We start from the raw sequence: 71,690 nt of genomic DNA on the forward strand, positions 1-71,690 counted from the left end.
AACAGCTTATCAACAGTAGGTCCCACTAGATTTTTGCCATCGCATGTTTGGAAAATTCTAGGCATCTGTCGATTTTTTTTCCCCCGTGGATTGCGTTTCGGCCTGTAAAAAGTGTTTCGGTTTTTGTGTTGTTGTTCCCTGTTCGTAATCAACACGTAGCAGTCAACACCCTTCGTGAAATCTGCACGAAATGGTAGCCGCACTGATACCTTCGATTAAATTTTCTGAACAGCAGACCTGTTTCAAGGGGTCATGAAGAAAAAATACAAGTTTGCTTTATTCGAAAGATTTCGTGTTCTATAGTGCCCCCAGTGCTTGTCCGAAAGCAAACGACGCTTTATTCACTGCAAAAATAATCAATTTGAGCTAAAATTTTGATTCTCGCGCCAAAACGTGTGCTTGAACGACGTTTGCAATGGTATCATAAGGTCTTTCAGCTAAACGTGGTATGGAGCGGAGACTCGCTTACTGTTAGTCAACCTAGATGGCGCCACCACACCGCGGCAAGCCGTTTTCTGCCTTTTGTTTGTGACCGTATTTTTTGTTTGTGACCTCGCTTGTTTTTATTCATAAAGGAAATAATCGTTTCGTGCAACATGGTGCTCGTTCGACAAATATGGTCACGTAAGTCACCGTCGCTTGCGTCAATGGGCCAATGTCGTCTGAGACAACCCCAAAGCCCCGCAATGCTGTGCATCTAAACGAATCATAGTGCGCGCAGTACCAACAGCAGTACGCATCGGTACTTCTGTATATGTTTCGGCGTGCTTTCGTAACTTCCACTGTTTGCCACACCATTCTTACTGACATAAAAAGAATGTGCCGTAACTTTAACCACAAATAGCTCGTTCGGCAAGTTTTCAGTTATTGCCTAATTTTCGTTTGCTTTTTCTGGCCTCCGCTAATCGCAGAGCTTGCTGGTATGAAATCATAGGTTATGTTGCGGGAAATGAGCTAGTGGGTCGCATGGCAATTTCCCTTTAACCTAATAATACAGCTTGTTTAGGGAAGTTTACGTCAAAAGTAGTGTCACCATGATTCTAGCGAGGTAATCTTTTGAATGAACCAAACGTGCATTTTGTCTTCATGGCCCCTTTAAGATTGATCTCGTTTCCTTCGTATGAAAGAAAAAAAAATACCAAGGAAAAAACTATCCCGGTGCCAGGCGCCCGGCCCGACATTCACGCAGTGGCTTCAGCAAGAAAAAAAAAATACCCAGCGCACGTGAGAGTGCGCCTTTTAGGGGCGCCAAGCATCATACAGGCTTGTCCGCGGGCTTGCGCCACGTGAGGAGCTCCCGCATTCGCCGTCGTCATCTTCGGCGTGGCGGACCCGTGGTGCACCGGAGGGGAGGGCGACCGGTGCACCGGTCACCCCCCTTGCGCCCCGTAGAGCCGGAGGCAGTTGGGTTGCCCACGGGATATGTATTTTTTTTTTTGTTCGGTGGAGCTTGGGAATTCCGTTGCGGCGTCATCGAGATGGTGTAGCCTTGGCTGGGTCGGAGGGAGGCGAAATAAGGGGGCTTGACTCTGTTTGCGGCAACCACGTCTTAGCGGCTGTTAATTTCGATGGTGGCAGTCTTAAATGGCCGCTTTTCGTACGAGGAACATGCATAGATTTGCTCTTCCTGCTCCCTGTACCCTGGTATTCGATGTCAGTGTGGGGAGAAGCTAGTTCGGCCCTAAGCTCTGCTGTTTCTCCAGTCTTGCACCTCTTGTGCAAGTTGAGCCATTCTTTTGCGCCCCAAGTGCTGACTTCCTTTTCTCTGTAAGTTTTACTTAAACTTCTTTATCATCATTAGTCGCATGGTTTAGGATGGCCTCCATATTCCTTCTCCATATTCTTTCTGCGCATTTATAATGATCCACACACTTCGCGTTCAAAACTTCTTTGAACTGTTGTTTGTTGCCCGGGCGGTTCGACAGACAGACAGACAGACAGACAGACAGACAGACAGACAGACAGACAGACAGACAGACAGACAGACAGACAGACGGACGGACCGACGGACGGACAGACAGAGAGACAGACAGACAGAAATATTCGCGTTTAGCTAGCGCAGGGAAGGCTATTGTCTTTTTCATTTGAATGAGGGTGTCCTGCAAGCTGTAAGGTGGACTGGCAACTCGAGTGGCGCAGCAAAACAGAACGTGCTGCAGTAAAAGAGCTGACGCATTGGAGGCGGGAAAACCGCACCATCTGCACGAACGAACGAGTGTTTTCCTCACTGTTCCAGATTGACGATCACCCTGTGAGTTACCACGAGCCGTTTGCGATCCGCCCGCCCGCGTAACACTGTCACTAGAAAAAATTGACAGCACTGGATTGGAACGGGATATAAATCACGCGAAAAACGAGGCGCACGGTGGTTATGCGATATTAACAAGGGTATTCCCAAGCCAGCCCCATTTAAGGGGCCATGAAGGCAAAATACAAGTTGTTTATTCCAAAGATTTTGTTTTATAGTTCTCCCAGCGCTTGTCCCGAAGCAATCGATGCTTTATTTACTGCAAAATTAATAAATTGAAGCTAAAATTGTGATTCTCGCGCCAAAACGTGTGCTTGAACGACATTTGCAATTACATCATAAGAACAGGTCTTTCTGTTAAACCTAGTGTGGAGCGGAAACTTGTGTACTGTTAGTCAGCCTAGATGGCGCCCCCACACCGCGGCAAGCCGTTTTCTGTCTTTGGTTTGTTTGCGGCCGTATTGAAACCTGGGCCCTACTCTCGACTCCACAAATTCCCAGGAAATTCGCCATGTTTTTTTTTGCGTAAGCACGACGTAAGCAATCAGTGACCTCATGCACATGTAGGTATGACGACATACAGTGTAATTTGACGCTTCACTCATAAAGGCCGCAACCAAGTTATTAAACATTGCGCATAAAAATATAAAAACACTTGGCACGTACTATTAAAATTAAGACGGTAGCTGAGGCTGGCAAGAGAAACACATTTCTGATTGATTGATTGATTGTGGGGGTTTAACGCGCCGACGCAACGCAGGCGATGAGGCGCGCCGTAGTGGAGGGCTCCGGATTAATTTTGACCACCTGGGGATCTTTAACGTGCGCCGAAATCTCGTACACACGGGCGTTTTTGCTTTTCGCCTCCATCAGAAAAGCGGCCGCCGCGGCCGGGAATCGAACCCGCGACCTCATGCTCAGCAGCACAACGCCTTAGCCACTGAGCCACCACGGCGGGTAGAAACACATTTCTGCACTTCAAAATTGGCGTCAACACCAAAAGGCGATCGAGTAACGTTGATCTAAAAGTGACCGAAAGGCGGATGTTGAGCTAAAATACATCAAAAAAATTACGCCCACCTCCCCGCGCGGTAACCCTGGTGTGATGCGACGCTGAAGGGGGTTCCATTGGCTGCGCGTCAAGCAATCGTCCGGTACGGCAAGAGAGCGAGCGCAAGTGCAAACGCGGGCGACCGTCGACTGAGAGACCGGCCAGAGCGCGGCACTCCGCGTATATGCGCAGCACACCCGAAGGAGAGGAGATCGCGGGAGAAAGAGAGTTCTGCACATGCGCACAGCGCGCAGCGCCGCCCACCGGCGGATTGAGAGTGCGCTGCGCCACGCGCCTGCGAGAGAGCGTTCGCTATCGGAGAGAGCAGAGGGGGTGAGCGGAGGAGAGACGCAGCTGTGCGGAGCGGACGCCGACGCACGCAGGACAGGGCCGCCGGCAAGAGATGCTCCTCTCAGCGTCGCATCTAAAAATTTTTTACCTTATCTATTTGTTTCTTTCAATCGCTTTTAGTAACATAGTTGGGCTCTCAGCTTGAATGCAAGCTTTGCTGCGTTATCCCCCCGATGCGTCACATCTACCTCATGGTTCCCCTCGCGGGAAATGGTGTAATTTTTTCTTTGTTATTTTTCTCTTGAGTTCGATCATGTGACCCTGCAGCTTACTAGGTGACAAATGCCATGCATTGGTTTCTCTTTGTCATGGAGATCTTGAACTGCCCTCTTATGTTGTGGTTACGCCAAACAAATGATATTTATTTTATTGCCAAACATAAAGCAAAATGCTGCACGTTATTTGTATGCTCCGTGATCGCTGACTTGGAAACTGTCGAAACTATTATTTCTTTCGGTAGAAAACAAGCTTTAAACCACGCATCATGCGAAACTGCGCCTGCTGCAAGTTCCGGACATTTCGTAACGTCGAAGGTCGGCGAAATTTTTTGCCCTGTTTCGCGGCAAAAGCAGCCTTCCTTAACGTTTGGAAGCAGTGCTAAAGCTACAGTTATCACCAGCATGGAGCTGGACTGCGTGATTTGCTGGTCCACTAGTTACGCCTTCCATTTCCGGTTTGTTTTTGTGGCTTTATTTTTAATGTGGCTATGGAAAACCGTTCATTGCTGCAACCGAAAGAAAACCGGCCAACAGCCGCTACATGGCCTCAGTGACATAATTCGGGCCATCAAAGAACGTCAAGAGCAAGAAAGGGAGAAAAATCTTTTTAGCGAGTTTCCAAGTTATCTGATGGGAAGAGAGCAGTAATTTTCGTCTGAGGTATAGGGACGCAAAGTTTAGTGTGGGGACGCAAAGTGTACTTTGCGACCCCGTAATGTAAGTACTGGGTGGGCTGGGTGACTGCGTTATGCAAGCATTTAGATTTCAAAAAAAAAAAAAAACGTTGAAAAAAGTGTTGCAGGGTCCCTTTAAATACCGCCAAATAATCTCGCGCATTCCCGTTGAACAGCGTCCCCGACTGCAGCATTGTTTTTTGTGAGCAGTACTACTAGTTAGGCCAGCTGGTGCGCAAAAGTTAGCGTAAAGGTTGGCGTAGACCAGCTTTGAATTAAAATGCGCCAGTTTATTCTGGATCTCCGAGCAGTACAACGCTGCCCTAAAAGCACCTGTGCTTCTGTCTTTCATCTGTGTAATGAATCTTTGGTCTTTAATATTGGGCTATTTTCATACCGCTACCTTGTCTGGGAGCTCAGGAGTCTAATTTAATGTTGTTTAGCCGACTCCAAGCCCTCCGTTTTGTTATAGTACTGTCTGGACTCTACTGTTTTAGCTTCATCCATCATGTTGCTTTTGGCATATATTCTTGCTGCTCCGTATAAGATTGGTAGTTGTAGGTCTCACCTATGCACCCTTTTATCGTAAAGAAATGACGCATGTCTTCTTCTTTTAGTGCAAATGCTCTGGCATCGTGTTCACTTCAAAAAACGTCGTAAAATGCCTTATTGTTTCCGAAGCACGGGCCACGAAACTGGCAAGCGAAACTGAAGTTTGAGACGGCGTAAAAAAGAAACGTTTTCTTCCCCACTGGCCTTGAATGACGAGTGTAAAAGCATTCAAAATTATCGAAGTTTTAGTTTCACCGGAAGTAACATGGTGAGAAAGACTGGACAGTGTGTAGCAGGTGAACTTGCTTCTTATTGTCTTTTACCGTATACTTTACTTCGTGAAACAGAACAGGACCATTACACTGCGGATCCCGCCAATTAGCATGCGTATTGTAAGAGTACAGCCCTGGTGCAGCAGTATTATAACACTAACATTTAGAAAGGCAAAAGTCATCTGTTTTAGATAAATTTCCCGGATTATAGATAGTATAAAGTACAAAATCCTTTCCTGGACTAAAGTGGAAAGCCGCGAGCCTTAATTACTGTCAGCAACCGCCCTGCAGTTTGTATTGACATAAATGGTTCACGCGAAAACAATATTTTATTTTTTAAATTGCATTCAGGATCCCCGCTGTTAAGCACTGAATGCACTTATTGTTGTTGCCGCTTGAGTCACCTAGTTATTTTTTGTTTGTTTGTTCTCTTAAATATCACAAACAAATGCAGGTCATCCCACGCTCAAGTTCGGGAAAAAACGAGCGCGGAGCACGGGCCAGCCAGCCCTGTGAAGGTGGATGACTCAGCGAAGGTTCTTACAGGAGTACTGACACAATACTTCAAAGCTGAGATAACTATGTAAAATGCTTCCTTTTTATCAGGAAATATATTCCTGCAAGTTTCAACAGTAACCGTTCGGTACAACATATTATAAATCCATTTTAATCTTTGCACGCACGAGCAATCCCAGAGCGGGCAGACTGACATCATCTGCTCCTTGCCCTCAAACGGCCGACGTCGGGGCTCCCGGGACGTAGCCAACGCACTAGCTGCGGTTGGCGCGATGCTGCGTCGAGTGTACGCATCATGGTTTTGGGACTGACGTCATGCAGCCCGGGCGCGTGGGGATGGTGAAGACATAGAGTTTGTTAGTAAGTATACTAGAGCGGAAACTGCGCCTGGTAATTCATGTCGTCATGGGGGTTTATGGGAATACCCCCATTTTCTGGCTTGGGCTAGGCGTGATAATTGTATTCATAAGCGGTTTTGGGGATTTACTTTCTTCACTATGTACTAACACGTCTACGAGCTACGAAGAAGCCGAAATTCTCCATGTTCCGTGGTAGCCGTTTTCGGTGAAACAGCAGACAGTGAGTGATCGTACCTGACGTTGGTCATGCCGCAGTCGAAGGACGTATGACTGAGCGGGTAATATGCCGCCGCGAAATTTGGAGCTGACGAAAAAAAAGAAACAAAACGTACTTCGACGAAGACAAGATACAACAGATGCGGGCGTCTGTACCAGTCCTTTCTGTCAGCATCCACGACAGTTTAGCGCCACGTTATCTTTTTTGTTATTAAAAGGAAGCGGACGGTAGGTGCACCGGTTTTTATAGGCACACTCAAAATACTTTCCAGACTCTTCAAACTACGTATTATTAGAAATTTTGGACAAAATAATAAAAGAAGAGTCTCTAACGAGTTTCGCACCCAAATACAGTAATACCTCGTTAACTCGAACTCGCATATTTCAGAAGATCCGGTATGTCGAAATTTTACGCGGCACCAAACCATTTCCTATACGCCTCATGTATTGTTTGTTGCCCTTTATTTCGAAGCAGTTTTGTGCCACACTGCGGATAGGTCGAAATCTTGACTGAGAGTGGAACGAAAAGTCCGCCGCCGCGGACCGTTTCAGAAGATTCGCGTGATGCTGCCGCGCCCTCAATCTTTTTCTCGTTCAGCCGCGCCTACAACAAAGCCGATGTTTTCCCCGAACGTAAGTCTGAGCCTAGAGGCCTATCAACTACGTCAAGCAACCCTATGACAGATCTGCAGTGTACTAGAAGACAGATGTGTGGTGCGGGGAAAAACCCAATGGAGGAAAACCCAATTCCGAAACGAGGAATTTGCTGCGCTTGCTGCGAAATGAGGTGTAGTGCGGCGGCGGTAAAGATCGGCTCATGCAATGCGTCAAGATGCTAGCGGACTCCTTACTAAGCCCAAGTGCGACCACAAAGCAGACCAGCATTACGAAGTTCTTTTGTGTTAAGTAAAATTGAAGTGCCACAAAACCCAGCCGGTGGACGTCTCTTGTATGCTTTTGCTCTTTGAAGCCTTTATGAAAAGCAAAATCGGAAGCTGCTGTTTAAGACTTCGTAAGTGTTAGCGCCTTCTTTGCAAATAACTCGACATTTCATGGCAATTCGCGCTGCTTTGCTTATCTCAAAAATCCGCTCATCCTGAAATATTTCCCTGTTATTACTACTTGCAGTTAAAGAGATATTACTGTATTAACATTGTTCGCAACTACCACATCGGCCTGCAGAATAGCAGGCACAACCATTCCGGCAAAAATGCGCTTTATTTCAGTTTTTCTTGGCTTTAAAACAGCCTCTTTTTGTCCTTCCTGCGTCGCGGCGTTGTCCGCACGCTCACTGCACATGCGCAACTCTCCTCCGTTCTTTTCTCCGACAGCTGTGCGCAACACTCTCACTCCGTCTCATTATCATAACAACAGTTGCGCGTGCGCTCTTCGCTGCTCTGGGTGCGCGCATGTGTGCGCATGCGCGCGACTCTCCCCCCCCCCCCCCCCCCCCCGCCTTGGCTCCTCTCCTTTCAAAAGCCGGTATATAAGCGGGTCGAGCGCACGGCGCCGGATCAGTCCAGCGCTCGCTCTCGCACTTGACTTGACTTTGCTTGACGATACCTCCGTGCAAGATCCTCCGATGAAGACGTGATGGAAGCGACAGTCCCTTCAGCGAGTGGACTGACGCAATCCAATCCCAGCGTCAGTCCAAACGCTCCCCCTGATGCGTCGCATCACATCAGGGTTCCCTCGCGGGAAGATGGGCGTAATTTTGTTTTCCACTTATATAATTGCACACTATTCTTCGCGTTTTTTGCGCCAATTTGTTTAATTTTGCGGTCGCTAAAACGTTTCAATCCAAGCCAATGATGAAACTAAGGCGAGCGCATGGTGTAATGGCGGTCCATGGCGACCCAGACAGTCGTGATGTGAGCCGCATAGACGCTAGTGCCAGGTTCCTGTCTATTGTATATTGTAAGAAACTCTAAAGGGAAGACCTCGGTCGGTCTGGGCGCGCGCGTGCTAGCTGGCGCACGCGTCTTGACCGGTAGCGGCGCTACAATAATCGTGGCATCACGGGCGCTTTCCTGTCATGGCGGCTGTTCGGAGTTCGTTTTGTTGAAATCGAAGCTGACACGAACAAACGACGCTGTAAACGATCGTTTACGCGGCGATCGACCGTCTAATGTGCCATTCTATGATTACAGGGCTGATAGGCACACACAGCAGCTGAAAAACGCAACACAAAAATTTGTTGTCAGTACTCCTTTAACATTTGACCTATAGGTGACACTAAATTTAGTTTAAAGGTATGAACAAATTTTATTTCTCTTTGTTAACTGTGACCACGGTCGTCCCTAAGGAAGACATATATACACGCGCACACTTTTATTTCACCCTACTGATCTTGGAAATGATGCCTTTGATGACTAATTCACTCCAAATGCATATCCAGGTGATGAGACGTATAACTTCGACGACCAAATCGTGTTCTGAACTGCACGCGTTTCTGGTTAGGGCATGAGGCACGCGCGCATTTACAAGCTCCGTTTTATTATTCCGAAATCATACTTATATACCCAGAATTACGTTCAACAAAGTATGAAAAGTGAGGAGAGGCCACATATATACATTTTAAGATACAACTGTTTCTTTCGTACGATTACCCCATAAGAAATTTTTTTTTTATTCGCCCAGAGTGCGCTGCTGGCGCACGTCTCTCCGTGGGAAATAATCTCGTAGGCTTCGCCAATCGCCCGTAAGTGCTACTTTTGCGAATGACAGAACATGAATTTGGTGCGGAACAAACAAATGGTCTATTTATCTGGTAATCGTGCATGTCCAACACACGTAACAAGAAGTTGTTTCAGCCGTTGTTCTGGGACAACTTAAAACTCACATGCTACAAAGAATCTCGCGCTACAAATTGGGTTTCAATTAGTTCTTGGCCAAGAATACAGCAATATTGTCGCGGAGCTCACAAAGACCTACCACAGCGATGACAGAGCGAATACCTGTAACATGACGGCAACGTAATCAAACATGTTGTCACGGGATGCAGACAATATTGAATGGCAAGGCGGGCGCGGTCTTGTTGGCAGGAGGTACGGTGCGTGGACGAATGGGTGACCCACTTCGAAGCTGCCTGGTGGGAGTAGCTGCCCTGTTGAGAGGCACAAGACAAGCAGGGGAAACCGCAACCTCCACCAAAACGCCGGCGGATTTTCTGCGCAATCCAAGGGCCTGAAGGAGTCCGCTTCATGAGCCGAGAGGGGCGAAGTTGGCGGGCCAGGGTGGAGATGACCACCACACCCTCCACCAAAGATGTTACGTGGCGGGACGGCGAAGATTACAAGAACGATGGTAGGATGTGAATGATGTAGTTGTGATGACGGACCCCGCTAGCACCTGGCGCTGGACCATCGCACGGAGAGAAAACATCGGGTGCAGAACGTCAAGGTAACATATTTCAGTCAAGACCTGCCAATATAAGGTGGTATAATTTTATCAAGATGCACTTTTAAAATTGATGCTTCGAAAGGTAGCAATTAGGAACTAACTACACTCTAAGAAAAAAGGGTAGAAAAAAAGGGTGGAAATCGAGGTTTTTCTCCCCCGGAACAGCGGGATTCTCCCTTTAGCTAATTACACGTAGCGCCCTCTGTACGGCCTCTACGAAACACCGAAATGGAGGAGGAAATATTCCCCCCTGTCGTCTGCAATCTGCTGTCGGCGCCGACACCGAAAACGAAACCGTTCTTCGTTGCACTGTGGCTTTCGCCGATCGGGCGCATACGACGACTATGAGCAACACCTCCCCTGCGATGTGCTCCTTGCTTGTTTTCTCGCTGACTTTTTTTTTTATTATTACCATGTGCCCGCCACGCTAACGCACGGCTCGCCAGCCGTGTGTTTGAAGCACATTCTGTGGGCACCCCTGTATGCTTGCTGTGGGCGACTCACCTGCGCCCTGTTCAACGTTACCACTGCATTTGTGGACGTTTTATACTTACGCCCAAGGGTAAAAGAGGTCAGCGATGATAGCAAACTGCCCCTTTTTTCGTCAACGAGCACGGACCACAGCATATTGACGCATCAGTTACCAACAACAAAAGCCCCCCGTTCGGTAACCATAGAGTTTCTTAGTAAGTATACTAGAGAGGAAACTGCGCCGCGTAAGCCATGTCGTCGTGGGGGTTCATGGGAAGACACCCTTTTTGGTTTGGGCTTGGCATGACAATTGGATTCTTAAGCGGTTTTTGGGATTTGCTTTCTTCACTATGCATTAACATGTTTACTAGCTACAAGGAAGCCGAAATCCTCCCGTTTCTGTGGTAGCCGTGTTCTGTGAAACAGCAGGCAATGCGTGATCGCACCTGACGTTGCCCATGCCGCAGTCGAAGGACGTATGACTGAGCGGGTAATATGCCGCCGCGAAATTTGTAGCCGACGAAAAGAAGAAACAAAACGTACTTCGACGAAGACAAGATACGGCAGATACGGGCGCTTGTATACGGATCCTATCTTGTCATCGGGCACGACTGTTTAAGGCCACGTTTTCTTTCTTTTTTTTTTTTGTTAAACTAGCTGGCGGTCACGGTGCACCGGGTCACCACGAAGTAAACGTTTTCATAGGCACGCTAAAAAAACTTTCGAAGCTCTTCAAACAACTTGTTATTTGAAATAATTGTAAAATTAATAACATCACAGTCTGTAATGAGCTACCCCCCAAAATATTGACATTATTCGTAACTACAACCTTGGCCTGCGGAATAGCAGGCACAACCTTTCCGGCAAAAATACGCTTTGCTGCTTTTTTTCTTAGTTTTAAAACAGCCTGTTTTTGTTTTCCACTTAATTGCACACTTTTCTTCGCGTTTTTGTGGCACTTTGTTTAAATGTGCGGTCACTAAAACGTTTCAATCCAAGCCAATTATGAAACTAAGGCGAGCACGATGTATAATGGCGGCCCATGACGACACAGACGACCTCGATGTGAGCCGCATAGACGCTAGCGCCAGATTCTTCTCTAGTGTATTGGCCGCGAGGGCCACCACTGGAGAGGCCGGCGCTGCGATCGTTTTGACGTCACTCATGGGATCGCCGTTCCTGCCTTGCTCCGGCTCGCTGGCCTTGCTGCGTAGTTTGCGTGACGCACCGCGAACACGTTTGTGATCGCGCTTTCTACGTGTGTTTTCGTGTCAATTTTCGGCGTTTTGAGTTCGTTCTCAGTGTGTGAAGCGTAATTTCATAACCTGGTTACTTTGTGAACGTATCAACAGTGGTGGGTTGGCCGCAAACGTAAGCATGGTAGCGTATTGTTCGGTGCCGCAGTGCCGGACGTATGCGGCCGAACCCGGTGTAAGCTTTCATCATTACCCCAGAGGCAAAAAAATGCGGGAGACCTGGCTAGTGAAGCTGAAAATGGGAAAAGATGCCAGCGCTCACTCACGGGTCTGCAGCAAGCACTTCCGTGACGAGGATTTCGTGTACGCCGCCGCAGCTAAGATGTTCGGTAAGTAACAGCTGACGTGTGCTCGCCAGCGCGCCCGGCAGCTTATCGCGGCCGTTCATCAACCGTGTCACTAACAGCAGTTGATTTGTGGCAGGCTGGAAGAAGCGTGGTCTTGCACCCGAAGCTGTGCCGTCCCTGAATCTCCCCGTCCGGCCCTTGGACCGCCCGCGACGCCCTGAACGCCGTCCAAACCGCGCGCAAAACAGTGGTGAGTGAGTGGAGTTTATGAAGAATGAAATATCGAGAAAAACGAGGACGCGTAGTTCCGACAAAAATAACGAGCGCCCGTCTACCCAGCCACTTTCATTACTTCCACTAACCAAACCATAAAAATAAACCAAAGCGGGTCTCGTATGCCAATCGATTTCATTAGGATACATTTCATATCTCCGTAAAACGCAGTAATTACGGGAGCAGGCTCGAAGGGGCTTTTCACAGATGCGTCCAGAGGCATCATCAGCGCTTTTTTGACAAATGAGTTAAGGACTTGGTGATGCATGACAGCTAGAGTGAGAAACGAAAGATATGCAGTACCCATGCCAATGATACAATTCGCAGATCTAAATTTTGCCACTGAACATTTTTATGTTTATTCAGGCTTTTTCTCACACGTGGAAGTTTTTTTTTTTTGGGGGGGGGGGGGGGTAGTCGCTGTGTTGCTTCTGCCACTTGATGCACGTTTAGGACTCGTTTGTTTTTTATTATGCCTGTCTAGAGGCAAAGTTCTGTGCTTTCGCATCAATTTAGGCTACTGCCTATCGTAAGTGAGTAGTGTTTTTCTGTGACAATGTAATGGGCAACGAGCTTCTGATTGATACCTTTCAATAATTTCACATTTTTTGTAAATAGAGCGTTTGTTTTGATGGTGCATTTGCCTCATAATGGCACGCATTAGCTTATAATGCAAGCTAATGTTACCGTCATTTCTTCTGTGTATATTGTTGCAATGTTCACACTATGTTTCTATGGTTTTGTCTGTTTCCAACGTCCTGCCTGGGCCATATAATTCAAGGCTTGTGAAAGATCTCATGACAACACTGTCTTTTCAACCAACCTATTGTATTCAATCTTTAGTCACGTAGCCTTGATTTGTTTTACTATTTGGCGTGTACGCTCTGAAAGGTTGAGAAAATTCGGGTGGGGCAGACAGGACCTGTTTATGCAAGCTTCTCGACCTTCCTCAGCTTGGGGGAAAAGGATAGCAACTTTTTTTTTTATTTCAGTGCCTTTAGGTACTGCACTCGGCAACGGTGAAGAAGTTCCTTTGGACTTCAGACGGAGCGCTTATGTTCGGCTAACTATCGAACACTGTACATTGATGAGAGAGTGGTGTCTACTAAATGTGCTGTGGTTATTCAGTCATCAAGTGGGCTCCAAACGAATAGTGCCTTACAGATGCACTCACTGATGGCATTTGTGTGTACGTACAGCTCAATAGCTTCTGGATTACCTTCAATCGGCCTTGCATGCCAAAATGTGTGCTTTCATGAATGAGCTCTATTGATGTTTTGTTGCGTAGATATCACGTGTCGCTCTAAAGAAACTATTATTCTACTCACTTAAGCTTACATGGTCAACAGAAATCTGATTTCTAAAAAAGTCAGTGTATTGCATACGAAAAGCCTCAATTTCTTAATGAAACGTGCAATCGGTAGTTGTGGTCGAATCCTTATTACATGTGCATGCTGTGGTGACATTATTGAAGTACTTTCAGTGCTAATGGGTGCTGCTCCGACATTTGCAGAGGACAGACCACTGGCTCTTGTCTTCCCCAAAAACCCGTTGGACGTGTTGCCCACTGACGAGGCCCAGCCCAGCACCAGTTCAGGTGACCCTGTGGATCATGCCGACCTTAACTTCGTTGAAGATGGCAATGAAGGTAACCAACCCCACAGGCAGATTTTTCAACCACACTTTTATTCTTTGTTCAGTACTTGTAATAATTCTGCATTGTGTTCTTCAGGTGTCCCTGCTGACGTCATTGCTGTTTATAAGGAAATAGGTGTTCAAGTAGACACATCGAGCAGTCAGCGTAGCCAGCCCTTGAGCATTTCCAAGCTCCAAGACGGAAAAGACCTGAACGTGCTTACAGGGATTCCATGTTTTCAGCTCTTTTATAACATTACTGACCTATACACAGAAAGTCGTGTACTTGCACGGGCCAAAAGCTTCTGTATTTCCAACGAAGATGCAGTGCTCATGTCTCTGATGAGGTTACGCCACAATATGTCATTTTCAGTTCTTGCTGTGCTCTTCGGTGTCCATCGCACCACAGCATCTGACATATTTAAATCCACCGTGGTGGTCCTAGCAGAAATATTAAGGAAAGCTGTGTACTGGCCAAGTAAAGAAGCTGTCGTGGATAATTTGACCGTGCACTTTAAGGAGTACACAAATGTGAGGGCGGTGTTAGACTGCACTGAGGTGCCGCTGCAGCGGCCAAAAGACCTGGAGTCACAGTTACTGATTTATAGCTGGTATAAGGGCACCTACACAGCAAAGGTGTTAATCTGTGAGACACCAGGAGGCCACATTAGTTACGTAAGTGAGGCGTATGGTGGTAGAGCATCAGACTCTTTTATAACAAAAGAGAGCAAAATCATGGAGAAGTTTCTCCCATCCATCGACAGTGTGATGGTTGACAAAGGTTTTTTAATCGACCAGCTGTGCCTCGATTACCATGTCGAGATGGTGAGACCGCCGTTCTTGCGTAAAAGCAAGCAACTTTCAAAACGTGACGCTGAAAGGAACCAAAGTATAGCAGCTGCCCGTGTGCATGTTGAACGTGCCATTCAGCGCATGAAGCAGTACAAAATTCTGACTGGTAACTTGGGCGTTGAACTGTTTCCTTACATTGACAACATTTTGCACGTTATCGCTGGGATTGTAAACCTTTCAAAGCCTATATTCACCAGCGACAAGTTCTTGGCGCAGCAGATGAGCACGTAGTGTTACTGGCTGAGAAAACTTCATTTCCTTGAATGTAGTATAGCGTTTAATGGGACCCTGCAATGCCTTCACAACTTTTTTGAAAATCTGAAATGCTTTCAGAACGTGGTCAGCAAATGCATCCAGTATGTTAGGTCAGATAGCCACGAAGTACCCAGGCCAAATATTACTGCTCTACAACTGTCAGATAACTTTAACTTGCTCAAAAGATTTTTAAGCGAAGCTTATTACTCCAGGTGCAAAACCAGAAAACAGCTCTCGGCATGAATTGCATCTGGCCTTCAAGCCAGTGCCTTGTGCGCTTGCGTGGAGTTATAAGCGTATAATCGATGTCCAATCTGCGCGCGTTCACTGCGTAAACAGAGCTATCGCTCGACAAACTTCGGCTTCACTCTGCGCGTTCATGCTGACTGTGCCGAGTAGTGTATGTCTGCTGCCTCTAGTGCAATTGTAGATGCGGTAATTGCTGCTACAAAAGCTTCGCTGGTCCTCCACCTTCACAGTATGAATTTTTTTCGCTCTTTCTCTGACTGGCATGCTACACGCACGTCAATGACGTCATTGAAGTGATGTTCTTATACTTATTTTTATTGATCAAGCGTGAATATGAAACGTGAATGGGTACAGATGCACTGGGAGGTCCCAAGGTAAGAACACCAGGTGGGACCTCCCGTGATAATTGTAAAAAAAAAGAAAGAGCAATCATTAAGCAACACTAGAATACAATGTCAGCAAATAAACACACAGTATAAAACAGAGAACGATGAATACAAAAACCAAAGAAAAAATATTACACTAAGAAGCAGGAACACTAAAACCAAAGAATACAACTAAAAAACAGCAATCATCAAGCAACACTAGAATACAATGTCAGCAAATAAACACTCAGTATAAAACAGAGAACGATGAATACAAAAACCAAAGAAAAAATATTACACTAAGAAGCAGGAACACTAAAAAACAGAATACAACTCCAATCTAGTCAAAAATGGGTATATGAATGCCACATCAACAAAAAAATATATACTACAGGGGGTGGTTGTCCAGCTTTCTTTCGGTTGCAGCAATTAACGCGCTCTATAGCCACTTTAAAAAAACCATAACAAAAGCAAAACAAAAAAAAAAAACCGACAAGTCTTGCTGCGAAGAGCAAACCACGTTGTGCCGCTCTGTTCTGGTGATACATATATTCTTTCAAGTGCTTTCAGGCTTGAGGGAAAGCATTTATCTGCCACACTGCGGGGTCCCTTTAAAGAATGTCTTTCTTGCCAACAGTGTGAAACCTTATATACCTGTAGCAGAAGCGAAGCTATCCGTACTTTGTGCACACACGAATAAAACTTGCTGCTCAACGAGCTCTATGTAAAACCCACTGAACTCTTAGCTGCAATTGTGTATTGTTAAAGCACTCTGAACTCCATCGACTAGCATTTTTTTTCGGCGCAGTGTTTCATTTTCTTGTTTGGTGCATGCTGTCAAGTTTTGTTGCTCTGATGTGACAGCCCTTTGCTTATGTTTTATCGTCATCATTTCCATTTTGGTAATAAAACTGCACCAGAAATGAAGGCTGAGTTTACTTCTCTTCACTGTGTAATGTGTGGGAGTACATATGCTTTAAAAAAGTAGACTGCACGATCCACGACAGCGTGGAAAAAGGACTCGTCAAACATTACAGAAAACAACAGAAAATTTGTGCTATCCTGGAAAACAAAAACGTCAGCACTTGTGAGCTCGGCAAGAGCCATCTGAACTTGAACCTGGCAAAAATATTTGCTGGTTTTCTTCAAGCACAAAGTCTCGTCTTTTGTCATTTCTTTTGCTTTGAACTTGTCTAAGTTGAGAGGGCACTTCACCTCCAGTATCCTGCTAGTGCAGCAGTCGCAGGTTACAATCCCATCTGGGCTGGCCCCAATGCAGGGGTGTTCTGCCAAGATGAGGAGCCCGCTGTTCTTCACCTGCACATTTTTATGGCACGATTGGGCTGCCGCGTATGCCTCTTTTGCTGCTTCTTCTAGCAGGGCACCTCTCGCCATGGCAGATGTTTGCACATTTTGCTCCCTCATTACTGTTCTGAGAAGTGGGCGCATGTCGTGAGGGCCCATTTTGGTTCTGACAGTGTTCATTCTGGTGTAAATGTTGTAAGCAATGGATGCGGTGATTAGTCCCCGCCTGTACAGCATCCAGAGTGGTGAGTCTGCTTGCTGTTCTGTGAGTTTTTCTATGCTTTCTATACATTCTTTCGAGTAAGTCGTTTGGATCTGAACGTACCCGTCATCCACTGATGCTCCTGTGGCAGCTGCTGCTTTGGCGGCTTCAGTAATTGCCGGTGGGTGTGTTGAGCACACCTCACCATAACGCGTTTCTGCGTTTGGTAGTTGCTGCTGTTGAGCCTCGTAGCAGCTCTCCTCTGCAGTGGCGCTGGATGTCTCCAAAGACCTGCTGACAATAGCAGTGCTGGCACTAACACTTCCTGCAACACAACACATCCAGTTCATAAGTTGCAAAATCCAGCGCTAAAGGTTTTACATGACACAAGCCGCGCTAAATATTATTGCATGAGCAGTAAACAAATCTGCGCAGTCGATCCGCAGACAGAGCAAGAAAGGAAGAGAACAGCACACGTGCGGAGAAGGAACATCAAGCTGAGCACCGAGCCGGCAGCCTCAAACATGACTCGTACTATGCCGCCGAATTTGGCATGACGTGTTATATACACTGACACGGTGCAAACAGGCATAGTGTACATTGCACAACTGCTGGCAATATAGTACATATTCTTACTGAATTCACTGTGGCTGAGTGCAGATGGCGTGTAGGGCAAGCCATGAAGAAGCCTCTCGAGTATGTCCCCGTCAGGCAACTTGATGGGCTCTTTCTTGACCTAAAACAGAATTGCGATCACGTACAGTCTTTAAGTAGGCACAAAAACAAAACGGGTCGCTTCAAGCACACAGTGCGCTTTCTTTGCATTGTGATGTAGCTGAATAGGTAGAGCATGCAAACTTTTGTGCATTGGCGTATGTTTATTTGCTATAGCTCGAGGTTTGGAAAAATTCGGTTTGTTTCTTGTCTATAGTGATGTACACAGAGCAAAAAAAAAAAAAAAAGCTGATATGGCACAGAGGACACAAGCACTTTTTTTTGCAGTTCTTCACTGGGAAGGCAATTATGCATGTCGTTCTTGATACCCAATAATGAATGCATACACATAAATGTTAGCTGAACTAAAGTTTGAAGCCGGGCTAGTTGGTTCGTGCTAGGTGGAAAAACAGCGCAAAGACTGGACGAAAGCATGAGGAAACGACAAACACGGGTGCAGTGTTTGTCGTTTTCTTATGCTTTCATCCCGTCTTTGCGCTGTTTTTCTCACCTAAAATGTTAGCTTTTCTTCCATTTCACAGGAAGTGTGTTAAAGGTTTTAATATATAATATTTATGATATTTAGTCCAACTGGGTTACTCACTGTGAGATGTTGCGTTTACAATATCATTAGTGTCCTACATGTATTATTTCATGGACAGCAAACAGGAAAATGAACATGGCTTGCTTACCCTTTTGGAGCTTGGCAGGTCCACGATCTTTTTCGGCTCGTACTTGCTCCTCACTCCTCCTTTTTGGGCTTTGCCCCATTGCTGTGGCAAATCAGTTCTGGACAGCACCGTGAATGTCTCCCTCGAATTGATGTGCAGGAGGAGTGCAACCATGTGTTTGCACTTGTGCTGGCTAAATAAGGACACATTTCCATCTGTTAGCTTAAAAGTAACGTGAATAACCAAAAATGTTACATCTGAAAATGCAATCTGTCAATACGCATTTGTGTTGAAATAACTGCAATGAAATGAAGGAACTTTAACATGGACAGATTTTAAGGAGTATAGAACCACTGTTTTTTATGTCATGCAAATGAAGATTATTCCGACCCCTGTGATTTTGCCATACCCTGCTTTGCACGTACAGGACGCTGCAGCCACGTCTCTTCCTTCAATGGTGACCTGAAGTTCGTGGGGATCCTTGTTGAGGCCGGAACTTTGCAGGACTAGTGCAGCCAGCGTAACGTCTTTCGCTCCCCGTTCCTTCACGCTACACACAACAACGTGCTTCGCCTCGAAGACAGCTTCGCCTTCTGTGAGCAGTCGCGAGGTCTCGAACTGCTTATCGATGAATTTCAGCACGCTGGAGAAAGGCAGGCTCACTGTAGACGGACAAAAAAAAAAAAAGCACACGTTCCAATTGTAATTTTCCACGGCGAGGTCTTAACGAGAAGTAAACGTCCTGTCTACATTCGCCCCGTAAGCACTGAAAACACGTTCTTACGTTGCCAACAAGGTGTCGCAAACCGTACGGCAGTGATCGTTAATCAGATCAGAGCGTAACTAAAATGAACAGCGGAAAGGAAATAGGCACTGGTGAATCCGAATTGCAGATCCTACGAGCACTTTTAAGCACGTGTGGCGAAGCAATTCGCTCACAGCTGCAGCGTTCATTGCCAGCGCCGTACGCGCGGCGAGATTACTACTCAGCGGCACGTTTCCGCCGCTGTTGCAAGGCGTGTTGTTTTCATTGCATACAGTACAGTCTGATACATGTCACGTCGCAAGTATTTCATCATGAATTTACGGCGTACCTTTCTCGACGTCCGTTGTGTCGTCCTCCATGGCGTCTGCAGTGGTAGCGGCTACCTAGGCGGGGTTGTGCCGCCGCCGGCACGCGACTCGTTTGGTCGCCCGAAGTGTCGCCGGGAACAAGCCAGTCGTTAATTACTTGCCCGTCAGTACGTTTAAATCAAAACCACAGAAGGCGGGTGGGTACGCGGCGGCCACAAGAAGAACACACTTTTTCGTGCGGTCGCCTATGCACGGAAAAACGTGGTCAAGCAGACGACGCAACGACCCGGCATCCCATGAGTGACGTCACTCGTTAGGTGGCGCCACGGTATGTCCTCGAGGCCAATACTGTAAGAAACTATGTCGGTAACACCTGGGCTGAATGGTTGCCAGACCAGCGGTGTGCTCTATGCTAAAAGAGCGAAGGCGAGACAATGAGTCTCATTACCCAAGCATACCTGCCGTACTGTTTCGTGAAACGTTTTTTCTTCTTTGAGCTATTTTACTGCTTCTTACAAAACCTCAAATTAATAAAAGTGTGCAATTGCACGGGTTACATTTGATGAAATAACAAAACCCACCTAAGGCTCGCGCACTGCCGTGGGTTATCGAAACAAGCAACAAGCTCATTGTTTCTACTTGCATTCTCGGCGATCAGGGTTTTAAAAAAATTCCACGCATTTCCCCGAGGGGAAGAATGTGAAAGTGCGAATGCAGGAGTTGAATTTGCGCGGTTCGGTAATGTTCGCGAAAGAGAGATCACACACACACACAACTACAAAGAAAGAAATATGCATTTATTCACAGACACCTATTTGTGTTGTCGTTGTACTTGATTGCTAGAGCGGATCTCAGCTTTGAAATGTCGTGTCAGTACTCCTTTAAGCGGGTGCATTAGCCCTTCTCACGCCCGATTCCTGGCCAATCCCCCACGTGGGTATGTGCCATGTCAGCGGCCAGGCAGCGCGCGCCCATCTCCCCCCGTTGCCAAGGAAGACGAGGAGATTCCTGGCAAATCACCCACGTGGGTATGTGCCATGTCAGCGGCCAGGCAGCGCGCGCCCATCTCCCCCCGTTGCCAAGGAAGACGAGGAGATTCCTGGCAAATCACCCACGTGGGTATGTGCCTTGTCAGCGGCCAGGCAGCGCGCGTCTATCTCCCCCCCGTTGCCAAGGAAGACGAGGAGCGCGCGCACCCGCAGCTGTTGCTATGTGGACGGACGGCGGTCACCGGAATTCAGGGTCGCTTATAAAGTGCATTCGCACTTAATAATTTGTCGCTGTTGCAATGTTTAGTTGTGGGTTGTGATCATGCGGACATGTCAAAAGTGTACTATATGTGGTGGTGTATATACGTGTAATATGCTTGCGATGTTCTGTGTTGCGTGTATTGCGCGTTAGCAGTGCCTTTAATGAAGTGTATGTCGCTGTTTTGTGCTTTGTTTCTTCCCAATATGTGCCCGCCCACATGCGGCCTCCGTGATGTTGGCTATAATATATACCTTATCCACAAAGGAAACCAAGGAAACGCCTTGAAGTGCCCACTGATGGTGATGCTTAGTAGCTGCCCCTCCCCACGCCTACCTTTTTTGTGCGTCATCTATCGGTCATTTTAAAACGTTTACGATTGGTGTACTTCGAGCACGCTAGAGGGCGAGCATTGTCGAGGATGCGACAGCGACGAATACGTTTTTCGTGTTGTCTGCATTGCCTTTGCGCTGAGATTTACGATTGCAGACGATCCGCGTTTTGATGCATCGGTTGTAGCAAGGTAAGGCGACTAACAACTCGTTGTTCTCAAATGGCCGCATTGTATGCGTGTTATCTCGTGTGCGGTGAACGGCGGGGTTACAAGCCTTTCAGAAATAAAGGCGGGATTTTGAAAGCAATCAGTATGACTTCTACTATGTTTACGGCGGCGCGTTCGCTCTGAACGAGTAGGCGGTGCGCGCAGCGAAACGAATGCAAAAAGTCGCGCATATACGATTGGCGACATCGCTTGCTAACCGCAGTTCTGCTGCTCGGTAGGTAATTTTTTGGTTATTTTAGCGCATTTTAGCGCACACAACCACAGTAACCTACGTATTTGTACTTCCTCGATCCTCAAACCCATCAGCTCGCTAGGCCTTTCTCGCATGACGAGCCTTGCTCATGTAACGCTGCCAGGGGAGGAACGCTCTTCCATTAGCTCACGAAAGGGGGAAAGGGGGAGAAACGCGCTCCTCCCTCATAAAGGGAGAATCTTTCTACCTCTTAGGGAGCAATATATGACACATACCTGTTTCACCCTTAAGGGAGAAACTACCACACCCTGTTTTCTGACGTCGGATGGGCGAAAAACCGCTTTTGCAACTTTGGCGTGCTTGCCGTGTCTTGCCACGCCCGATGTAAAAGTATAAAAAGAACCCTTTCCTCTTTTACAGTTGCTAAAATGGAATGAAGGAATATGAAATACTACTAAAGATCTTTCCAGAATTCTGAAATTTTGGTGCTTCGAGTTTCGCCGGACATGCTCTCCAGGCATTTCTTGCCCATCGTGAGACCAACGACATCCAACATTTATTGTTTCTAATTTCGATTCTTTACAGTGAGCTATACTTCAGGTAAGCGCGGCTGTTTATTCTAGGGTAAAGAAAAAAAAACTCTCTTTACTGGCAGTTAGGGGTTTTTCAAAACTTCCTTGAACGCGCGACCTAATGTAAACAACCGGTTCCGGCTCCCAACACTTCTCATCGCTTTTTAAGCAAAAGGAGCTCGAGAAAAGCGAGCCGTCCGTTTTGTAAGCTCTTCGGGTTCCCGTGTGTGTACATGCGCTAACGCATGCCAGCAAGAAGTTTACGCTGCGAGCGGGTAAAGAGAGGACATCGCATTAGAGAACGCAGACAGGGAGCTAAGCAGCCCAGTTGAAGCACCAAACAGTCCTTCCTTCGTTTTATTCCTCGTCTCGATTAGCTCCGTAAAGTACAGCTCCTCAAAACGAACTTATGCAGAAAAAAGAACCTCACCCACCCTCACGGATCCATCATGAAGCCCCAGGATGGTGCTTTGCCCGTGCGCAGCGGTTTCTTCTGGAAAACATTTGTCATCCCGTATTCTCAGCCTTTTGCTCGTGAATTGGGCTCATTTATATTTCTACTCTTTCTTCACTTGAACGGGTCAATGCTTGTTTGACCTTGTGCTGAATTTTTGTTTGAATTACCTGGCTGTCGGTTGCATCGAAAGGCACGCCTTGCTCTTTGCGCTTCCCGCGTTGCTTATAAACCTGTTTACTTCCGGGAAACTGCTTCCCTCTTTTCGTTTTCAACCTCTGAGTTCACCGTCCGCTCTCCTTTCGTTCTGCAATCCTTCGTTTTAGTTGAGCCCTAGGAAAGCGGCAGAGCAGACAAGCACGGCCGGAGAAGCCGGCCACACTAATAAGCTGCTTATTCTGCATCTCAAGTATTCCGGGCCACTCACGCCCAATCTACCGGCTCCACTCTTCCCCTTTTTCTCTAAGGTGCGCTGTTTTGTTTCGTGCGTTCCACGTGCTTGGCTTTGCTGCTGCCTCCTGTTCCTTGGGCCACATGCAGGCGCTTTACCATTCTACCATCCCTCTCTTACCGAGACGGTTGTTGTTTTCCTATAGCGAGCGCCCTTCGGTTCCCTCCGGCATGACTTGTCTGTCGGTAATCCACTCTTTCGCGTGCCTCACTTCAAACGTCTGCTCGAGCGTATTAGGCGGGTAAAGAAAACACAAGAAGGAATACGCAACATGCTTGAAAGGAGAGCGCAGGCAAGTGATGAGCGGGACTATGCCGTTCTTTTTTCCCTGCTTGTCGTATAGCCGCTGTATCGGCGCGGCGATCGTTTGAAACGACAGCAAGAAAAAAGGCTACCTGAACGAGAGGCGCTGTCATGCGTTTGCGCCTGTGTTCGACCTGGGATGAAGGAGACTTGCGAAGAAGCGCCCTATTTTGGGAATTGTCGTATATTGCGTCGCCGTCGTCGTTCAACCGTATCCCTCAGGTTTTTTTTTTCTTGTTATGGTTCCCTGCGATGTTGCAGCGCTACAGCTGGATGCTCAACAAAACATTGGGGGTGTATCTGCTCACTTCGTTGCAAATGTTGTTGAATTACGATAGTGTTTTGCTGCCCCCGCAACGTAAATGCCTTTCTTCTCTCCGGCGCTCACCTCTCACGCTCATGTTCTCCTGCCTCGCTCCTCCCGTGATAAACAGGGTGGAGGTTTGGTGAAATCAATTCGATTTTACCACGTTCCGCTGCTCGCGTGCCATCTGCTGGAACCTTTCGGTACTGCTGGACGAGCACGAGCTCTTTTTGGGTTTTGGGTCAAAACGTTGTTTTTCAACACGTATTTTTTTTTTTGGTGAACTTCGAATCGAACGCGCACCTTATTTCAATTAAAAGAACACTGCCTAGTACCAATTTTGCTATGACCATTTGTGTCAATTATGATTAATATTTTTCTTTTGCTCAGCAATGTTGAGAAGTTGATAGGCTGGTATGTGATTTAGTGCTTTGGAAAGGTTTTGCCTATAAAAACTTCTAATTCAAAAGCCCTGTTAACGTTTAGCTGGGTGACTGAATACAGGAACATACATACATACATACGTACATACGTACGTGAGTACGTACATACATACATACGTACGTACGTACGTACATACATACGTACATACATACATACATACATACATACATACATACATACATAGAGACCGACCAAATTTTTTCTGGTTTCAGTAGCCCAAGAGAGACTGTCACGTTTTAGATATGAGTAATAAATATTTTCTATGCAGGACACGTGCGAAATCACTACCAGAAGATATGTTGGGGACCTAGCCTGGATGACAACGGCAGCGTCGGTCAAGTTGGTAGCCGCCTCACCACTAATTGGGCGCCGCTGGATCAGGCACCACCACACGGCGCTTTCTTGTTTTATTTAGATGTTTGGTGCCGCTCAAACACCTCGAGTAACACCGCTTTTTTTAACTTTTTGGTTTGGTTCTGCTTTCATCATGCCTCTCTTCTACGCTGTTTTTAGGGGCGAAGCTCCGCTTGCTCGGGCTCTGCCCCGGCCGTACACGGCACATTGATGATGATTGTGGCAGGATTCCCCTAGGGATTGGCGAACGAAAGATTGGCCAAAAAGGTCAAAATGTTCGTTCGTTCGTTGCTACCAAACAAGGAGGAAAGGAAGAAGAAGAGGTTGTCGTTCGTCGCCTGCGAGCTCAATACTCTTGCTCGGGCCCTGTCCCGTCCCTCGTTACTGCCATACACGGCGGAATGATGATGATTGTGGCAGGATCCCTCTAGGGATTGGCCAACCAAAGATTGGACGAAGAGGTCAAAACATTCAACGCGTTCGTTGCTACCCAACAAGGAGGAGAGGAAGGAGAGGTTGTCGTTCGTCTCCTGCGAGCTGAAGACACGTACCGGGGTACGCGACACAAGACGCTCTGCAGAAGGGGACGGCCAAGGTGGTTAAAATGTCGCACACCGAATTCGCCAACTTACCCTGGAGATTCTCATCGTCCCAAACAGGCCCTACATAATCACCACAAACATCGACGTCGTCGACAGGCTTGTCAACGGAGCGGTGGAAAACTTGACGTGTCGAGTCTTTATATGATGTGTGGGCGAATGTTTCGCTGTTTTATCGATAAGCATTTTAGCTTCGCCCCTCTCATCATCATTTACTTTGGGGAGGTGGCGGGATTTTTTAACCCAGAGAGCTCCACCTTTTCATTATACTTTGTTTTGGCTCTGCTCACTACAGTGCGGTGCCGTTTTGTTATGTCAATTCTTGCTCTACTTTTACGACGCCTTTCCTCGATGTCGTTTAGGTGCCGTACAGAATGTTAGGTGACGGAGAGAAAATTGTCATGAGGCACAGACGATTGCTCAAAGAATCGGAGCGCGCACCGGGAAAAGAAAAAAAGCAGGTCCCGAGGAAGGTCAGCTGCAGCCGCACGTGCAATGCGAACCGCCTTGAGAGGTTAATGTACCAAGGGGGCTAACAGGAGGCTCCTGGCGATTGCGAGCGGGCGGAACGTGTTTCAGAGGGTACTTTACCGAGGACTGGAGGAGTGCGTGTGTGTGTGTGTGTGTGGGGGGGGGGGGGGAAGGGAGGGGGGGAGGGGGGGGGGCGTAGCCGCAAAATGCAACAAAAAGTTGAGCAGCAGGTAAGCACTAAGTCCTACTAGATTTTCGCCTTCACGTTTTCAAAATTCAACAAAAAGTTCACCAGCAGATCAGCACAAAGCCCTACTAGACTTTCGGTTTCACGTTCTCAATGCGTTCTGAGCTACCGCAGTAATTTTAGTTATTTCCTTAAAACGAATTAGACACGAAGTTTAATTGATTTAACACTGTTCTTTATTTTCGTACTTTGGTTTGATTATATTGCCCCAAAGCTGCGCAATCTACAAGTGGTCCAAATAGTGCTCTGATGTATAAATCGTGCCCTCAACAAGAGAAGGTTGGAAATATTTTATCTATATACAGTTCTCCTCCAGTGTCGGTGTTACCGAAGCCGCATAGATGGCGCCAGGGGTTTTTCACCACGTCAGTAACGGTTACACCACGAAAAGCGCGGGAAAAAAATTCATCCCATATTCTCAACACCTCCCAGGCAGCACAGGACTGTTCGGCCTAAATCAAGCCGGTGCACTTTGGCCAGTGATTTTCTATCCGGCCTTTTTCCGGAAGACCTCTTCAGCCCGTGTCCAAATGTGGGCCTTTTGGCCGTATACGGCCGTACTCCCATGGCTATCCAACTGCCAGTTTCCGTCGGCCAGTCGACCGGCTTACGTTCATACGGCCTGCTTCTAGCCCTAGGGCTCCGGTCATTCGAAAGCTACCTACGTGCGGCCGAAGTACGGCCACGGGTAGACAGCCGAGATGCGGTTGTTGGACTTCAGCCGGACTAAAGCTGCCGGAAGTTCGGCCATGCTACAGGCATAGGAGTTCAGCCACAGTACGTTAACTGTACTGGAGCCGGTGGACGACCCCTGCATGCAGCGCAAGTAGATGACTCAGTCACACTCTGCAGCAGCAAAAACCCACCATTTTTGCTGCACTTCAACCACATCAAAGTGAGCCCGCACTACACCACCAGCCGTCGAGCCTTCAGCGCAGCCTTGCTTAATCATCAGCGTCAGTTGACAGCAAAATTAATTTATTAAAAACTGCTTACAACTTGTCGTTCCTGTAAATGTTTTGCCTATTTTACTGTCAGATGCAGAAAATATTCATCTTTGCATATCTGGAATAGTTGTATTGTCTAGGTCCTGATATCTTCTGTGGGGCGGCCCACCTGTAATAAACGGGGAAGAGGGAGGGGAGGCGAAGGGCGCATGCTTTAGTGGGTTGAATTTAACAGAGATGAAGGGGCCGCTTTTAGCCAATTTCTTTCAAGACAATCTTCCTGAACACTTCCATGCTCTGACTAAATCGACTATTTTTACAAAAGTTGTTTGCGCATATGACAGCGGCACGAATGCCTTAATGAAGCGTTTTTTGGTACTCCTCAAAACAGTCTAGAGCATTCCATATAATTTCCTTCACACGAACGTATCTCCAGTTTTTGGCCATTTCCTTTGCAGAGAAATTTTCGACTCGATCAACTTTTCTCATGAGCTTTCACAGGGCTGATCCAAGGATAGATTGAACAAGTACCTTCATATTTTTTATGTTGTTTTCATGAGTTACGTGCACACCACTTAATAGCCCAAAAGAACTTAATATTCCTATGTCATACTTCGTTAAAAAATTGTAGACGCGTTGCGAATGATGCCCTGCTTCTGGTGGATGCAGCTCTATCACTTTCTGTTAACTCAACGAAAGGCGTAAGACTAGAGTTACATAATTTCTTTCAAACCAATAATATAGCAATGGTCATATGTATACAGCAAAACTTGCATACTGAAACCAATAAATCATAATAAATATTTCATTCGTCGAGTTTGAATGCGTAAGGCCCTTAACCCATGGGAGGCGAACTTGCGGCTCGGCCCTTTGTATACACACCTTCCTCCAGCTTTAGAGTTTAACACGGCATTCCTCGCACGCCCCTCCAAAACAGCAGCAGCCGTGCTTTGCAGTCTAACTGTTCCAGTGGCCACATTTTTGTACTTTCAGCAGCTTCAATGGCTGCGTGTTATCCTTTTTTGTTGCCGCGATTGACACTCTGGGAAAACAATTTTTGATTGATTGATTGATTGATTGATTGATTGATTGATTGATTGATTGATTGATTGATTGATTGATTGATTGATTGATTGATTGTGGGGTTTTAACGCGCCGACGCAACGCAGGTGATGAGGCGCGCCGTAGTGGAGGGCTCCGGGTTAATTTTGACCACCTGGGGATCTTTAACGTGCGCCGAAATCTCGTACACACGGGCGTTTTTGCTTTTCGCCTCCATCAGAAAAGCGGCCGCCGCTGCCGGGAAACGAACCCGCGACCTCGTGCACAGCAGCGCAACGCCTTAGCCACTGAGCCACCGCGGCGGGTAAAACAATTTTTGTACCCTCCTATTCCCATTTGCTAACGGATGCCTACAAAGAGGCACTTTTCATCGAGTTTCTATTTATTTGTTTATTTATTTATTTATTTATTTATTTATTTATTTATTTATTTATTTATTTATTTATTTATTTATTTATTTGATACCTACTTCGCCTTTGCATGCATAACAGTAAGCGTCAAAGTTGAGGCCAAATAACAAAATAATTCTACAAAGCGCGGGGGAAATCGTCATTATAAACAATAGATACAATTAGAGGTGGAAGATAATTCCAGTTTCGAAATTGATCTGAGATAAAATGAATTCCGCAAGGCGTCCCAAAGTTATTTGGTTTAAGATTGCGGCACCACTTTGGGATATGTAGAATGGCGCTTGGGAATACATCTCTTTGATTCCAGTTTTCGAATAATAGACATTACGAAGAAATTTCAACCTGAGGTGTGGTCAGTGATCTTTCACGTTTTACCATTTAAGTTTACTTTCACTTTCTCGCAAGCAAAGTTGACGGTCCAAATTACCTAAAACGAATCACACTTCCCCATTCTGTATGTTTTCGAGCGTATCAACCAGCTCTTTCGTGTGCGGATCCCATCAAGCACTTGCTTGCTCTAACATTGAGCGTACATGAGGGAAACACGGTTGTTCTTTCAAGTTTTATGAAGGTTCACTGAAATTGTATCTCAGAAAACACAAAACACGTGAAACCTCAACTTTTATGTTGTGAACCTGCCTAGTTCACCTCAAACCACTCGTTAAGACATTCCTACTTATTCCGTTGCCGTTCTTAAAGAAGCGCCATTTGCAGTATCCGTATTCAATTGGTATGAAGTTTTTCTTTTAAAGGGGACGTTAACAGACTTTGTAACATTCATTGACTTTTCTGAATCAACACACCATGATGCTATTAAATTCTAATCATGCAGCAGGTATTCGGAATTGTGCTCATTGTCTATAGTCCTGTAAACTATACAGGAATTCGCGAACAATTTGAACAAAGATTTGAGGCCAATAGTAATAACATTTATATACAACAGAAACAAAAGAGGGCCCGCAACTGACCCTTGGGGAATTCCTGAGGTCACGGGAACATATCCGGACGAACAACCATTGAGCGCGACCGACTGTTGTCTTATAGAAATATACTCGGCTATCCATGCAATAACCGATTCATTCAGGTTATAGCCTGCAATGCACTAACAACAATGTCATATAAAACACCGTCAAATGTTTTTTTGTAGTCGAAGAAAATACCGTCACCTACTTTAGGCTTATCTATAGCTAGAGCCAAGCAATGCGTGAACTCAACAAGCTGCGTTAAGCAAGAAAACCCTGACGACATCCGTGTTGACTAAGATGCTGGAGATTATGTTTAACAAATTGTCTCCTATCCCAAGTGTACCTGAGCTCACCTTTATATACCACAACTAAATAAATTCCAGACTTCGTCATTGACAAGGCTCTGCTGTTATCGCAAATTTAAAATAACACTAGTTTATAAACAGGCAGTCAAAAAATCGGATGTAGTAACATAGTGCAGGGCACGCAGTTGAGCCTACAAATGCACGAGCTTAGCTTCGAACAAAATAATGCAACAATGTTTTGTGAGAATTAGCGGTAACTTGCGCTTGTGCGCGCCCTTGCCTTTCTTTGGTGGTGAGTCATTGATATGGCGCCGGTTGAGCTCCTGCGTGGTGGCCGCTTGCTCGACGCCCTTGAAGGCCAGTTAATTTCGGCGAACCACGGCCATCTCGAGTCGGACAACCATGCCGCATCGATATCTCCAATGCTCTCCATTTATCGAGGGGGCGAATACCGTCGAGCTACTGCGTCGACGAGGCCGGCAGGCGAGGCGTGGTAGCGCTGCGACTGACAATGCTTAGCTGGCTCGTCGGTGCGGCACAGTCTTCTTGTTGCAATAAGTGGTATTCCAATGGCCTAAAAGGTTAACTGGTAATGCCCAGTGAGTCCTTGCACCTTGCAGGTTAACCTAGTACCTCTCGTCACTGCTCGACAAACGATGTTCATTCATTTAAAGCGTAGAAACACAGAGCGGACGAAAAACCCGTCAGCATCACTCTGCTCCCTAGCGGCTTTTTCAAAACGACGGGTTCCAGAAGTGCATGGGTTATCGGCGCCCAGGCGCGTGCCGTTGTTCGGCTGTACACCGCTTTCCGAAATAACGATGGATAACCTGAGACTTTACATCGGCTGATCTCCAGCTGAACTTCAACTGGTTGTCAAATATTCTGCGGCCGTTGGCTTGCCGGCATTCGGCCGAAGACTGCTAACCGAATTAAAAGCGTACATTCTGTGGTTGTACGTAGGCTGGTATCCTTTATAACACTGATTGCCCGAGGAAAACGAATATTCTGCCGGCCGGACGCGCGGTTCACCGTAGAGAGAGCGAATGCGCGGCAGCCGCGCTCCGGTCGGTCTCCTTTCGAACACCAACTGCCACAATAATACGAATATTCTGTGGCCGGTCGCTTGCCGCGCTTCGGCTGAACACCATTTCCCGAAGAAAAAACGGATGCCCTAAGGTCGTCCGTCAGCCGTTCTTCTTCTGAACATCGGCCGCCGAAAGTAAATTGAATATCTGGCAGCCGGGGGCCTGCTGCTGTGTGTCTGAACACGGGCGGCCGGAGAAATACCGAAGTGCTGGTAGCCGAATGTTGGCTGTTTAACGGTTGAACAGTGGCTGCCAGAACCGGAATGCTCGCCGGACATGCCAGAAAGCGGCCATAGAAGGGATGGTCTTGGGAAACACTTTCTGTGCTGCCTGGGTAGGTTGCCTAAGGAGTGCTATCGTCTACGTCACGCGTTTGGGTTTTTTCTTAAACCTGCCCAAACTACGTGTGGGCTAAGTAGAATAGTAGTGACATGTAAAAATCGTGCAACCAGGGGTAGAAACGTTTTACGCATTTACAATTAGTCTATAGACTCACTGTATTGAATGCACATAGATGGCATCGAAGTTTTTTTTTTACCACAGCAAAAATAATGGCAGCACGACAAGCGCGAAAATACATTGACCCCAACCATTCAAAAACCCCATTTTGCTCAATGAATGCTACGCACTGAACGGGCTATGGCCATCGTCGCAGCTACCCGTCCGTAGGCTCATGAAATTTCTTTGGCTCCTGGTGGTACAAATTACGGTCACCGCTCGACGCAAAAGCGTCGAATTCAGGCACTTTAAATGGCGGGGACATGTTGTACGTGGCATATTGACCTAAATGTCCTTGCTGCCATTACTTGACCTCGCATGCCTTGGTAATAAAAAAATGTACAATCGTAAAACATTCACACGTTCTGTACTTGATACACAGGTCAGGTAGCAGAAAGACTAATATTATGTCTCTACACGTATGTAGCAAGAGTCTGCGTTAGTAAACGACGCCCTAGGCTCTGCACCATGACCCTGCCTTATTACAGGCGGAGAATAAAGTCCAATCATGTTTCCTGCCAGCAAGCGTATTTTCCGCTTTTAAGCAGCTTGCCTGATGCCATTGCTCGAAAGACTGACTGTCCGTCATATCAGCACAATGCGGCCAATTTTCTATATGTAGGCAAAAATGTGATATTGCAACACGTTTGTGTTTTTTCGTGCAGAAGTCAGGAGCCCTTACCCGCAAGAAATCACGTCTCGGCGTACGTTCATTGGATGACCGATAACACCAGCGATAACACTAGTCCTGGATGTTGCGGCAGTACAAGCCGCAAGCCAGCACACAGATTCTATTTTTAGATTGAAAGGACCCGAAAGCACCAGCCGTCTATTTCGACAACAGGCGGACAGCCACTAATCACTCAGCGGCCTTTTTACCGTTTTATTACACATTTGACAGCGTGCATGTTCAGTAACATAATGCGCTGCCGATATCTTAGAAAGCGGTTGCGAGAACAATGTATATGCTTGAATGGGCAGACAAATATTCAACACTTGCTGACAGGAAATCCATAGAGCGGGACCGCATGCGCCACCTTTTAGTTTGTTTTGAAGACAAAGTCAAGCCATTACCAAAGCAATACGGTTATTCGGCGGTTTCGCGAAGTTTCTTATATCTGAAGTTCCTCGCATGTGCCTTCAACGAAGCTGAGAACATTTTCAAATGCCTCAATACGTTTGCTACCGTGTTTAGGAGGGCACTCCCACCATAATAACGCAATCACTACGGCCAATATGCGGGGATGTGACACTCATTTTGTTAGGTCCCTTCTACGTTATAACGGAATTGGTGGCGTACTTCTATTGGCGTAGTCGTGCTAAGGGGAATATTAAGCAGCGTCAGTGAATTCTATGCCTACCGCAGTGGAATTGAAGCGAACGGACGCGAAGAGCATTGAAAAACGAGCGAAAGCACAACTTAGCATAATTATCTCTCGCTTCCCTGAGCCACGATCAGTTGAATCTCTTCGACCCCTTTATTATGTGATTATGAACGGCATACCATCTTCGAACGCAGTTGTTGATGTATGTGCATACGAATAAACAACTGCTGCTGGCCCGTTTATCCTGGAAACCGCCAACCCCCGCCTACTTTCCCTACTCAGGACTCAAAAGGAAGTTTAGAAATAGTACTTGCATTTGCACAGTCCTTAGATCACTAGAAGCTGTATGAACGGGGCACAGGCCGGACTCGATAATATTTTAGAAATTGAGCTAAGCTAATAGAACTACTGGCGAAGAAGGAACCCGACAAAAAAATATGAAGAAGATCGTATAGTTTTTTTTTTTAACAAAGTCAACGTACTCATTCGGGGGACAGTAACACGTTACAATTATAATCTATGTGTCAGTGAAAGTACACACGGCCCAAACATGTTTCCAAGTTTGGTTTGATAGTTATAGTAGAGTGAACTAGAATATTGGAAGAGTGGCAAAAGCAAGGGCATTTTCAATGGGAGGCAGTGAGGCCGAAAAACTGGAAATCCGCAAGGGGCGCTGCCATCAATTACTAGAGGGTAAATAGTGTAGTGGATACAGTCACCGCCTGGCACTCGTTGTCCCTGGGTTCGAATCCTGGTGTGTGGCCATTTTTTTTCTTTTTTGGAAACCCAGGAACACGAATAAAATCAAATGCTCTGGGCTAAACACCGACTGATTTAATGCTTGTGTTGATATTCGCAGCGAAAATATCTGCAGAAATTCACAGAATTGTCTAATAATGCCTAGCGTTCTTCTGCTACTTGTGTTGAGTGTGAGTTCTTTGTAGCCAAATACGAGTATGAGTAACGAAAGTCGTTGGTTTATTTTATTATTTTTAAGTTTTGTTTGTTTCTTTTCTCGATTAATGCAGATTTTAGTATTATTGTGATGAAGCGCCTTACACCTGGCTGATAATACCTTTTTCCGAAGGTGCAAGGCGTACAGCAGAGTTGGATCATTTACGCTATTTTTTATTAGCATTTCTGACGTTCTTTTGCGGGCTTTTTAGTTTATTATTCGGTTGTGGGAGGAAATGTATAAGATGCATATTTTTGATTTTGTGAGATAATGTTTGTGAAAATTTGATTTTTATTTTTCTTTATCTTTGTTTTTTTGAAATGCTGTCCGACAAATTGTCCCCATTCACGCTATTGTAACAATTAAAGCTGTTTTTTTTTCGACAAATCTGTACTTTTGTGGAAATGCAGGGGGTTACTTGGTCCTGGCTGCGGAGGTAGTTAGTAAAGAATGCTATTCCATTTTGGGCATTGAGAGTCGCATAGTCTTGCTCTTGCATAATCTTGCATAATCTTGCATAGTCTTGCTTTAGTGGGGCGTAAGCAGATACGACGGTTGTGCGCTTTCCCCAATTGCCAATGCCCCTATTCCCCTACCAAAGCCGCCTACTTGTAAGAGATATGGAGTATTTGACTGAACTGTTCCCAAGCAGCTTTCGCTTCTCAAAGTTGCGCTCGGAAGAAAATTCATCCTCAAGACCTCGTATGACAAGCTCTCATTCGGGATAGCCTACATTTTCTGTGGCATTCCCAATCTGCCTTCCTTCTCGCGTTAAAACAAAAATGAAGTGGAGGGAAAGGAACACTGGGCCGCGCAGCCTTTTTCGCGGCAATGGTGGCTCAGGGCACACGCACGTTCAGGCTTTTGAGCTCTTGTGACATCCCTTAGCAGGTACGAGCATTTTTTTCTTCAAGGACAAATACACACAAAGCATGATGAGCTCTACCTAATGAAGGAATAGTTTTGCAGGGGTGACGGGTGTATGGAAGATGGCACGCCCATCCTTATGACGACCCAGACTTATTTTTTTTAAATCGATGCAACAAAAGAGAGCTTAGACTCCTACTTCCACCATAATTTGATCCGTCATCGTACAAAACGTTCTTGTTAGCGGCGCCAAGATATCTGCGCGAAGGAGCGCCAATGAACGAATCCGTGTTAAGAAAACATGATTTGAAAAGCACATCGACGGCACAGCGAAGTTTTTATCTAAGATTTAAATTGATTTCATTTATAGTTTCGTGTTTTAATTCTGTTTAAAATTATTTGTTATTTTTTTAATCATCTTTAACCGCCCCAAGTTCTCTAAGGTTGCTCCGCGATCTCCTTCCACCTTCCGGTTACAAATGCATTCGATCAGTCTCCTACACGTTACAGCGCTGCTTGTTTCCTTAGGCCATTGCCGGGTTCAAGCACGTGTTTCTGGAAGCTTCGCGCTTCAACGCTTATGGAGCCTCTGAAAGAGGCGCACAGCCATGAACTTCTCGTTTTTTTTTGACGCCTCGCGCATTAAAAACATGCGCATAAAGTTGGCTTTGCCGCATGTCCTCTTGATGTGAGGGCATCGAGAGAGAGAGAGAGAGAGAAAATAGGAAGGGGAGGGGGGGGGGGGGCGGAAATTCATAGGGCCGCCGCGACATGCAGTGCCCGCGACGAAGGGCACCGAAAAATGTATGAAAGCGTAACGTAATACAGTTACGCTATGAAAAAGGACATATTATACTGACCTTAAGTGTGCTTTAGGCATCTTGTTGGTGCGCCCCATGCATATGCAAAAAAAAAAAAAACAAGTTGTCCCACACCGAGATTCGAACCCATGAATGCTGATTGGAAGGCGGACACTATATCCACTACACTAGGCCCCGTCCAGTATTCCGCAGCAGCGCCCCTAGCGGATTTCCATATTTCTGGCTTCAATTTCCCTGTGCCGCTTTTGCCACTATTACAATATTCTAGTTCACTGTAGTTATAGGAATAGGCGGGATGCCATAAGCAACAGCAAAGAGTTTGCGAAGACCGTGTCATTCGTCTCTGTCGCAGCGATAAAGCATGCAACCTGCGCTGTCTGGTACTAGTTCGCTGCAGTGAAGTTTAGCCAATCACCTTGTATCTTACAAACAAATAATGTCCGCGTCGCACAAGCTGACGGTGGAGCTAAGCTGGTACCCTCGTGTTGATAAGGCTTCTGATGGGGCTTAATTGAGTTGATGGTAATGTTACCGCGCCTGCGCTGTTAATAGATTGTGATTGTTAAATGTTGGTGTTTTGTTTGTGCGTGCTGGAACAAGCATGCGCGAGATGAGGAGGAAGTGGGCGGACACTGCGCGCACAAATGTGAGGGGCTGGTCCCAGGGCACTGGGACCACTGGTATACGGAGCACTATATGCCTCATTACCAAGATTTCCGTGCACGCCGTCATTTTGTCGATCGTAGGCATATGTTGCAGCATTTGCCGCCAGCTTGTAACGAATTTTGTATTTCGGCAAACTTCGGAGCTCCTTGCTGTATTGCCAGAATTTTTTCTTAGTTTGTCTTGTCGCCTGCGTAGGATCACGAGCCACTGATACATGTCAGTGTTTTAGTATTGATTCTTGGAATAGTCTGCTATCCGTATTTAAATATTTGCTGAATTTTGAAAATAATTTGTCTGCATTTCTAGACTTTGTACGGTCCTCCCCAGTGGTAAGCCCTCTCGGTTAAACTGGCTACCCGTTGCAAGGCCAAAGGCTGGTTGCGCTATTAAGGATCAAAATTGCTTTTCTGTTTCGAACCAGGTTCCTTTAGCGTCATCTACCCTGCGCGAAAGCAAATTATTAGGTCGGCCCCTGCAGTCAAGTTGTCTTGGAAGTTATGAGACACCCCAATAATGGTTGAGCTAGAGCCCGAGCTGCGCCAAGCACGGAATAAACAAAATGTACCAGCAGATGGCGCGCGAGCAGCACGAAAACAGGAAAATCGAATTGAAATAGGCAAACCCCCTTCGCATTCCTCACGGGAAGAACGAGAGGGGAGGACAAGAATGTGAGGTATGGAAGGGGGAGAGAAGACAGTCGTTACATTGAAGGGGTAGCAAAAAATTGTGTGTTTTTTTGCGATTTGTGCAGCGAAGCAAACAAATACGGGCGCAATTTTTTCTCTCTCTTGCATACCTTCCGTGCCCTGCCGTCGTTGGCAAACCAATCGATGACCTCCAGCGATGACATTTTAAGAAGATACACGGATGCCCTCGCCCATTACTGATGCAGCGACGCATTGGCCCCCACCACACTTCAAGATGACCAGACAGAGAGGACACCATTACCCTCAGACAGGTGCAAACTAACACCTACTCCACAGAACACTACTCCATGCCATCGACCCAACAACATACACATTGACTTGTCAACACTGCCCCACACCCAACACTCTCTACCATATGGTCTGGGAGTGCCGACAATCACAATCATTAACCCCCCTACCAAACCCAACACTGGAGCATTGGGAGGACCAGCTGACCAGCTCATGCCCTCAAGATCAGCAAAGACTGCTGGACAGGGCCCGCCGGGCAGCCAAGGACCAAGGATTCCTGGACTAAGGAGGCCTCCTACAACGGAGCTCATATAGTTCGGATATCCCGACAACCACAAACAATCTGTCACCCCACAGGACCCTACTCCATGAAATGTACCCCATTCTCTACTCCGCCTCTTGCAAATACTGCCCCCACCCCTGGCACCCTATACCATCTGGTATGGGAGTGCCAATAAACCACGTCCCTTACTCCCAATCCCCAAGCTACATACCAGGAGTGAATGGCACGGCTGACCAGCTCCGACCTCTCCTCCCAACGTAGCCTGGTGGAGAGGGCCCTGGTGGCCAGCGCAGACCAGGGTATCTCGGGCAAGACAAAACCCCCTACCAGGCGGGTACCCACAGATCAGCACCTAAGGCTCGCATAAATAAAGTTTACTCCACCCCTTCATCTCTCTCTTCTCTACCCACACTTGTTCTGTGGGATGCGCGCTGGAAGAAGCGGACGAAAGCAGAGGTAGGAGTGACAAACTCTACAATGCCTAGAGGCAGTGCTCATTGAAGTCGCCTGGCCAGAACGAAATTTCATACACCTAATCTAGGCCCGCACTGTCCTTTTTTTTCGTATGCACACATCCCTGCGGATTTGCCTGTCTCTTTTTTCAATCTCGTTTGGCTGTTTGTCTGTTTCTATAGCTCTCTTTTTAATTTCTCTAGCTGGTTCATATTTTGCTCCATTCCTTCCTCCCTTACTCACTTTTGCCTTTCACGACCGCTTGGTAGATTTGCACCAGGATTGGGTCATTTTGCAGCGGAGCCCCTATCAGTGTAACCCTCTCGAATACTCAGGATAAACTTGGTTTTGCTTATTTTCGCCTTGTTCCTTTTTCTTTTTTTTGCACAACCCCTAACACAAGCGCCACTGGGATATACGAGCTCCTTCGCTTTCTTGCACGTTTGTTCTTTCGTTACAGCGCTCGCTTTGATGTCTCTCTCTCCGCTCACCACTACCTTCACAGACAACCGGGCTTTTACGCGTTCTTTGCTCCCTTTCCGTCCTACGAGCACCTTCCGCGGCCACGTCCTTCCACCTACCTTCTTCTTAGGGAACTGTGTCCGCCCTTGGTGGTGTTTTTTTTTTTCACACCCTTCCTCCACATCAATTTGCTCTGGCACGCACGGTGTTTCTTCAGGCTATTCTATTTTTCTGCCCCTCCTTCCCTTCTTTCATACACAGCCCCTAGTCTTCGCTTGCATGCCTCGAGCATTCGTGTTGCTCCCGTGCTTCGGTGTAAACGATGAAACTACGACCCTCTTTCGCTTACCCCTTTTCTTCTATCTTCACAACCTTTTCTGCTCCTCAATATAAAACAGCACCACCTTGGGTGGCCTCCGCACATGGGAAGCTTGTCCGCTTATTTGAGCAAACTCAAAGACGACGGCCATTGCCTGATGTAGCCACCACCCGCCGCCTTTCGGCTGTGGATCCTACTGGGGTTGTTTTTGTCCCAACCGTGTGCTCGTGTATGCGATGGCTGGCTTACCTGCATAAATGCATGCTAGATTAAGATTTTTTGTGTACTTTGCTTTTTTCTTGGCAACAACCCCTATCTATTCAAACAGATGTTTCCCACGGCTATTTTCGTATACGAGTTCATTTAATTTTTCTGGCTCTTTTTACCTTTTGCGTTTTTGTTCTTTTTCCAGAAGTTTTTCGTTATTGCGGCAGCAAAATACTTCCATTGCTATTGTTTTTGCCTTAGTATAAGAGCTCATTTGCCCTAATTCTGAATTTATTGTATACCAAATGTCTCTGTACGGAACCGCTAATATTTCTTTCCGACAATCTTTATGAACATCCATAACTCCCCATGCACCCATTCTGCAGAATAAGAATAGCGGAATTTCATTCTCAGGTGCAACATTACCAATTAAAAAAAGATAGGGAGAGGAAGGCAGAAAATGACCAGGAGGAAAAAGCACTAAGCACAACAAGAAAAACAAATAAAAAATCGGCTGGTGATTATGATACCTTATAATGCGCTGTTTTGGCGCAGCAGCAGTGAGCTGAGGCACCACTCTCTCGTGGGTTCTCTCGACGGCAGCGATGATGAGCCTCTGCGTCGGCGGCGCGAAGTGCGTCTCAGGAAGGGACCGCGAACTGCGTCTGAAGCGAACGCACATCACAGACACGCGCCCGCCACCCTCACGTTTTCAACAAGCGTCACGCCGTCGAGCGCCTTGTGCCGGCACAGCATACTGCCCCCTCCGCTACCCTACCGCAAACTTTCGGAGAGCGCTGGCTCGCGGCGCCACGGCGAATCGCCCTCCCCTCCCAATTTCGCGGCACTCTCCTCCTTTGCATTCTTTCACTCCTCGGTCTTTCCATCGTTCGCTTTTTCTTTCACTTGTTGGTCTTCCAATCGTTCGTTCGCTCACGACGACGGCGACGCGGCTCAGCCCAGAAAGGGCGACAAAGGGCTGCGCCATAAAACGTCTGCGGGTTGCGTTGGCCTTACTTAACATACCCCTTGTTATTAGATGCGACTGCATCTCATTCACTCGCCTTGTCCCTGCATCCGGCGTCGTTGTCGGCGTCCGCCCCTCCCCCATTCTCCTCGCCGCGTGAGCTGCGCTCTCCGCCGCTCACCCCCTCTCCTCTCCGATAGTGAACACTCTCTCGCGAGGGGCATTGGATTGGATTCGAATGGCTTGGCTTTGCTTCGCTTGGCTTGGCTTGGCTTGGCTTGGCTTGGATTAGATTGGATTGGATTTGGATTGGATTGGATTGGATTAAAGTGGATTGTGTTGGATTGTGTTGCGTCATAGCCGCGGCAGACGCACTGGCGCCGGCGCGTCCCCTCACCGTTATGCGCGCTATAAAACGCGGTGCTTGCGCCGCTCCGCTCCATCGTTCCAACGCCGATCCTCCGCTGTCCGACGCTGCAACGTGAACCCCCTATGCGTCGCATCTACACAGGGGTTCCCGCGAGGGGAGGTGGGAGTTTTTTTGCTTTTTTTTAGATGCGACGCTGAGAGGAGCATCTCTTGCCGGCGGCCCTGTCCTGCGTGCGTCGGCGTCCGCGTCCGCACAGCTGCGTCTCTCCTCCGCTCACCCCCTCTGCTCTCTCCGATAGCGAACACTCTCTCTCAACGTCGGCGGGCGCGTGGCGCAGCGCACCCTCACTCCGCCGGTGGGCGGCGCTGCGCGCTGTGCGCATGTGCAGTACTCTCTCTCCCGCGATCTCCTCTCCTTCGGGTGCGCTGCGCATATACGCGGAGTGCCGCGCTCTGGCCGGTCTCTCAGTCGACGGTCGTCCGCATTTGCGTTTGCGCTTGCTCTCTTGCCGTACCCGACGATTGCTTGATGCGACGTCAATGGAACCCCCCTTCAGCGTCGCATCACACCAGGGTTCCCGCGAGGGGAGGTGGGCGTAATTTTTTTTCTTTATTATCTTTATCTTTATCCTGTTTTAATGTTTTCTCTTTCTTTATGGGCACTGCAAAAATTGTGGATTGTATTCTTGAGAAACACATTAGAATAAGCTTAACCTCGGTGTATGGCTTGCTAGAAAATAACTATGGATTGTGGGTATTTAGAGATAGAGTCAGACGATTTTTAATTTCTCCCAACGCCCTCGCCACACAGTCAGAAATTGTTGGTTTAGGTTGAATGGGTGAAGAGGGTAGCGAAGCCAGGAGGTGCCCGCCTCCTTTGCTCGTCTCTCCGACACCAGTGTTTCTGCACATTCACGTGACGACCTCCCTAATGTGCTACACTTTAATTGTCAAATGAAATCGTGAAGCCGAATGACTCATACTCGTAGGCATTTGCCGCCATGCTGTCATCATAAAGGCCATTTCACGGGTTTAGATTTCTCATATGATCGTCATATTTGCGTGCATGCATAAGTGGGTGATTGCGGTCATGCTCGCGGGCGCGCTTGCGGTTCTAACAAGAGCCACGCTCGTTGTCGTTTTAACTGTTTATCCTTGTCATGGATACGTATGCTGATAAGTAGCGGGTTTCAATCTTGTTAGGTCATGCATTCTAAAGAGCAGGCAGACGCAGTTCAGCTCAATTTGAAGACTGAATGAATACTTCGTACAAAAAATTCTATCACAAACAAGCGTACACCAGTCTTACAATGGCAGACTGAAGTTTGTGAAGAGGCCACGATGATTCATGCCGAATCATGAGCGGCAACAACGAAAAATGACAAAAAATTTACCGCTTGTCTTTAAATGTTGCTAAAATGTAGTTTCCTCGCGGAGACAAATACCCCCACACTCGCTCTCCGTGAGGCGAAATGGGCCGACTTTTTACCAAGCTGAAAGGCGTCAGGGGAAAAAACCGCCTACGGCGGAATGACCAGGCGGCTGTAAGCGTGAACTTGAGAACACAATCCGCGATGACGCCAGCGCGAAGGAGCAGACACACTATAAAAGGAATGACGGCAGCTGCAAAAATACAGAAGACGTTAACAGCCGATCAGACTTTAAAAAGCATGTGGAGCGCGGGGAATGTGAATTTATAGTAATACCATCAAAGGACGAGAACAAGAAGAGAAAAAATTGCACACGAAATAAGCAAAGGAACGTCGGAAAGCGTCGAAAGAGGGGGTGCGAACAGAAAAAAGAACCCACGCAGGACAGCAGTGATGTGGTGGGAGTTAAAAAACGAAACAATAAGCCAGCCGTTTTACCGATGAAGTTCCGTGCCTCTGTGCTGCTGATGTTTTCGCTGAATCCCTTCGCCAGAGAAGACAAGCCTGAAATTCCGCCAGAGTAGGTTTCGAATAAATGGCATACATTAGTTCTGACCAGCAGACCCTGAAATTGTCAGAAAGCTGACGGCGAAATGGCAGGCGCCAGCTTTTCGGCACAATGTCCTGCAGCAGGGTTTTGTGTTTTAGACTGCGGATAGCCTCGCGTAGCGTTGGGAGATTTTAAAAAGCAGCGCCTTCAACAGCAAACTTGTCGTCTCTAATGTTGACTGCCCCGTATTAGGCTACCAATTTGTCTCCACGTCGTATAATTTATACTCGGGCTTTTCTTACGCCCTTTCAGTGATTTTTTGAGAGGCACCAAAGAAACTGGGCCGTCTGTTATAGTTGGGCGAAATTGGCAGCCAGTGCGATTCGAGCTAATGTCGATGATCTCTTTACGTCACTTCCAAAAGCTGGTGCGTGTCACGCTCTATTAATATTTTCCATAAGATATCATTCCGAATGAAATTAGCCCATTAGCGCTTATATTAGAGGACATATTTCTGCTATCCTTCCCAATGATATACGCGACAGAAGCCGAGACAGGGATGTATTTTGAGTCGACAAAGAGGAATTGTCATTTTATTTTAGATATTCTCTGTAATATTTTTTTCCTCTCTGCGTTGTCTTTGTTTTGTACTCTGTCCTCCTTTTTTGGTCTGGTAAGTAGAGTTGTCTGCGAGAAGAATATGTGAAGTTTGACAGCTGTTCAGGCTGAATATTACATACTTAGGCATTCAAAAACTGGCTTGTGAACGTTTTATTAGAATAATGAATGGATCATGGGTATTATAACACATATAACGACGAGCGTTGTGTTTTAAATGAACAGTGAGCTCAAACCTAACGAAATGAAACTGGCAGGTGTCTCTAATAATTTCTGCACACGCAAGACCGAAGTGAGCTCAAACCTAACGAAATGAAACTAGCAGGTGTCTCTAATAATTTCTGTACACGCAAGACCGAAATGCAAGAATCGGTTGCGCGCAGTATGTTGTGAGGTGGAAAGCTCGTTCTGATGACGACTAAGGCGACTGCGTGGCCGAAAGATGCCCTCACAGTGCTTGTGGCGCAAATGCGGGCTCCGGGGATTGCCCTTAGTTTCGTTGTGCCTAGGAAAACGTAGTTACAAGCCACACGAGGGAATGAGGTAGGTCAGTGGGAAGTGGCCACAAGCAAGGTGCTGGAGAGACCCGGCTATAACGAGGAGTGGTCGGAGCAGCATCGTGGAGTGTGACGTCCAGGTTGAAGAAGCGAATCTCGTCGGGTGTTCGGGACCCGAGCTCGAGCGGGGTCTACGTGGCGCCTTGGCATCCTGGGCCTGAGGCACGACTTCTGACTCGTGGAGGTGTGCGACGTTGGCGTGCTCCGCCCTTGAAGGACCCTCTGCCTGCTGCCAATCGTCGACCAGCAGTGGCCGGTTGCCTCCTGCCCGCTACTACAGGGCGCCCGATCGTGAGCTGGTGCCGAGCATACCGTTGTATACGGGGACAACGGTGCGTCTTCCTTTTCGACATTCCGGCACGCGCGACGATGTCATTGTAGCCCCGCAAAGCCTCGAATCGCATTGTCACCAAAACGCACGACGCCATGCAGACAACACCTCTTCGCCCTGAACATTTGGTGAGGACTTTTCTGTGTGTTTTCTGCAGGTTTGTGTGCCTTAGGGTTATGTACATTTGGCAGAAATTTCAGTTGTGATGCGTTTTAGGGTGTAATTATTTGTGGTTTCATGTGTATAGTGTTTTCTTAAGAATATATGTTCATTTATTCCGCTTCCAAGCATCCTTGTCTAGTTATTGGCAGTGTGGCAAGCCCCAGTCACCATTACATACATGAAAAGAACCTGCAGGGGTTTTCGCCCACAATGTATATGGTTTTCGAGTGAGTACACGACAAAACAAAGTATTTTATGTGGCTTGTGAGAGTGGTAGCAAGAAAGGTTTTTGTCCGATGGAAGCGCATATTGCAGTATATTATGATTTCTTGGTCATTCTAACTAAAAAAAATTTTACACCCGTACTTATGCAACTGTACACCTAGACGGGCTACCTCACACCATATACATAGATGGTACTTCCCACTGTATTGATAATTGTACACACGCAAGCACGCACGCACGCACACAAATCGAACTCAAGGGACAATACGCGCCGTTTAGAACGACTGATGAATGCTCTTACCGAGTTTTGATAATCCGAACGGCGGAACCACGAGTAATGCTGCCCTCAATTGCAAGAACTCATCACGTCAGGAATGTAGACTTTCCTTTTGTTTCAGGCTAGATGGATACCTTGGCGTTCTATTGCCAAGTACTCGACTGCTTATAGACTGCTTATAGACTTATATATATACATTTCACCGCCACTTCTCTTACTACCCTATTGATCAAACTAAAATAAGTGTGGTCGGTGTAGCTGAAACGGCCTTTGACGAAACTAGCCTTTACGGGAACATGGCGTTTACATTAAGATACGCTGCTCTCAACAACGGAGTTTATGGAAGCTCGGCCGCTCGAAGTAACGACAAAATTATACCTATAAATGACCTTGACAGGAATACACACACAGACGCTTAAGAGGTGTAGCAGGCCACATAAATAATCCCATCCAGCTACATTTAAACGTGCGTTACTTTGCTTAGATGCGCGGCCACACGCACGCTTGGTCTTCCTGGCTGTAGACGACCCTGTCCCTGCTCAATGTTTCTTTTGCGATAAGCTATGTTGACACGGAAGTACCGTGGAACGAAGGTGAGTGCCTGAGAAAGTATTTTTCCTTAATAAACGCCGTGTGCGGAAACGGTTATGGGGCAGAATATCCCGCTGGTTTGACAAAGGAGAGCTAAATTGGGTTTAAAAAGCTACGAAAAAACGGGAGGCGACGCCCAGGAAACTGATAAAACCAGAAACGCATACATAAAAAACGTGCTAGGGCTATCCAATCAGGGTGGCCAGATGCGGCCGAGATAAGATGCAAATATTCATTCCGGAAGAATCCCAAGGAACACGGCGTGACCTTTTTTTTTAAGAACGCCAAAGCAAACAGGAATTTTGTAAGGGCCCAAACTGTAGAAAAAGCTAATACCTATTATATGAGAACAAGAATCATTTACATACTACTGGCAACAAAATAAGTCGAACAAAGTAGTTTGTATTGCGAAAATATCCAAAATTATGAACCTTTCCACTTGTAAAATTGTTCTCGTCGTCTCCGCTTTTCAGTGATCACACTAAACTTTTTTACACCCTTTTTGGCAGAAAAGGGTGTAAAAATCTTGTCCCATGGCTAACACCCTTAAAAGGTGTTTTGGCAAAAAAAGGGTGTATGGATAAAAAAGGGTGTTGAGCTCAACACCTTTAAAAAAGGGTGTTGAGGATGCTCAACACCCTAAAAAAAGGGTGTTGAGTCTCACACCCCTTTTTTGAGGTGATGGCATGCGCAGAGGCAATGTAAAATGGCGGAGCGCGCAGCATTCAACACGAACAGCCAATACGTACAAGTTACAGTTGGAAGACGGGATGCAAGCGGTACAGGGAGTGCATACTTATTTATTGCCTGCTTGGCGACAACAACACGCACTGTTCAGTACACAAATTACTACCTCCAGCCACCAATCGGCTGAAGGGAGTGGCTTAAAACATCTTAAATTGCGCTAGAACATCCAGAATGGGTAACCACTCAGGCTCTTCCGGCATCACTCGATAAACTTCTCTTATATAAGCAACGCTTTCAATGAAGTACTCTCGCACTGTGCGAGCATCCTCTTCGGCATTTTGAACCGCCATGCGAGTTTTCCACATAGAATGCAGACTAAGTGCCATGAACATATCATAGGGCACGCCTCCATCATTGTTTACGGGCAAAAAGCGAATGCCATAAGGCGTTAATGGTAAATCTTTTTTCAGGGTTCGTTGGAGGATGTCCCAGTGAAACACCGCATCCCAACAGTCCAGAAAGATGTGCTCAATTGTTTCCAGCTTTTGGCATAGTCTACAGTTAAGTGTCCATGGGTGTACATATAGTCCTTTTTCCTGCAGCCAGGGTTTTACCGGAAGCGTGCCGCTATGAAGTTTAAAGAAGAAAGATTTAACAGATGGACGTACTGGCATTCGTTTCACTCTTTTTAGAACATCTTTTCCTGAGCCCACTGCATATAACTGATGATAAACCGGAACAGGCAGACACACATCAATCATATCTTTGTACAAACGTTTCCGCGGTACACTACTCAAATACTACGAGGAAAACCTAACCCTTAAAATCCTAAAAGCATCCACCACTTCGCGGAGTGCATACTTACTTAGCAATACATGTGCTGTTCTTGCTTTTATACCTAGCAGAGGAAAGCCCCCAGATGGAGTTCGTGGGCTTGTCGCAAAAAACTGATATTTTAGCGCTAATTTTGGAAGTATGGATTCTACTACGAGGATATACAAATCAACACGCGGATTTGCAAAAACTTTTTAATTACGCGATAGTTTTTCTGATCCGTAACTTTTAGAATTTTATTAAATACCATACAAATCTTCCCTGCCACCTCAACACCCTTCAATAAGGGTGTTCATTATTTCAACACCCTTTTTCCCAGAAGGGTGTAAAGCTACAAATTAGGGTGTTCGAAACTAAGAAAAAGGGCGTAAAGAAAAAAAAGGGTGTAAGAAAAAACCACCAACGCAGAAAAAAGGTGGAGAGACCTCCTATTTTGGAGGCATTTTGTACATGTTTACACGCGTGGACTGAACATTCTCTACAAGCGGGCGGGGGGGGGGGGTTGTACCTCACGATGTTTACCGCAATATGAATTGGCATAATTTATTACTAGTGAAGCTCTTTAAGCTTCACGAGGTAGTGTCGGTGCCATTAGCAAAAAAGTACAAAGAAAAAGAACTGGGGCATCTGTAAAGGGTGCACCACCGCAGATACGGTATTATAACAGTGAAGTCGGCTTTTGAGCTTGTTAGAGTGTGAGCACAATGAGCGTATGCGTATCCGCACCTCTTACTGTACAATTTCAAAGGTACTAGTCTTTTTTCGATTCTAAAAGGTAAAAAAATCGCGCAGCTTGCAATAGTGGTGCAAGGCTGGAGAAACAGCAACGCTGGGGGCCGACCTCCCTTGTTTCCCTCTTGGATCTCCTGGAAATGGGGAGGGGGGGGGGCGGAGGAGGGCACACTGGAACAGCCTTGTAAAATCCGGTTAAATTTGGCCTCATCCCTGAGCGGTCATCCTGGCTTAGCAAGAACATTGTAAAGCTTAGCAAACATAACAAAACTTAGCAACACCGGAAGAAACAAGCTCGACCCCCAGCTCCGCTGTTATTTTTTTGCAACTGAACACCTATTTCACACCGTTTCAACAACCTACAGAAAGCCAAGCGTGTTGCAGTTGGTAAACATCCTTTTCGCCACACGACTACAGTCTTCTTAATTTTGAAGGTTCAAATTGGTGTTTCACGTGCCAAAGCTAAACTTAGGGCATGTGGTGCACCGAATAAGGAAACGAGCGATAATTGCATAAGAGCAATTTTTTTTTGCGTTTGGAAATTTCCTACGAGTAGAGGAGTATATAAGGGGATGTCTTCTTCTTTACAGTGCTATTATGCATCCGAACATGGCCTTATTCAATGAACAGCTGAACACCTTTTCCACACCCTTTCAACACCCTAAGAAAAACCAAGAGTGTTGAAGTTGATCAACATCCTTTTTTTCAAACAAAAAGGGCGTAGAGCTAGGAAAAGGGTGTTGAGACTCAAGAAAAAAGGTGTAAAGGCCTCCCAACACCCTTTTTCCACTTATGCTACACCCTTTTTGACTAAAACGGTATAAAAAAGTTTAGTGTGATGTTAGCCCCGCCTGTGCATCATTGAATAAATTTTTGCTTCCCCTATGTATGTTTTATTTCATACTTCAACAACACTGTCATGATCGCATGTGTGCAACTCACGTATGAAATCCTGATCCGCAAAATTCACTTCGGCTGAACGATGCGTCTTTTTTTAAGTTGAAAAGCTACAAAGTTGAAGATCCTTCCAGCAGGCACCTTTACACATGAGATGATAAGTCACGCACGGAATTGTGCTTGACAGGGGATTTTTCATTCGAACTCGATAGTGTGACTTCACGACGTTCAAGCTTGAAAACGCAGGCTGGTGCACGTCAGCGTTGCTGATGTGCATGGTCAACAACAACACATTGAACTGTGCTATTACTTCAAGTAGAGCATACGTGGAAACACCCCGTCAACGTAGAATGATTTCGGAGTTTTTGTCAAGGTACTCGGTCATGAACGCGGCAAGGCCTATAATAACATTCTCCTAAAAAAGGCCAATAAGTCCAAAAAAGGGACAAGTGGCCGCAAACATTTATGAGAGACTCGATGAAAGAAGAAGCCCATACGCCACCCATGTACCAAGAGACACAACACGCCCCGTATGTCACCAAAACGAATAGCACCATTTAAGCAGGTTGCGAAGTTTGTCCCGCTTGTATATATCTCTTCATATTGCCCGCATTCATCCGCACAAACCCCCTGCAACTAGTTGTCTTTCACGCTTTGTTTTTCTTCATGTGAACATGTTTTGGTTTTTCGGGAGAGATGTGCGAAGATGTGTCCATGTTGGCGGGCGGAAAGCTGCCGCCGGACTGTGGGCAAACAAGGAACAGGCAAAATATTTGGGGCTGTATAGGAGAGCGTCTTTTTCTTTGAACCTCTCTCTCTGCCTCTATTTTTGCAACTTGGGAGCAAATCCTAGAGAAGATTGCCCCTGAATGCAAATGAGCTCATCACGAAGGGGTCCTCCTTTAACCTTTTTTGTTTGGCTTTTTCTTCCTCTACAAGTTCTGCTTCACAAGATAGCTACGTAAATAAGAAAATATAACGAGCAGGTGGAAATAAAAAAAAAACCTTGTACTATTGTGAACATGACAATTCAGTTCATTTATTCTAGACTTACCTCTTGCATTAGGTTCCACTTTCTCTGTGGTCGCTATGTCGGGGCTATGCCTTTTTCGTGTTGCCAGAAATATCAGTATCACCCTGAATGTATGCATACTGTTTAGTAGGACTGTCACACATCGTATTAACACCGAAGATAGCAGCCCTGCGAAATGAACCGCTTTGTTGTCCAAAAGAAAGCGGACAAGAGGTTTAATGGGGGTATTAGTCCGATTCTTCAAGTACACAGGGCCCCTAATCATACTAGTAAAAAAGAAGGACGTCGCATGCAGAGTGCCCTTTGAATATTGCCACCTTAATTAAATTAAAGAACGGCATGTGAATGCCTTCCAAAATGGACGATGCGCTTGATAGTCTACATGGTGCCAGGTGCTTTTTTTCCTCTTCCCTTCACCTCTGTCGCGGGCCCTGCATGGCAGTTGACAGTCGATAGCCTGGTCCTCGAAAAGATGCCTCCGCGCGAAGCGTTCTTCGGTCCTTCCACTCCGAAAGAAGTCAACACCGACGCCGTTGGGGAAGACCTAAGATAAAGTGATTCTGTATTAAAGTAATGGTGTGTGCTGATAATCACTTAAGCTTGTCATAATGTCACTCTTCCCTCACGAATCGCGAAGCCTTTGCGGCGGGGTGGGCTGTAGACAAATTTGGACCGCACATATAGGGTCGCCCTTTCACTGAATGGACCAATTGCCATGCTCTCTGGTGGCGGTCACCGTTGAAACATCCCACTGGACGGCTTCGTCTCTGAGATTTACGGCTGCAAAAATACGTATTTACCGTCATCCACGAATTTAGTTCTTACGCAAATACGCTGAATGCCTGTCTGGCTACCGTCCGAGCACACCGGACAACGTTAACACCCCAGTCGATGCCTATCTTTTGGCAGCTCTCTTATTTCCTCCGGACAGGCTAAGCGCCTAACTATGACTGTTTGCTGAGCAAAATCATCAGCCGTCTTTAATGTCCCCCTCCTGACCTTTAGCTAGCTGCGTTCTTCCTGCACGATGGAGTCTTCTACCACCACAACCAGCTCTCCAATGCCCAAACTTCAACTCATTGTTCCTTAGCACTTAGGCTGAGATGTTCCCAAATAGCTTTATGCGACCCATTGATTCGCCATACCTGTGTTACTCGCACTTGTGACCAAGCCCGGTACCGTTTCTTGCCGGCCGGCGTCTACAAATATCTCAAACGTCAGGTTATTGCAGCGACATGTGCCACCGCGGATGCAACCAGCTACGCTCCAAGCAATACACCAACAGTCCCTAAATATTCCGCACCAACCTCAACATCTGAACAAATAGTAATGCATTTACACTATTTACAGGCTGAAGGCAACGTAGAGAATATTTAGCAGTTCTGAAGCAAAGAGTTCTCTTAACTGATATGGTAAACTCTTCTGTACAACAGAATTGTAGCCAAGGTAGGTAAAATGAAATAGGAGAAAAATAATTTGATAGAGAGATGAAATAATGAAATTCGGCTTCGCGGGCAAGGAAAGAACTCGCAGACTCACTATAGAAGTGTGGCTTCCGGAATAAATTGGATGATTCACCTTTCACCTGACAACACCAGTGTGCAGGTGTCGTCTGAACTGAGTCAGATTCGCTGTTTCCGTATCCCGAGCTTAGCAATTACAATAACTGACTACATGGATGAGAGGAGAATGTGCCGGTGTTCGCATACTGTTATGTTTCCGTGCGTACGTACACGCATAGCGGCCGCACCTTCAGTTTCCGGAGTGAAACGTTCATGCGAACCAAAAAAAAAAAAAACATTTCAAGGAAGTGTTTCTAGACTAGTGGACGCAATGAAGAGATAGACTCCACATTTATGTCGAGCATACACGCCTGACATGAACTGATGAGGACATGCAAAATGTATGTCTCGCACGATAAAGCTGAATATAACTAAATTATTATAACAAGTTTTGTTTCATTCTTGGCCAATTCTTGGTGCGAGCTTGTCAGGAAATGGCATTGCCATGACGGGTTTTCATTACGGTAGATTTAAGAGATACCCATGAGAGAAACAAAGGTTTCTGTAGATATTTGTCCAGCTCGTCCGGCCTTTTTTGTAGCAATGGGTGAAGTCTAAACATAACAAGCACCTCGTATCACCCCACCCCCACCCACTGCGACAAGCCTTACTTCCAGCAGCGCGACTCCTAGCGTAAAATACTGGAGCATACTTTTTATTATACCAGACGCGATACAAAAATGTATCCAGAACTCATAAAACTCTGGGAACGACGTTCATCACCATCCCAGATGCTTGCGCCTGCAGTTGAAAGCCATAGCAACATAGGAACAGTTTGACTACAGCAGGGCTGAAGAAATAAGGCAAATTCCTCATCTTATATAGGATTGGAGTCGCCACATTTTAATTTTCGACAAGCACAACAATTCGGTATCTCCTTATGAGGCCCGAATTACGCCTCGAGGGGATGCAGACAAAATAAATGCTTGCTCCTTCTAGGTTGTTTACATTGGCATTTGCGAGTGAATTAAGGTCTTCGGGCCAGGCGCTTTAAGTGAGTTCTTTCAGGACCAGACTTAGGTTGCCTTACATATGCTCAAAAACGAACCGTTAAAACCATCGTTTCCACTGTCATTCATACTTCACTACTATATCTTTATTTGGCTTTACGTCTTATCGTTCTCCAGAATTCTATGCTGGTTCAATTATTTTTCGTTGATGCACTCATCAATATTACTTTATTTATTGAGTTTCGCGCAGATAAAAGCATTTATTATCTGTTATTTAACGTGAGTAAATATGCCCATGCTTCAACCCTTACCGCATTTCCATAATGAAGTTTACTTCTCCACAATATAAGCCCCTATGAGGCAGAGCATGTTTTACAGGACCATCCAAACGTTCTTTTAGAACGCACAGACAGACAAATAACTTGTCCAGGTCCCGATGGACTACGTAGGGACAACACCCGGAGGGGGATCTATTGCAGTTATGGGCCGTTTCCACGTAGGGACAGGAAGGCAGTGCCCCTCCGCCCTTTCGTAGGCCCTCTTGACAGCGAGGAGCTGGACGGAGAAGCCGCCACTTTTAAGGCCTTCCAATCGTGGTTTATGTTAAACGCAGCGGCGTGTAACGCAGTGCGTTGCCTCAGAGCATATGATGTAAAGAGAAATACTCCTCCCCGCAGAACGGTCAGTGCGGTGCAATGTTGGGCGCAAAATGACTGAACCTGCCCCATGAAGGGAAGGACCCCGTCTGGAGCCTTCTCAAGGCCGACGACAGAGACCGAGTAAGCTTTGCATGCGGGGGTAGGTAGACTCTCCGAGAGGGAAGATATTGAGCAACAACCTAGTGAAAAGTGAGATGCAGATCCCTAAACCTCTCGACATCCCCGCATGGAAACCTGCCAGAACCACCGCAGTGAGATACTTCTCTAGCACAGTCACGGGCCAACTCGTTGGCCTCGGGAATGGGCCGGGAACCATTTGATGGTGTGATCGCCAAAGACTGCCGCGAGATCGATCGCGAGGCAAATGCTCGAGCCCCATCTCGCAAATCTGTAACTATATTCGGACGCAATGGTCTCTCATGTCCACTGCGATGGCGGCCTGGTCGGCCACAGCTGCGACCTTCCTGACAGAGGCTGAGTTGAGTGTCCTGTTCCGGTGGTCTACGACGACCGCCACAAAGCAATCCGAGTTTCCCTAATGAGCCGGTGTCGACGAAAAACGCGAGCTCCGGACTACCGGTGACAAACTTCAATAAAGATCGAGACAGACCCCTCCGGCACCCTACATTGTATTGCGGCTGGATAATTGTTGGAAAAGGGTCTACCTTAAATGTATCCCTTACTGATGGTTAGATTGACACTTTACGTTCATTTACCACCATTGGGCAACAGCTTATTCATTCCAGGATACGCCTGCAGGTCCAGTGAGGACGAAAGGCGCACCACCTGGGCCATCTTTTTAAGCCTCTATCACCTCCGAGAGGGCGTTGTTCACGTCCAGTTGCATGAGCGTTTGCGGGGTGGTGCTGACAGGCAAACGCAGCACACGTTTGATTCTTCTGCGCATGACTGTGTTGATTTTGGCCTCCTGAGATATGACAAGTCGAGCGCCGAGGCAACATAATCACGTGGCTCATGAGAAACGCATGGTAGAGCCAAATGAGATTGCTTTTGCTCAACCCTCCCCGGCGGTTCGAGGCCCTGACAATAAACATGAACATGCTCTGCGTCTTGGAGTTGTTGTGTTCCAAAGCCTGTGTATTACTACCCTTGGATTTCAATAGACGTTCAAGGACCCTGATGGAATCGACCCCAGGGATCATTTGGTCGTCCCGTGTGTGCAAGGCGACAGGGACCCGCTCCACAGGAGCAAGGACCCTACCGCCCCACCGGGTTGGCTTGTAAAGCAAAAGATCAGACATAGATAAGCTGAGGACAGATCCAGCTAAAAAGCGCTCCGTAATGTCAAAGGCTCCCTGGAGCGCCTGCTCCACCTTGGCGTCAGACCCGCACATGTACCACATGGTGATGTCGTCCGCGTATAGCGCATGGTTGGTGCCGTGCATGGTGGCCAGCCGCTCCGAGAGGCCATTCATGGAGATGTTAACAGGGGAGTAGAGATCATAGCCCCTTTAGGGGTGCCCTTAGCGCCCACGGTGAATTCTCCGGATTTGATCAGGCGAATCTTAGTGGTAGCTTAGGAAGGAGCTCACAAATGCATGAAACAATGAACCAGAGCCATGTCCGAAACCGGCTCGAGTACGAACCTGAGCGAATTGTTGTCAAACGCTTTGGCGATATACAGGGCTAGGATTCTCTAATGTACCTGGTGTAGTAACCTGTGATTTGACGTTTGATCAGCAGCATTACATCCTGCGTGGACAATGCAGGCCTAAAGCCCACCATGTCAAGGGGGAACGGTTCTTTGCCTTTGATGTGCCGTGACACCCGATTGGGAATAGCGTGCTCAGCCACCGTGCCCACGCAGGACGTGAGCCAGATCGGCCTCAAAGTGTCCGGCGCAAGGTTCTTGCCCGGTTTTGGATGGGCACCACCGAGGCGGTCTTCTAGGATTCGGGGACGAGCCTGATCTCCCAGATTTTATTGGCCTCCTCGGTTAGCTTATCGATGGACCTGCCATCCAGGTTACGGAAATGCGTGCTGGAGACGCCGTCCGGGCCAGAGCGTCCGTGGAGCTCGTGGAGGATTTCTCACATTTAAGATTATGTGAACGGGGCGTCCAGCTTCGCTACATTTGCCGCGCTGGAGTTACATGACCGGCCATCCTGGGCCAGCTGTTGCTGAGTCTTTGCAGCGCGCTAGCGGCGCCATCTTCTCTGTCTAATGACGCATGGACTTTGAAAGTGTTGTTTGCACAGTCTGTCTGCCGTACAGTGCGGGCCTCCACAAAGTGCACATCTCCGCAAACACTGCTGGTCCTCGACAGGGGAAGCGAGCCCACGCCCCCTGTACACCTTCTTGCAGGAATCGGGGCTCAAGGTGGCCCTGTTTCCGAGGCCACCACAATCGTAGCACACGCCAGTCCGACGCACGTAGAGTATGCAGCGGAGCATGCTGACACCACCCATTACGTAGATCGACAACTTCATGCCGTCGAGGAGTACTACTATCGTAGTGGTAGTCTAGACTCGTTTAGACTCTAGACCCTTCGAATTCTATTGGTTGACCATCATCGACTGGAGCTGAGAGTCCCCAGTATCGGCGTCCACTGCACGAATGATACCCTTACAGGCGTTGTCGGGGTGTCAATCGACCACAGCTACGGGCATGACTTCAAAAGGCAGCCAATGTCACGGGTTCTTACCTGCAAAGGCAAGGCCTGAGAATCTCGGGTGACAAGTGCGCGCTTGTTGCATTTACACGCAAGCTTATGTCCCGATATTCCATTAAGATCTATGGAAGATTTTGGTTCCCTACTCCAGGCATTACAAAACCTCGGCATTACCATCTGGAGAGACATTTCATGGAGCGTACATGTGACTGTCCTTTGGGATAAACTCACCTGCATTGTCCACAATTCCGATTTCTTGCTAGAACGGCCTGGGGAATATCGGTAAGAGGAATGCTGCAGCTGTACTCCGCACTTTTTAAGTGCGAATGCACTTTATAAGCGACCCCAAACCATCCACCACCGGCGGCGGCGGCGGCGGCGTCCGCAGTGCTCCTCTATATTTAAAGGGAAGGTGAAGCGGTTTTAGAATTAAAAGAAAAGTTGACTAGCAGCAAGTACACATTGAATAGTTCATGTGTACGAAATATTTTCGCAATACATGCAATAGAAGCGGCGCAATGAGCAAACAAAAGTGGCCCGATGCCCCGCCCCCATCTCGCCGCGCGATGCCGGAAGACCGAAGAGCGGGGGCGAAAACCGGCTGAAAAACGTCATACCTGGACTTCCGGCCGGATCGGCCGCCTCGGCCATGCTCTTTTCGCCGTGTTTCCTTGTGAATTATACTTGTTGTGGTTGATAGCACTCATTTGTACAATTTTCGTATTCAAAAAGTATGCACGAACGCCAAACGAGGCATACGTTATCATGTCGTATTCCTAAGCAGAATAATGCCACGCCGGGATGCTTGATAACATACGGAAGCGACAGCCGAGGTGGCTGTGCTTGATGACAGAGAATATGCTACACTACGTTAAATACTTTGTAAACCGCTCCAATGCGTTTTTTTTTTTTTTGATGCGACGGACGTGATTGTTCACATTAGATTCTAGATTTAAGAAGGATGGGGAATACTGCTGTATTTTGGCCGGGGATGTTTCGTTCCATTCCAGAAACCAAGTCACATTTCTTCAGGAAATACTTGTTTCGTTAAACGCGTCGGTTTTCTTTTCCTATGGGCTCAGGACAGTGTTCAAAAAAACAATTTTTTGGCGAAACTAAAACAAGGGGCCAATCCTGATAGAAGTTCTCTCCCGGCTAAGAGGTAAACAGTATTCCTACAAAGTAAAAGAACCAAGACAACCAGATTACTTATTTTGCAAGTATACATGTCACGATAAGGCGATGTTTGTCTGGAATTAAAAAAAAAAAAACACCACTCCGAACCACCACCGTGCCATAATTTGTGTTGACTGCGGGGCCTAATTTTTTTGCCAAAGACTCCGTGTGGCTGCATATTATAACCTGGCAAGCACTTGTTGTCACTGAACCTCAAGTGTGCTCCAGTGACAGTCGGTGATATATATAATGATGATACTAAAAAAATTAGGAGCGAAGAGTAAATATACGGCCTCTGTCCGACTAGCGCGGTAAATGCTTAAATCTAGAAATGCTGAAACAGGTCAACGATTCATTATCACAAACGTTTGGTGATTGTTACCTAAAGTAACGTAACTACAACGTAACTGCCTTGTCCGACTGGTCTGTTAATTATAACGAGGTGGCCGTAATATTGTAGCAGAATGCGCAACGCACAAGCCAAAATCAAGCCCCACTACAGCCAATAATGCTGAGCAAGCACTAGTATGCTGCAGTGTTTTTAGAATAAATGCATGTGAAGCAGTAAGACGCCACTCATCGAAGTGCAGCTAGCAATCGCGGAGGCCCCGTAGCGCCGCTGCCGAAATGGCGCGCGCGTGTAGGTCTGTGTACGGGGATGAGTAACGGGGCTGGGGTGGGCGACAACGAACAAAGGAAATTCAGAAGCAGAGTCTGCTTGTTGGTTTATGCGTGTACGAGATGGCAAGATGCGTCTCGCATATACGTTTACAGCGCATGAACGCTATTTTTTCGCGCAGTGCACGTACGTGCTTTTCGCTGGTAGATTGTTTATAAAACGCCCATTAATCTTCGGCATAAATGGTTTTGTGCATAATAAGAAACAGTTCAGGCAGTACCTAGTATTAACATAAGGTATAAAATCCCCCTATTCTAGTTGCCTAATTCAAAAATATTTTGATGGAACCCACTAGTCGACGTCACAGTCACTGCTTTGGGGTTCTCTGTCGTGTAAAGCTCATTTAAGCTCCAAGATAATTGAACCAACAGCACGGGAAATTATAGAACAAACTTCCAGTCATGTGCGAAAATTAAACTGCAAGCTAAATTGCCGCAAAGGCAACCGTGCGATCGTTCGCAATGCTTCCGACAACCCGCGCGGCCGAAGGGTGTCCTCCTTTGACGTCATGACGGGCGCAACCAATCAGGGGCGTCAAAAGACTAAAAGCGCGCGTCTTTCAAACGGGGCCGCGCTTTTTGCAAGATAAATGCCACTTGGACTCATGTACGATGAATTTCAATGTGATATTCGGAATCAGCGCGCAAGAAACTATAGAACTGTTAATCTAACTCAATTTTTATGGAAAGCGCTTCAGCTTCCCTTTAAAAAAGAAACAGCATCCGGCACCAGGTTTCGATCCGAGGACTTTGCGGCCGCAGCGCGACGCTCTACCGACCAAGCCACGGACGCGACGGTGATATCAGTGTTAGTGACGCGCCTTATATCTTTAACGCATTCAAACTACGTCGTCAGCGGCGTGCGTTGGCGACTCAGCGGCGTTATAGCGGCTTGATAACTGCGTGGTGTACACGTGATACTACAAACCCGATGGAAGAGATGGAAGAGAAGGCGGCGAGGCGGTGGGCTGCGGGGGCCGAGTGCAAGCGCCGCAAGCGGGCCGACAACCGTGCATTCGCTCTTTCACATTCTCCCCCTCGGGGAAATGCGGGGGAATTTTTAAGAGCCTTGCGTTATAACTTGCCCAAAATTTCCAATACGTGCTTCACTAACCTTCGGGTGATACAGAGCAGCCAAACGCAGGCTCTGCGTACGTGTATTCGTTTGCCGCGTTGTGCATCAACACTGGGTACCACTTGCATCGCTCATGAATACCCAATAGGAACGTATGCGGCCACTGAAATATTACGCGTGTACATCAGGCTCCTCACGAGGCTGCCATCTCACCACCTGGCGCAGCTCCCTCAGAATTAACCATAATCTACGTTTTCAGCCATTGTTACAATGCGCAGGGCTGAAATCCCTTCGAGGTATGCTCCTGCGGTTACATCGCCCTCCCCGTTGTGGTGTATCGCACAGCCTGCGATCCGTCTCAGCGTTCCGGGAATCAGCAAAAACGCCGCCTTGCCATCATTGGCCCCATCAACAGCATATAATGCTGTTAGTGCTAGAGCGGTACAACGACCGGAAACATGTATACACGGATGGCTCAGTAACGTCATCCAGTTCCGCAGGTTCGGTGGTTGTTCCATCAGGTTTTAACACAAGTGGATTTCGTGTTGCCCGTACCACGAGCTCGACAGCTACAGAACTTGCAGCCATTCGTGAGGCTCTTCATCACGTTATCGGAGCTACTACTCAAAACTGGGCAATTTTCTCTGACTCCAAGCCTGCTTTAAAACGCTTACGCGCAGCCCTGCGCTACGGCCCCCTCCAACAACTGGTGACAGACATTATAGAAAAATTCCATCAAGCTATCACGAACAGCCATGACTTAATATTACAGTGGCTTCCAGATCACTGCGGAATCATCGGCAACGTACAGTCGAACCTCGTTATATCGAACACGGGTATATCGAATTATTGCTTATATCGAACCATTGTCAGTTTTTTAAAAGAATTACATGCACTTTTAATTTTCTGTATCGAACTCGGTCGGTTAAGAAATGGATATATCGAACTCAGCGCCGGCCGAAAGCGCGCGCTCCGGAGACAGGCGGCAGGCTTTCCCGCAACGCAGGGGAGAATAGCGGTGGCGCAGCAGGCGTTTGCGACTCAAACGCATGCCTGAGGCGCCGGTAGCGCCATTCAGGCTAGGCGGCATACGCAGTTGGCTGACTCAGGCTCACCCTATTCACCAGTTGGTTCAGTCGTTGTTCATCAGCTTCAGTCATCGTCATGTCTTGTTTCAGTCGATAAGCTCAAGACTCAACGCCTTAACGAACTCTTCAGCGTCGTGTGCGGTTTAAACTAGCGGACACTGTTCGCGCAGTTACGTGACAGTGTTTGCAAGGCGCTGTGTCAGCCGCGTGCGGCGTGGTGATGGCCGCTGTGGCCGCTGTGGAACTTTTACGCCGCTACTTCGGCGGAATGGAAGGTAGTGGTCTCGCGTTCGTGGACTCTTTGGAAACCATGGAGCAGGCTGTGGTACGACATGCAGTCAACTCGAAGAAACAGTCAACGCTGCTGCAGTTTTTTTCCCCTGGGAATAAATAGTTCACTTTAACGCTTCATGTGAGTAGTCATTCTTGTCGTTGCCTTTTTAGTGATTGAATCGCGCTGCGTTTTGACGCGTTTTTGATAAAATTTTATATATCGAATTTCGGTTATATCGAACTATTTCACGGTTCGCGCACTGTTCGATATAACGAGGTTTGACTGTATTGGCGGATGAAGCTGTTCGTAGAGGTCACGAGAGCGAACGCACCGTCCTGCTTCCGCTTTGAAGACCGATGACGCGAAGACGCTTTACTCCTTTGCTCGTAGAATCACCATGAAGTAATGGAACTCACTGGGCTTCTCGAATCACCGTCTCTATATTCAAGATCCCCTTCTTAAACGCCGTATTCCGTATGGGTTGTCTCGACCATAGTTGACTTTACTTTGTAGACTGTGGTTGGGAGTGGCTTTCACGAAAGCCTACTCCTTCCTCATTGGGATGGCCGGCAACGCCAAATGTGACGCATGTGGGGCAGAAGGTACTATAGAGCATGTGGTGTGTCGCTGCCCCGAATACTCTTCGGAGAGGAGCGTGCTTTCCACCGCGCTCAGCCGAGTGGGCAATCGACCACTTACAGTAGAGACTATCGTACGTCATCGGTCTCCACCATAAACTTCACAGAAGGCGATAAAAGCCCTTCTATGTTTCCTGCGAGAAACAAATTTGCATGAAAGAATGCAATTCCCAAAACTGGACTAGAGAGTGCACCTTGCCACTCCTATCTCTTCCTCTTCCCCTACCCTCTTTTTTATCTCCCGATCCCCATTCTCCCTGTTCAGGATAGCAAACCGTGCTCTACACCTGGTTAACTTCCCGAACTTCCCGTGATTTCTTTCTCCCTCGTGCGATCCTTGGCGTAGTCGAATATGGTTAATCCCTGAGTAGGCATACGCGCTCGTCTTCGTCGGCAAGAAAACGACGAGAATGTTCTGAGCAATATTAGGGCAAATGACCCTCAGTCTCCGCCGGAGCTACAGCCGCCGCCATGGCCACAGCTTGTGCGAGCCGAATTTGACTGGTTTTTTTAACGTCCATGCCGTCCCTCGGCCTGATGGTGATGCATATCAGGTCCCTCGGCAAGGGGGAGCATCGATGCCGCTGCGACGCGCTAACTACGCCTTGCGGGCAGCCGTGACGTGGCCACCCTTGACGCCCACGTGCGATACACTGCGCGCCGAAGTCGAGGCCTTTGCGCTAACCTTTTTAGTTTTGCCCAACGCTGTAGTCCCGTCTCGTCAATTCGCTACTTCGCTAAAGATTCCTTCTCTCTCGACCATCTCAACTTGGGGCACGGCGTTCCATTTCACTGTGTTAGGCCTAAGCCTACTCGCCCCTCACCGCCGCCGTTAGGTCTAGCCCGTCACAGTTACATGGGTCGCGGCATGGTCTGGCAGAAAAATCCCGAAAATTCGGCAAAAAGACCACTCATAGAAAAAAGTGAGGTATCAACGTAATCCCCAAAAGAAGCGATGTCAATTGAAGCACAATTTAGCTACAGGAACCACAAATGGCCGACCGAAGTCATTTACAGAAGCGGAAGCCGGTGTTTCCACGCCCGCACTCGACGGCGCCCCATGGCGGTTTCTTTTTTGGAACAATTCATTGGCGACATAAAAGCCGCCTTAGGACTCAGTTTTTATAATAAAACCGCCACGATCGTCCTTACGGACAGTATTTGCTCACACGAACACTTGTTTGGCAGGCACTTTTTCCCCTATAGCATTTTACCACACCGCTTGACAGCCCTCTTACTGTACCATGTTGGGATATTTAGGGACCTGCTAAAATCGCAGTTTTGTTGGTCTGCAGGTGACTGCATCGAGTCCGTCACTGTCTGAACTGCAATCTCTCTAGAGTAACTTACCCGTGGCACCGACGACCTACGGGCCGAAAGCCACTACATATCTTCATTTTACCACAGGCGCAGGAAACTCGAAGTGTTTTTATCGTTCCCCAGAGATGAACACTGTTTATCACCAAGGGCGCATTCATTGACTAAGACCATGGCGGAAGGCAATCTAACAGGAACAAAAGCTGCTCCCTTTGCAAAAAGAGAGGAACAAGGCGGCATACAATAAAAAAGAAAAAAAAATGCCGATGAAGAGGGAGGTGAAGTTACAAGCTAAGCGCGTGGCAGACCCGCCAACCAAGCAACTTAGGTATGCGTAGCAGGATCATGCCAGCCACACAACCACCGCTTCCAGCGAAAGGTGAAGGCAGCGATAAGAGCTTCCGTCGTAGTGGACGATAGAGAGGGAGAAAATCTTCATTTAAAACCAAAGTTGGTTCAGACAACCCTATTACAGGTGGTCTTCAGCGAATGCTGAACTCAGCTCTAGTGCGTTTTTGATGTAGCGCACAAGAGCCAACTGTTCCTCAAAAGGGGAGGCGAGGGACAGCCAGGTTGGGTCAATGGGATATGGCAGCGGCGTCAGTGTGTCTAGGTCAAGAATGTTGGGAATAGTGTAGGGACATTCCCATATATGTTGCTGAATGGTATATCCACCACAGTGTTTGCAGGCTGGTGGTTCGTGTGCCCTTCCTTTAGAGAAGATATCGTCTAGCTGGGGTGCATGTCGTGTTAGCCTGTGCTTGTCTCAGTAATACTGATTGCTGCCTGTCTAGGTTAGGGTGAGGTGGAGGTAATTCTCTTCTGTTAAGTTTAAGGCCTCTGAGTGTATTGTTCATAACGCCACGACAATTTGGCCCTCTCCAGGGAGGTGTTCGGTGCCCGGATTCTTAACTCATGGGCGAGCGTGTCTGCCTGAACATTGCCAAACATCTCCGCGTGGCCAGGTGTCAAATAATATCGTAGTGATGTGGACAGTGGCTATTAAATAAATCTGCTGTATCTTTATTCCTATCGTTCAGTATAATTTGCCTGCATGCTTCTTGAGAATCTCTGAAAATGATCACTGGGAGTTGTGTAACCATGCGGACTATGCGGTGTGGCTTTGGCGATGGCTTGGTGATGGCTTGGAGTTGAATGCCTGCTGTGTTGATGTTGGCGCTACTGTTGAGAATGGTAGCTACCGCCGGATGAAGGTCTCTGTTGAGCATTACGATGCTGTGCTTGCCTCTGCTGGAACGAATGTCTACATAGTATATTGCTTGGCTTGTTGGAGATCTCCAGTTTCTGTAAAAAATAACTATTTGCCATTTTCTGTCCTCATTCCTTTCGGGATTCATAATCCTGGATAGTGGGGTGACTGAGTAGGTCGCGAGCTTTGCTGTCGAGAAATGGGCCCTTAACTTCCTGTGGCTCGTTTAGAGGTGTGGGATCGAAATTGATGCTGCTGAGGATGCTCCTGCCTTGCTCTGTTGACCGAAGTTGTTGAACTTGGTTTGCTAGATGAACTGAAACGATCTCATCAATCCTATTGTGAGTACCTGTCCTGAATGGGGCCTCGTTACTAGTCGAAATTAGTACCCCTAAGGTAACCTTGGTAGCCTTTATGATGAGCGCCTCTAGCTTACGTTTTTCTGTTTGGGATGGGTTTACGTACGGGAGGTTATATTTAAATCTGGAAATTATCAAGGCATCCCTCAGTCTCAGGGCTTCCTTCTCCTTTAATCGAATAGTATAGTTGGTGATTCTTTTCATCATGTGAATGATCTTATTGCCTTGCTTCAAAAGTTATTGAGTTTTTGTATAAAACTTGCCGTCTTTCTGGATGCGAAACCCCAAGGCCTTAATTTCCGCTCTTTGTGAGATGGGAATTTCCCCTAAGGTCAGATTAACTTTTCCTTGGGGTTTCGTTGGTATGCCTAGTTAAGAGAAGAACCTCTCATTTGGCAGGGGAGCAATGGAGGCATCTGCTCTTAGCCTCCGCTTCGATAGTATTTAGTGCTAACACAGCGTGCTTTCAATGTGCCCCAAGAACCCTTAGTTAGCCATATTGAAATGCCATCCGCGTAAAGGTGTATTTTATGTCTAGAATTTTATCCAGTTCTTCGGCGACTCCACCCATGGCCAGGGTATAAAGCATGGGTGACAGTACCGATCCCCGTGGGGTACCCCTCCTTGGGTGCTTTTTATTTTCTGATGTGTGCGATCCAAGGAAAATGCGTAGAGGGCGATCTTTCAAAAAATTTCCCACGTAGTTGTAGATACGGTCGCCACCGTCAGTTTTTTCTAGCTCCTCAAGGATGCCGTCATGTGTGACATTATCGAATGCTTTGGGTAAATGGACTGCTAAAATATCTTTATTTTGAGCTGCGCTTGGATTGTTGACCACGTCTTCTTTAATCTGAATTAGGGTGTCTTGGGTTGAAATATGTTCCCTGAAGCCAATCATCTGGAACGGTAACCATGTCCTCTCGTTTAAATATCGTAATAACCGTTTCAACTTTATGCGTTTAATAAGTTGCCTTGACATGACGTTAGAGAGATGGGTCTCAGATTTCCAATCTCATAGGTTTTCTAGGTTTAGGGATGAAGGTATTTATAGCGTCCTTCCATCCCTGCGGCAATGTTCCACTTTCCCAAGTCTTATTCATAATACTCATAATCTGATACTCATAAGATACTCATAATCTGATTCATTCAGATTACGAAGAGCACCGTTGCCAATTTGATCTGGCCCCGGAGCTGAGTGCCGTCGTCACCAGTGAGCTCTGCCCTGGTGATTGGCTGTTTAAGGTAGCACGTGTTGTTTGCCTTGCCGTTGTAGTCTTTGTAGGCCGGATAGTCTATTTTGGAAAAATAGACATTTGCTAGTTTGTTCAGCAGGTCCACTACCTTGTTATAGTTAGCTGCCAAAATGTCTAGATGCTTGTTTAGTTCTGTTTTGGAGTTCCCTGGTCGTATCAAATACCGAATGAAAAGGCCAGAATTTTTTCAGGTGAAGATTGCCATTTAGTTGGTTGCATTACTGTACCAATTGTTTCTTGTGAGTTGAGAGGCGTATGTTTGCATTTCTACATTTATGTTTGCTATTCGTTTTTCAGCTTCCTGTTCAGTTTGTTTCTTTTCCATCTCTTATTTAACCCTCACCTAGCTTCCAATAGGTGCAAAAGATGGGAGTCTACCTCCGGGTAATTATCACAAGTTTGGACCCTTTTGGAGCACGACTCTACGTGTTGTAATATCCTTGCAATCCATTCTGCTAGGGCGGGGCTTTGTAACGTTCCCGGTCTTTTAAGGAATTTATCCCAATTCATGATGCAAACCTTTTTATTTCGCTTTGTAAAGTTGGATATGGAAATTTCTGTATGTATCATCGTGTGATCACTGGTGAGAGTTTTTGCTTTCGTATGCCAATTGCATCGAAGCGATCCCTTGACTAGTGTCAAGTCTGGGCTTGTGTCCTTCTGAACTGAGTTGCCTTCTCGCGTCATTGAGATAGGGTCATTTAGCAATGTAAAGTTTTCCCTGTGGATTAAAGATTCCAGCGCTTTACCTTTCAAAAACGCTTCTCGTAACCCCACGCTGTGTGCTTTGCGTTAAAATCCCCTGCCACCAGGTGGGTAAAGCATCGTCCTGGTCTTTGCAAAAATATTTGGGAAAAATGGAGTCCTTTCGCCTTCGGAAAGCTGTATAGGTTGGTGATGTATATTTTCTGTTTATCGGGTGCCTTACTTCTAATTGGAGTCGAAACATAGGTCTATGGCCAAAAAATGCGTTTCGCTGTCCTCGTTTTCAGCTATTAAATAGATAGCTAGATCATTTCTTACTAAAGTAGCAATTTGTTTGCATGGATATTGTGGTTCATAAGTTGTGTATCCAGGAATCGTTTTAGTACGTCCTGTCTCTTGGAGTAGAACAATATCTGGTTTGAATTGTGCCGTCTGAATTTGTTGGGTTAGGAGACCTCTCTTGTTAACGAAAACTCTACAATTCCACCACCAGATGTTGAGGCAGCCCGTGGATGTGTTCTTGTTTGAGTTATTCATCGTTGTTGACATAAGCTGAGGTTCCAGGGTATGGCCTGGCGCGCGAGCTACCCACTCTCTTTCTAGATGATAGTTCTCCCTCTAGCTTGCTCATGCGTGTCACTGGAGACTCAACCTGTTTCGTTAGTCTCGAGACTGCATTAGTGAGAGCAACTACCTCTTCTGTTACCGAGGGTAAAGGCGGGGGTGGAGTAGGGACGGTTAGTTCAGTTAATCGTTTCAAAGTCAGGTCGAAACGCGTTTAACTGCCTGAACTGGACGAATTCTTCAGCTAGTGATGTAGCCGTTTTTTAGGGCGAGATTCGATTTTTTAGGGAGGGATTCCCAACTGCTGTTCGCCCTTGTGTTTATACTCCTATCGGCGTTTGAATCGGTTTACGGTAGGACTGGGAAGTGCTCCATATCCATAGTATTGTCTGTGCTTCCCTCCTCAGACGTAACGGGGGTACTCGCTAGAGCTTTTTGATTTGTATGTGATTGTGAACTCCGGATTAGGGCTTGTCGATAACTAAGTGATGCTCCGTGTTGCCGCTGTTGTATATCCCATTGATCCAATCTGTTCTGACTGACCTGCGAATTTTTCTTGGATTACGGGCTTCTGCTGTCACCCCGGGTCTTTTTCTTCATCTTGCTTTGGTTGCCCCCACGGTAGGCTGCTCTGGTCTTGCTTCGACTGCGGTCCCGGCTTGTGTGGCGGTTGCTGACAACACTGCTTCTTGGGCTCTGGCTTCTCTTTCGGCTTTCGCTTCTACTACTACCCAGTCGTCGAGGGTTATCTTCGTTCACGTATTGCATGCTACGTTCGTACACGTTGTTTAGGACGGAGAAAGGTTGACTTGTAGGATCGTCGACGACACGCGCTTACTTGCGCTCCTTGTGGTCGACCATTTGCTGCTCTCGGCTGCGTGGACCCTTGAGGTAATCGGCCTTGGTCTCTAGCGAACTACCCCAAGCCTGTGTTAATAATAACGATAATAAAGAGGCGGCTCGCACGGGCACGGAAGCATGGGCATGGCTCGCTCCTCGCGCTCGTGGCAGTGGCTCGTGTTCAGCCCTAGGAATCGGGCGATCGGCTGCTTGGCTCCTTTTTCCGTCGCTTTCCGCGACAGCATGTCCATAGCTACTGGGGTTTCGTGGACTGCGTCTCATTTGTAAATACATGTGAAAGGGTTTTGCGCCATCTTGTTAACAATATTGTAAGGAGACGGAAGGCCCTGCACAAGTCGGCACTAGTTCCAGTTTCTTGGTTTAATCAGACCGTCGGTGACTCTACGGAATCAGCCACTCGTGACGATGATTATGTACAGATGATTACCATGCGTATGCACAGATGAGAGATTGGTCCTACCGACTGACGGTGATCGGCCACGGCTTATGCAAGGTCCTACAGCGCAATAATTGCCCACTAATGTTGAGTGCACTTACACACACTCACACTATCCCCCCCTCGACTGGAAGTGGCCTCCTGGTCGCAAAGAGTCACGATGTACGCTGGCTGTAGCGTTTCATGCGGGAGACGTGCACGATTTCAGTTCCTCGCCGTCGGCGGTCAGTAGGGGCAGCTGCCGGAGACACCCGATAGTTGACAGATGTTTGCTCAACTACGATGTTCGGACCAATGTACCTATGCAATAACTTCTCGCATAGATCGGGGGAGCGTAGTGGCGTCCAATACTTCGTCCCCAGGGTGGAAGTGAATGGAGCGGTGAGTGGAATCGTACTGGCGTTTGCGTTCTGGCTGCATGACTTCAATGTGAAGACGGGCCAGGAGACGGCGGGGGTTAAGCCGAGAGACGAACACGTGAGAAAACTGGGCGACAAGGGAGTCCGAGGCAGAAAAGAAAGTGGTGTCAGTGATGAAAGAGCGGAGCTTCCAAAAATGAGGAAGAAAAATGAGTAGCCTGGGCAGCGCTGCACAGCCGAATTGTAGGCGAATGTAATAAAAGGAAGAATTCGATCCAAGTTAGTGTGATCCGGCTTGGTATACATGGATAGCATGCCGGAGAGAGTGCGATGAAATCGTTCGGTGATGCCGTTGGTTGAGGAGGGTAGCTCGTGGCAGTTTTATGCACAGTATTTTTTGCGAGAGTTTGCCTCACGGCATAACAGTTATATATACAACATCACATTTATTTCACGCAGAGACCTGTACTGAGGGCCCCATATCCACCGCGGTAGATCAGGGGGTCTCCCAGGATGGAGGCCTGCGCCCCGGAGGTGTTGTAGGCGAGAGGTTTGAAGGGCAGGGCAGGTCCATAGAAGGTGGCTCGTGTCGGCTTCGGACGCAGGGACCGCACAAAAGGGACAGGTGCCTGCAAATGGTGCGTGATAGCGGGCAGGCCAAGCGTGAGTTACTGCTGGGGATAAGGCCACCCCAACTCGAAGCCTCCGCAGCAGGACCTCCTCCCAGCGAGCGAGCCCAATGGGGAGGCAGTTCCACACGGTGGAAGTAAATCACGCGTGGCGCGGAGGAGGTTCTCCTTTTCCACCAGCAGTTCTTCTAGGGTGGACAGCGGAAGAAGGCCGTGGAAGGTCTATACGACGACAGGCGCGAACCGCCGGTATGTGGGCAGGAAGCATGTCCCGGCGATCCCACATAACACGCACAGGGCATGGGTATATGTCCAGGATCGCGTGAATACGTGCCCACATGCTGGTGCTAAGTGCAACGCGACGTAGATCACGTATCGCTGTCGTTGACTCCGTGTAAATTTCCAGTTTCACGCCGGTACTTACTGTCGATGCAAGCGCTTGGAGACCATCCCGAATCGCAGTAAGTTCTGCCAACAGGCTTGGTAGAGGGTGGAGGGTCTCGTAGGCGCAGCACTGGTTTAAGGTTGGGCGAGAGGGACAAGCCAAAGCTGTGGTTACGAGGCAGTCGTGTGCCCCGGCGTCCACGATAGTCTACATGACTCCTGGCCGCGTCGCAGGGCTGCATCTGGAGGTTGATGAAGGCCAGAGGTTCGGACATGTAGCCTTGCCAGAGGCGTGTTGTCCGTCACCTGATGGTAGAGACAGTATTTGCTGCTCGAAACACTTCAGCCAGAATTTGGCACAGGAACATCTTGCCGCGGTCGCTCAAAAGCATGCGAGGTGCACCGTGGCGCAAGATGATGTTGTGAAGTACAAAATCTGCAATTTCTTGAGCACATCCGGATCGCAGAGGTGATGTTTCCACGTACTTGATCAAATGGTCGACCGCTATCGCAATCCAGCGGTAACCGGTGGGCGTGGGTGGCAGTGGTCCATATAGATCAATGCCCACTGTATCAAAAGGAGAAGGCGGACAGGGAACTGGTTGTAGCAGACCAGCTGGGGAAGACGTAGTGCGTTTCCTGTGTTGGCATTTGGCCCACGATAAAATGTATTGTGCCACACTTGTAGACATCCAAGCACAGAAAACACGACGACGGATTCGGTCGTACGGTTTCTCAAAACTAAGGTGTCCAGTGGACGCGTAATCGTGGAACGCCTCTACAATGACTGGCCTGAGCATCCGAGGCAAAACAGTGACCCATTGACTGCCCGCAGGATGATGGCTGTAACGGCAGAGAACTCCACTTTCAAGCTAAAAGTTCTTCCGCTGCCGGCGTAAGCGGCTGTTGGGTGGTCGTGTGGTGCCTTCAATTATTTCTGTGATTCGGTGGCATTAATTATCTTTACGTTGGAGCGCCGGTAAGTTGACTGTGTCTTCAACCATGGCGTAAAAAATGGGTGCGATGGGTAAGGCAGGCTGCGTCGGTGCGGAGGCAGGGGCTAGCGATTTGGACAACGGGCAACGTGAAAGGGCGTCCGCATCCAAATGCTTTTTGTTGGACTTGTTAGGAACAATAAAACTGTACTGCTGCAGACGAAGAACTCAACGGCCAAGGCGTCCGGAAAGGTTCTTGAGTGTCGACAGCCAGCACAACGCATGCTGATCGGAAACGACAGTGAAATGCCTGCCGTATAAGTAAGGGCGAAACTTTTGGATGGCCCAAGCAACGGGGAGGCACTCCTTTTACGTTATACTGTAGTTTTGTTATGGTGCCGTAAGCGAATGACTGGCATATGCAATCACTCACTCCTTGTGTTGAGCATCTAGTTGCAGCAAAACGGCACCAATGCCTTGCCCGCTGGCGTCCATGTGCAGGATCGTTGGAGCACTGTCGTTAAAATGACAAAGGATGGGGCTCGATGTGACGGTGCCTTTGAGGGCATGAAAAGCCCGTTCGCAATCTTCTGTCCAAACGACAGGGATGCCAGGGCGTAGAAGGTGATGTAGTGGGGAAGCAACTGTTGCGAAAGTTTGTATAAATCTGCGGAAGTATAATCCGAGTCCGATGAAGCTGCGGAGTTCTTGCTTCTGTTGTGGACGGGGAACATTTCAAACTGCCGAAATCTTCTAAGGGTGAGGTTGAATTCATTTTTTGCTGACGACGTGTCCTAATACTTTAATGGATTTTCTGGCGAAAGTGCATTTCTTTGTGGTTATCTGCAGCCCCGCATTTGAAAGACAACTGAGCACTTCGTCCAGAAGGCGTAAGTGGGGGTCAAATGTACTTCAGAAAACAAAAATGTCGTCCAGGTAGCAGAGACATGTTTTCCATTTAAGACCACGAAGCATGGTGTCAATCATTCATTCAAACGTGGCAGACGCATTGCACAGCCAAAATGGCATAAAGGTGAACTCGCAAAGCCCGTCTGGGGTGGAAAATGCCGTCTTGTCTTTGTCATCCTCGTGCATTGGGATATGCCAATATCCCGAGGGTAAGTCGAGACTCGAGAAGTACTCCGCTCCTTGGAGACTGTCCAAATCATCGTCGATGCGGGGCAGCAGATAAACGTCTTTCCCAGTGGTTTTATTTAGTGCACGGTAGTGGACACAAAAGCCAACTGACCCATTCTTCTTCCTGACTAACACAACCAGCAATGACCAATAGCTCGACGATGGGCGGATAACGTCGCGTTTGAGCCTCTCAGCGACCTGTTCTTCAATAATTTTTCTTTCGTGTGAAGAGACGCGGTACGGTCTCTGCTGTACAATCACTGAGCCATCTTTCTCAATTCGGTGGGCAGCCACAGTCGTCCGTTTTAGAGTGTTAGCAACCACGCCAAAGGATGCCAGGTGCTTCACCAGTACCGTGAGGAACTTTTCTGTTTGCTCAGATGGAAGGTCAGGGCTGATTGTTGCAGCGATACTGGACATACCAAAGTCACCCGCACGCGAATGGGGCACTGCATTGGAAAGCACAGAAACAGGCTCTCTGTCAACAACAGCAGCGACGGTTATGCCTTTAGGTAACAGAATTGGCTCTCTGGTGGTGTTCCGAGCAGCCGGAGCTGCAGATCCTTGTGAAAAACGGACGAGGCATGTGGACATAGCAATTCCTCGGGGAAGCATACGGCTTGAGGGAGATGCTACCACATTGCCTGCGAAAATACTGCTCGAGGATACCAGAAGAACTTGTTCACAACCCGGTGTCAAAAAATAGTCCGTGCGTAAGGTTAGGTTTTGTTTTTTGTGTTTGGTGCAGGGGAAGGCTCTGTGCTGGAAATGTGAATGGCTGGTTGGCGACAGGAAATAACCACAGAAGCTGAAGAAAGGAAGTCCCATCCAAAAATTAATTTATTGGCGCAATCTGGCAAAACGGCTAACCCAATATGGTGACAATCGTCTCCGATGACGACAGCTGCTGCGCAAGATGCGGTATGCTGTATGAAATTCAAATTTGCACTACGTAACGAAGGTCCAGAGTCAGAGGTCAGGGAGAGGTCATGGTCGAAAGAAGCAACCTCCAACACTTGTGAGGACACGGAAGACCCTCCACAAGTCGGCACCAGTTCCAGTGGTGTTGGTTTAATCAGGCCGCCAGTGACTCAACGAAATCAGCCACCGTGACGATGATATTGTACACCTGATGATTATTATGAGTGTGCACAGATGAGAGATTGGTCCTGCCGACTGACGGCGATTGGCCGCAGCGTATAAAGGTCCTAGACCACAATAATTGCCCAGTAATGTTGAGTGCGCTTACAAACGCTCACAATATATATTAGAGCTGTAAAAGGCCGCAAAATAAAAATTTGGGATGAAATTCTCCACCGAAAAATGTACCGAAATTTAGAGAATTGTCTGCTTATGCGGAGCATTCTTATGCCGCCTGTCTAAACTGAATTCTTTACAAGCAAATATGGCTATGTGTAGCGAAAGACGTTCGGTTATTTTTTCTTTTTAAGTTTCGGGTAGTTTGTCTTCGTCAATGACGTAAATATATAATATGATAGCGATGAAAGGCCTTTACTTCGCTAATTATATTTTTGTTTCCGGAAGAAGCAAGGCGTGCTGGAGAGTTTGTCTATTCACGCTATATTTAGTCGTACTTTCAACGTTATTTTTCGTGACTTCTTTTCCTTTATTCTTTAATTTTTTTTTTGGGGGGGGGGGGGGGTGTATAAGATGCATATTTGTGATTTTCTGAGATAAGTTTTGCGAATTTATTATATTTTCTTATTGTTTGGTGTTTCAACATTATGTCCAACCAATTATCTCCATTTACGTTATTGTAACTAATAAATGTGGAACTTCCTCCAAATCTGTATTTTTGTGGAGTTGCAGGGTGTTACGCGGTCGTGGCTGTGGGCAAAATCGACGAAGAATGCTACGTCAGATAGCGCACAGTACTTTTAGTTGAGTCATTTATCTGGAGCGTTATTTTCGTGCCTCTCTTTCCTAACAGTCCGATTAAACCCGCGACAAAAAATTTTGCTAACTGGTCTATATAGTTTGTCTATCTTCTCTCACTCTCATTCTCTCACTGTCAGTAAATACTTTTTACCCGGAACACGCGGAGCGGTCCAATTCTGTGAAGATAAGAATAGAGGAATAAGATATGATAAGATAAGATTCTAAGAAGATAAGATAATAATTAATGAAATCTGAAATAGGTGGCGTGATTTTTATACGACACTACCGTCCATTGGGCAGGCTATCAGGAGGCAGCAGCTTTTGTTACACTGAATGGTTGTTTTGCAATAGTCGGGGCACGCACGTTTGTCGTTTTGCTGTCGCGCCACGCTCACGTAACTCACTGTATGTTGAGAGTTGAGAAATAAAGATACGCAGGCAGATGGTGACAGTAGGAGGAGAGGAGCAGGAG

General features: G+C 47.2%; 2 protein-coding genes across 2 annotated transcripts; one reads left to right on the forward strand and one right to left on the reverse strand.

Moving 5' to 3' along the window:
- Nucleotides 1–11,488: 11,488 nt before the first annotated feature.
- LOC144169493 (uncharacterized) lies at nt 11,489–16,425 on the forward strand. Its single transcript, XM_077698681.1, has 4 exons — nt 11,489–11,915; nt 12,010–12,123; nt 13,660–13,794; nt 13,879–16,425. The coding sequence occupies exons 1-4, from the start codon at nt 11,708–11,710 to the stop codon at nt 14,862–14,864; spliced, it is 1,443 nt and encodes a 480-aa protein (XP_077554807.1). The 5' UTR covers nt 11,489–11,707; the 3' UTR covers nt 14,865–16,425.
- A 134-nt stretch (nt 16,426–16,559) lies between these two features.
- Nucleotides 16,560–19,811, reverse strand: LOC144168421 (uncharacterized). Its single transcript, XM_077697414.1, has 6 exons — nt 19,489–19,811; nt 18,804–19,056; nt 18,416–18,587; nt 17,646–17,745; nt 16,888–17,334; nt 16,560–16,564 (listed from the first exon to the last, which is right to left on the reverse strand). Exons 1-6 carry the CDS (start codon nt 19,517–19,519, stop codon nt 16,560–16,562), a joined length of 1,008 nt encoding a protein of 335 aa, XP_077553540.1. The 5' UTR covers nt 19,520–19,811.
- Between the last annotated feature and the right edge of the window lie 51,879 nt (nt 19,812–71,690).

This window comes from Haemaphysalis longicornis, unplaced genomic scaffold (assembly GCF_048455015.1).
Source record: "Haemaphysalis longicornis isolate Haplotype H1 unplaced genomic scaffold, Haemaphysalis longicornis Haplotype H1 scaffold_2, whole genome shotgun sequence".
NCBI classification, from domain to species: Eukaryota; Metazoa; Arthropoda; class Arachnida; order Ixodida; family Ixodidae; genus Haemaphysalis; species Haemaphysalis longicornis.

What these genes read in the sequence shown, in the direction of transcription:
- LOC144169493 (XM_077698681.1), top strand. Translation starts at nt 11,708, where the DNA reads ATGGTAGCGTATTGTTCGGTGCCGCAGTGCCGGACGTATGCGGCCGAA. An exon ending in CGCCGCAGCTAAGATGTTCG is followed by an intron (nt 11,916 to 12,009) that starts GTAAGTAACAGC and finishes GATTTGTGGCAG; the next exon opens with GCTGGAAGAAGCGTGGTCTT. An exon ending in AAACCGCGCGCAAAACAGTG is followed by an intron (nt 12,124 to 13,659) that starts GTGAGTGAGTGG and finishes CGACATTTGCAG; the next exon opens with AGGACAGACCACTGGCTCTT.
- LOC144168421 (XM_077697414.1), bottom strand. Translation starts at nt 19,519, where the DNA reads ATGGAGGACGACACAACGGACGTCGAGAAAG. An exon ending in TCCTGTACGTGCAAAGCAGG is followed by an intron (nt 18,588 to 18,803) that starts GTATGGCAAAAT and finishes GTCCTTATTTAG; the next exon opens with CCAGCACAAGTGCAAACACA. An exon ending in ACTCAGCCACAGTGAATTCA is followed by an intron (nt 17,335 to 17,645) that starts GTAAGAATATGT and finishes GTTGTGTTGCAG; the next exon opens with GAAGTGTTAGTGCCAGCACT.